Source organism: Rhipicephalus microplus, chromosome 3 (assembly GCF_043290135.1).
Source record: "Rhipicephalus microplus isolate Deutch F79 chromosome 3, USDA_Rmic, whole genome shotgun sequence".
Taxonomy (NCBI): domain Eukaryota; kingdom Metazoa; phylum Arthropoda; class Arachnida; order Ixodida; family Ixodidae; genus Rhipicephalus; species Rhipicephalus microplus.
The window spans coordinates 103,304,003-103,364,122 of NC_134702.1; the positions used below are offsets into that span (position 1 = coordinate 103,304,003).

Genomic DNA, 60,120 nt, shown 5'->3' on the forward strand with positions numbered 1-60,120 from the left:
AGTTTTGTTGCCATGCAGTATTGCTGCTTGTTTTGAATGGCACTCTTTTATAACTTCACTTGGTTGTGGTGTAGTGATGCTGAGGTGTCAAGCTAATGGGAACATAGTAGTAACTATTGGGCTAATTGGTGTATGTCTAGAATCAGTAGTTCACTTCATGCCAACAGCACAACCATAGTGGAAGACGAAGCAATGCATAAACAGGACAAGAGCTCACAACTGTTCACTTTTCGAGGAAGGCAAATAAATCCACTGTTCGCCAATGCATGAGCCTTTGTCACATGCACATAATTACGTGCCCATAATTACGTGCACATAATTACGTGCCCCCAAGGCTTGAACGAGTTGTTCGTGCAGAAAACAGTTGTAAGCAAGCGGTCGTCCTGTCTGTGTGTTTCTTCGTTTTTCAGTGTGGTCTTGGCACAAAGTACTGTTAATCGGAAAATGTTAAAAGGACAGCAGCATAAGTTGTATAACATCAAAATGAGATCCAAAAGACTGACATATCAATAATGTTTGCATATTTATCAGATTTACTTGTTCTAACACATCAGTATTCCTGCATATTTATTTCCTTTAGTTATTGTTTGAGGTTAATGTTCAGTGCTTGTGCTTTTGATACCAAATGTAATGTCTTTCCTTTGCACGTAAACTTATTGGTTCCTCATTCACCATGAAGGAAAATTGGTATCAAGCGTAATAAGACACAATTACTGTACAAAGATGGTGAGGACAAGGAAACAGCTAGCATGGTCTTGTGCTTCTTCTTCAAATCCCTGTCCTCTTTGTGCTATTAAGGATAAGCATGTCTTGAGCAATGTACTGCCGCGGTCGAAATGAGATTTCACATACGCTGTGCCTGCTGTTGAGGTGGGGCCAGTGCATAGAAAAATTGAAGCTATTATTGTTTTTATTACTCAAATATTGTTAACCACTTTAGTATTTTTTATTTGTTATTGCATTGTTGCACTTATTTTGCTTCTCTAAAATTTTGACGAGGACCGCTTAGCAATCATTACTAGTCAGTTGCCACCTCTATAAACATGAATTCAATTCATTCTTGATGTGTAAATTACAATGTCACTAACATTTCCTTCTTAGAAAATACACTAAGTTATATCTCTACACTTACGAACATGTTTGTTGAATATATCATGGTGTGGTTGACATATCTTTATTTACAAGTTGTGGGTGTCATATCAAGTATTTTATCATTTCTGCATTTGTCTACGCGTCTGCCCCTTTATTACTGTTACAATGTAAAAACAGTTGCATCGTAAGGTAGTCTTGGTGTCCGACAACAATAATAATTTGGCATGCCTGCATCTTCTTTTGTCAGAAATGTTGTGCTCACTAGTTTTCTTTCAAGAATACTACGTTGCTCTTGTAGTATGCACGCTGTTCATGGTCTCGACCTACTGGACACACAGCTTTACAGCAAGTTGAAGGCGTGCACGATGGATAAATATTATTGTTCTTTGATGTGATGAAAACGTGTTTAAAAAAAATGCAACTCTTTATAAAGTGCACCTCTTTCTCTATAATTACGTCTCCTATACAGTAGTTATATCAGAGTTTCTTTGAAGTCAGTTATTCTCTAAACTCTGGAATATCCTGTTGCAGTTACTTTCTAGAGGTAACACTGCCATGTCGTTTAACGTAAGCTTGAGTGTTTCAGTAGGTGCTCCCAGTTTCAAGTCATAAATTATTTTGGGCTAATCTGTTCATTTTCAGGCTTCTTATGAAGTAAAAGCACAAAGAGTGGATGCCACAGGCATTGACTAACACCTTATTAGGCAGCGCGTGTTCCTTCGTGCATGTGTCTTTTCACTGCCGCTTTCTAACAGGTCCCAGCTTGGTTTTTACTGTAGGAGTATATTGTCATGTGATACAAATCGATTGATTGATTGATTTAAGAAATTGATGGATCTTCTCTGCATTAGGCCTAACAATTTTCAAGCTGGAGCCGTCCGACAAGGTTCCCGGGTCCTGGGTTCCTGCTGCGAGCTCGTACGAGGGAGCTGACGGGATCGAGACCCTGCGAGACCTGGTGGCTCAAGCACAAGCGGCAGCCGATGCCCCCATGTTCTCAAACCAGGCCGCCGTCTGTCCAGTAGGGCAAGTGAGACCTGGGTTGCCAACGGTAAGTCCTACTACACTCCACTCTTCAACGTTGTTGCATGCGATTCAGCAAGAATTGGACCATCTCCCGCTAAAGGGAACCATGTGTAGATGCGAAGCAGCATGCACTAAGGCTTACACTGGGAGAGACGTTGACGCTGGCACTCATCAAGCGAAAGATAAGAGGCCCTTGACTGAATTCCGAACGCGCGATCTGGTGCCTACATATATGGGAGGGCCAGTGGATGGTTGTGCAGAGCGAGCAGTCGATACTTAACTAGCAGGCGGCTTTGTGAGGCGAGAGAGGGGGAGAGGAGGGACAGTTTTGCAAGTGTAACACATGGCGACAGGCTAGGGAGTGAGTGACGTCAATGAGTTCACTGCGAGGGAAGGCGTCACTTACTTGGCACCGCCCTAACACCTGGGGCCAAGGGAGCGCGGTGTGGACGGTGGGACAGTGTTACACAGGCTAGTCCAAGAGCTGCTTCGCATCTAAAAAACAAAAAGCGAGAATGGGTTGAAGCTACAGTTTTCCATCCTTCTAGTAGACTCCTGATGATGGTTCACACCTACTTGATTTTATGATAGGGCGCTTGCGTATTGCGCCCATAGCAGTTGCTTAGCAGCTGTGGTGTTGAACTGTGCAAGGCACCCTCAAATGATTCTTGAAATTGTGTCAATGTTCAGGCTCCAGCATCATCAAATCATTCACACTGTAAGTTGGCTAATGCACCTTGTATTAAGGAAGCTACAGGCAATATGTGTGACCATTCTCAGCACTGCCTCTCCTCCTGAACTTGCCGGAAATGCAGCCGTCACTAGCGACAGCAGCGCATTTACGCTCGATGAAGACTAAGTGCATCACAAAATAGTTGAGATCAGCTTCATCGAATACAGAAACACAACCGGCCGTTTCCAATTTACTTTCCTGCATGGCAGCAATTTGCCAAGCCATGTGCAGGAACAAAAGTATTTGATGATGATGACGATAAGTAGGCGTGTGCAAATATTCGAACTTTCAAATAATTTTCTGATAGTGTTTGCAATTCTATTGTATTTGCACCAGAAATAATTGACTTCAGGAAAATGAACTAAACAACTTTATTTATAAAAAATCGAGATCGCACCAATTCTAAATGATGTACATGAACCCGATTCTCCTCGCGAACTTCAGCCAGAAGACAAAAAAAAAAAAAGAAAGCACAATGCACCCTCACAGAAAGGGAAATTTATACTGCTGGAAGTTCCTTTCCTCTGGTGGTTCAGTTTTGAATATGCCTCAATCGCGTGCTGTTACAAAGGCTGTTGCTCTTACAAGCTCGGTCGACGCAGACCTGCTTAAGAATGCCCACGAGCTTGTCATTAAAGTCCAAATATTTTCTCCTATTTTCGTCCTGTACTGACTTTTCTGGTAGATGTGTGCAGTTGATTATTTTCCTTTGTTTGAACCACTTTGCACCACCAAAGCTTTCTGTAGAGGTTACCAGAAAACCTTGCTATGCAATGATGTATAGACCACATTTTTGCTCAGATTGTTATGCTGCGATAATGAAGTTGCAGTATGGGACAATATTTTTGCCAACTTTGTCACGATTCTGACACGATGCTCCTGCTTTATTTGTTCCCAAAGCATTTTGATCATGTATATGTTCTTGAAAGAACATAATTTTCAAATATTACTATAGTCGGTGACCGATTTTTCCGACATGCTTGCTAATTGGACATTTACCGGGCACCAGGACATACCCTATAAGTTTAATGTATTTCACAGCTCGAAATTTCGGACACTTGAAGACGGGCTGTTCGATATTTCGGACTTTCCAAGCGTCAGTTGAGCCGACTGCCAGCATGTTTTCGCGCCGCCGCCATCTTGTTTGTTTACTTTTTTTTTTTTCCAGTAGCCTCGAACCGGAGCTGGCCGTGCACGCGCCGCTAGCTCCGCTAGGGTGGCTACCTCGAACTGCTGGATCGAGGCTATTTCCGCATCAGCGTCGCTGCCGAAAAAATTTTTTTTTCTTCTCTGCTGTGACCGTTGGATTGATAGGAACGCATCGACTGTTCGCCTGTGCGTGTGCCATGTGTTCCGCGTGTGTTGCCTAGCTAACTGCGCTCATTCAAAATGAATAAGGGATCGTCGATGTTGGCGTCGGCCTCGAGAGCTCCGATGACGCGCGGCAAGTATGTCACCATGTCGATGGCGAAAAAAAGCTGTCATCGTCAAGCTTGTTGAAAGTGCCCGATCGCGGGCAGATGTTGCGAAAGAGTTCTATATTTCCAAACAGACTCTTTCGGATTACATCAAGAACAAGCGGAAGATTTCGAAGGCGGCGAAAAAGTCCACTGGATGTCGTCAGAAAAATGTCAGCCAAGGTACCTACCCTAAGCTCGAGGAGGCCCTACTCGTATGGCTGAAGTCCACAGTGGCCAGCATGGTTCCCGTCTCTGGGGGCCTCCTCAAACAGAAAACTGAGACTATGGCGCTTCAAATGAACATTGAAAAATTTAAGGTTGGCTTGAAGAAGCACTCTGACCTTAATTTCAAAAAAGTGTGTGGTGAAACTGCAACTGTTGACAACAGGTCGTTGGGAACTACCGCTCTGAAAAGCTCCAGTCTCTTTTATAGCTGTACTTGCCACACGATACTTTCAACTGTGACGAGACCAGACTGTTTTTCAAGCTGATGCCAAAAAAAGACTCTTGCCTTTGCTGGCGACCCTTGTCATGGTGGCAAACACAGTAAGGAGCGAGTTACTGTACTGATCGGTAGCAATATGTCGGGCACAGAAAAACTGCCGATGCTCATCATCGGCAAGTCGAAAGCTCCGAGGTGCTTTAAAGGTGTAAAGTCCCTGTCTGTTTCGTACGAGGCCAACAAAAAGCCTGGGTAACACAGAAGATTTTTGAAAGCTATGTGAGAAGACTAGATCGCAAATTTGATCTAGAAGGTGGCAAGATTGTGTTGTTTGTCGACAACTGCGCTGCGCACGGACACATAGGCAACTTGAAGGCTGTGCGCGTCGAGTTCTTGCCACCAAACACGACAAGTGTCCTACAACCGATAGACCAGGGTGTCATACGTGCACTAAAAGTGAACTATTCGTCACGGTTGCTTTCGCGTGCGGTGGTGTGCTTCGAGAGTGAAAAAGTGTACTCGGTCGATTTGCTTGGGGCACTTATCATGCTGGCCGATGCGTGGAAGTCAATGACATGTACAGTGTCATCGACTAGGTGTCGGAGCGCGAGCAGCTTATCGACGACCTTCGCACTGCGGGCGTCGAGATTCCATCAGATGCCTCGTTTTCCGAGTTTGCGTGTGTGGACAGCCAGTTAGAACTTTGCGCTGACCTCACGAATGAGGAAATCATTCGCCAAGTGCTTTCAGAGTCCGAGAACGAAAATGACGACGACAACTTACCTGCAACAATACAGCTGACGCAAGCTGAGCTTATGCAAGCACTCGCAACTCTTTTGTCAGCTTACAGCGACACGACAACTCTAGCCGAAACGCGGGCAAACATGCTCGCACGGAAGCGAGGCATGGTCCAGAAGAAGATAAATAACTTTTTCCACCCTCCGGCTTAATAGTAAGCAATAAAGTGAGCATTTTGGGGGCACATTTGCTTTTTCAGACTGCCCGATTTTTCAGACATTTTCGCGGTCCCTTGAGGGTCCGAAAAATTGGTCGTCGACTGTATGTGGTGAACTCATAATACACCATGTATGAAACAGCAGTTCAAGAAACACTGTCTACGAATAACTCATGCCCTTGTTGCCTAACCAATATAAACCTGAACTGATACATTTGTTTCTTCTTTTTTTCTGGGGATGCTATGAACTTGTAGCACAGTTCATCAGGGAATGCTGTGCAGAGAATTGCCGTATTTACTCGATTCTGCCGCGCCCTCGATTGTAACACGCACTCGGTTTTCACGTCGAAAAAAAAAGAAGAAAGTAAGACATCGATTGCAACGCGCACCCATTTTTCTCGTTGGCCCGCACGATCACACTACTCGGGAAAACGACTCCTTTCGGGAGCGTCTTCCGTTTTATTATGAGGTACGAGGGAAGCTTGTGCCTATCTGACGTGCAACGGAGCATTGCCGTCACTCTTGTTTTACCGTGGCCCGATGTCAGCATGCGAACTTGCTTCGCCTCCTCCTTCTCGATGGTTGTGGTGCCAGGCATGTCCAAGTAAAGAGGCATCTGATCGGCATTCCCGATTTGCCCAAGCAGGTAGCCGTTGTTGTGCCACAAGTTTAGGACGAACCTCTGAAAACTGTGAAGTTTTTCTTCGTACTCCTCCGGCAAGTTTTGGCACATGCCCGTTCGCTTTCAGAGGGAAAAGCCTTTCCTCTTCATAAAGTTAGTTAGCCAGCCCCTGCTCGCTTTGAACTGGCTCCGCGTTAGTTTTTTTTTCTTAAGCTAACTGCATAGCCCGCACTTAGAGCAGTTCTGTCATCACGGGCCGCTGTGCTGCTCGCTGCTCAAGCACATACTCGGCGAGCAGCTCTTCAATTTGCGGAAACCGACCCTGCTGTGGTCTACTGAAGCCTTTGCATGAATCTTTGACAATCTTCTGCTTTTGCTTCCGCCAGCCCCACACGCACGTTTTGGGAACTCCGAACGACCACGATGCGGCCCGATTTCCGTCTGTTTCGGCACATGTGATGACTTTTCTTTTAAAAGCGGCATCGTGGTGCCCTCGTCGAGTTTCTGGAGTCGGCTCTTCCATGCCGTCGATGCTAATGAACTACAAGATGACGAACTCCTCAGCACACGTACGAAATGCCGCACATGGGAAACACATAGGCAGAAATGGCCGACGCGCCATGCCGAAGCACGTAGGGGGCGGCCGTTTTGGAAATGCCGATGGCAATAGAATGACAGTATTCATTTTTTTTTGCACTCGATTTTAATGCGCATGCGATTTATAAACTCGCTTTACCGAAAAAAAGGTGCGCGTTAGATTCGAGTAATTACGGTGATTCATCTTATTTGAACTATTACATATTTTTGATAAGCTGTGTCACTTATTAATTGTCCATTCTTAAATGCATGTGTATGTGAAACTGTATTCACTTTGCCCTTCCTGTAACAGTGCTCGCCAGTATAAATACATCAATTAATGAGTAAATTAAATATATTCCTCAAGAAATAATGTGCTTTTTTTGTTTAGAATAAATGACGAACGTGTGGTTTCACAGTAATTGCATGAGGCATGACTATTGTTGTAATTAATCAGCACGACAGTGTTTCACTTCTCTACACAACTTTCAAAGCTCCCTGATGGCATTACAAACTTGTCAATAAAAAAAAAAAGGCTTCACAAATGTGGATATATTAGCATAAATTTTTTACGGCTGGTTTGGCGGTGGCTGAACAATCACTGGGTAGACTGAGCCATTTTTTTATTAACAATACATTCTCTCTTACAAGTACCTTGTGACATTCCAAGATTTTATTACTGTAGTCAGCATTGACACAGCAGCGTTTTTGTGCCATCTTAGCTGATCGTTTGATAGTGAATCCATTTTCTGCAGTTGCTTGTCCATTTCCTTTGAATATGTTTCATGTCGTCTTGGTAAATTGCCAATACTAGTACTTTGCTTGTGCAAACTTTCACTATTTGTTGGATATGGGTTATTTAGTGAACAGATCGATTGGTCACGTGGTAAATTAGTTCAGAGAATACACTCACACAAACGAGAAAACTGCAGACCTGAAGCAAGCTTACCAAGCAAAAGGAATGTTTATTTTGATAGGCTGCTTTGCTAGGACGATTTTTGGTGGCCAAACCTTGTTTGTTCCTGGTTTTTGTCTATGTGTGTGTTCTGCTTAGCTTCATCTCTGCATGCAATACTGCTTGACTGTTTCAGACAAGTGCGGTTTTAATAGTACATGGTTCACCTTATGCCAACTGTACACATCGCAGCAAGTGCCATCAAGGCTGCTTCCATGTGCCAAATAGAATGTCATGCATCATTGCCCGTACAAGCCGCTCCATGTAACTAGTAAGCCCTTTTGGCAAGCTGCAAGTAGGCTGTTAGCCTACTTGCAGCCGTGGTCATTATTATTTTCGGGCAGCGGCATTTTATGGTTTCATGTCTTCCTGTGGTGGTTAGGCTAGGTCTAACTGTCCCCGCGGGGGGTGGCCTGCGGTGTTGCTCGAAGAGGGGGCACTTCTCCAGATCATTAAATAAAGCACTTCGTACCGTATGCATCTTTGCTTTCGCAACAGGGGCGGAAATTTCTTTTTACATTGAAGTCGCAAATAGACAGACTTTATTTATGTTCTATGGACATCAAGTAGTGAAAAAGGAAGCAATTTATATGTATCGAGAATTTCATTGTATAGAAAATCATTCTATGTTAAGTTCATGGCTCAACCTCCAAATTTTCTTGGTCTATGCCAATCTACACACCTTGAACAAAGAAGTAAAATGATCTAATCTCCCAGAACAGCCTGTAGGTTATTGAATAAAACCGCCTAGTTCTGTTGAAGAAGCTGGAAATGTGAGAACGATGGGGCTTCAGATAATTGTGCGTATCGTATTGACATTTCTTCTGGCTGCTGCATAATTGTTTTATTTCCATGTATAATAAAAAAACGTTATATACAGTTGCTACAAAAGCTTCAAGTGTGACATATTCTAGTCGTTGTCAATATGGGTATTTGAATAGTACAGAACCTATTTTAATATTCCAATTAAATAATATTTTGTTCCTTCACAAAATTAGGTCTGCTATGGAAAGTCTCAAACTTTTTTACTATGGGGCACCCCAATAGCTTTTCCAGAGCACCGGGGAACCATTAACATTTTCTTGAGCATGAAGACAAACGAAAGTGTGGGAAAAGGAAAGGGGGTACGAGATATGCAGGTGACAACGAGGCTCGGTGTGCACAACCACAGTATTAACACAGTCTGTGTTGGCCTGTTCCTTTTGCTTTAATATTGAAAACCATCGTCCTTATGTAGAACTTCTGATAGTACATAGACTTTTGATTCCTCCTTGCGCCGCTCCACTGGTCGCATAAAGCGCTCGTCGACCTCAAACTGCATGCTTAGAGCACTGCGCAGGATAAGCAATGTGTTAGTGCAAACGAAGGGTCGGACGTACAGTAGCTTGGTTCAGTTTTCACAAAACCAAAAACATGAGGCATGCCAGCGCACATTGAAACGACCATCGACCGATACATCAGTCGGAAAACTAAATTGAAATGCTCGTGGTTTCCTCGGCCAGCATGAAGCGATGTGTCTTATGAATGTCCAAGTTTTCATTGCGCATTGAAAATACAAAAGTGGCATACAGCTTTCACAAATCACAGAGTATGAAAACATGTGATCCCCAACTCTCCATGAGCCACGAATGGAGTGTTGAAGTGTCCGATGATGTCGTTTGAATTTGTTTGAACGTCACAAGCGTGAATTACCAGCGCTGTGCGCATTGTCACCATAGGTTCAAATATGATGGAAGGTATCGCGTTGTGCACTAGGCGAGTATTGAGTGCTGCTACCACATGGGTCTCTCGCTACCTGCAGACACCCGTTGTGCGGATTCGGCGTGCGATGGCTTCTCAAGTTAAAAATGCAAGGCAAATTTGCTTGTCTGAATTAGTAAAATAGTTTTAATGGGGGTAAAAAGGAAGTTGGTTGCGCTTGTTCTGGCTGCTCGCAGAACCCTGCTATGTCCTTCATAGAGCCCTTGGTTGCACAAAACTCAGTTTGAGAACCTATGCACTACGGCATGTATGACTACATCTAACCGTAAACGCAGTGAGGTTCGTTTCAAGACACCACAGGGTGTGCTCTGCATGATCCTAAAGTAAAAAAGTCTTTTCCATGAGAAAGGTTGGATATTTTCACGGATATTTGCTGTGATAACAGTTGGAGTGAACACACTTTTTTAGCACAAATAAAAGTGCTTCCGGTGAGTTCACATTTCCTCCAAAAACTTCTTTTTTTTTTCATTTGGTTATTTTTCTAAGCTGCTTGCAATTATCTGTGGCATATGACATGAACTCATGGTTGAATTTTCAGAGATAAAATGAATATATGTGGTACTTATCTTTAAACCAATGCATTATGGTGACGAAAGGTTCCACTATTTTAGGAAACGTTACTCAATTTTTTAGGCATGCATAATGTCACAAAATGGCAGCTCTAATGGCTGTGAGCATAGCTATAGCTTCACAGCCACAGAATACTGTTAACATGTAGTAAGTCTTGGCAAATGCTTACTTTAGTAAGCAATGCTTGTGTTTGCATATACCTTGAAGGGCCTGTGTAAGAATAACAGCTGTGAAAAGTCTATCCCCCCTGTAGTCCCTGCTCCCACCACCACTGGTGAAGATGGTGGTGGTAGGAGGAAATGACATTAGGTGATGAGGTTAGATAATGTTGAGGCGTGCGTGGTGCAGCGAACAATTGTAAAGCTCATTTACAACCCTATAGGTTTGTACACTATGTGTGACACATTAACTGGGGCCCTTTAGGCCCAACTGAGCATCAATGGCAAGAGGTGGGTTGACACCTAATACAGTTGCTCTGTCATTATTTCTCAAAAGGTCGAACAGCCCAAACTACCCTCTTAGTGATGCCTGTTCAGGAAGCAAGGTCGACAGCTTGGCTAGTTATCATTTCATATTTTTCAAAGCAGTGTGAACGACATGACAATAAGTGGACAGTATGAATGCTTAGTAGTGTCCACTTTTTGTCCTGGCTTTTGGGTTACTTTAAATAATGGAAAGGCACATGTTTTAACAAACATTGTTTAGAGATCCGCATGAAGAAATGCAGCTGGTGAGTTCAGAATAGAGGTGCACTTCTTTTATGTAAAAAATGCAATATGGTTAGACCATTTTTAATATCTCATGTGGGCTATAATGCACTGACTAGAAGGTATTATATGATGGGCTATCTAAATGTCCTCAGAAACTGCACTGCTATGTGTAGACAAAGTAGCTACGTGCTGCTCTTCTGCTACAAGGTGTTTTTAATGCGAAAAATGAGCTGCTCTCAATTTTTTCTGTTGGCAAGCATAACAGCACTCATTTATATTTCAAGCTTTGCCTCGCATTGGCATGATATGTTGCTAATGTCTGCGTTTGCATGGGCATGTGTATGTTTACATGCAATATACAGGTCAGTCCGCTATTAGAGGGAACAGACGAATGCGTGGCCTGCGCTCTTCGGTGGCTGCTTACAGCACCATCAGCCGACACAGCTAAGGAAAACACGTTTGCTTTCGGCGTCATCTGTTGCCAGACAAGATAACGATTCATGGCTGGCTGACAAGTGCTGTTAGATTGCACTCCCTCACTTCTCGCGCAACTAGCCATGTTGGGCGATGCCTGCAGCTTGCGCCGTGCCCGCTTACCACGTTCGATTTGTTGGCAGGAGACGACGCACTGCAGGCATCACCCTTTGCACGAGCGGAGAGGTAAGGTAATCTAGCAACGCTTGCCTACCGGCCATGACTCGTTATCGTGTTTGGCAATAGATGACCTGGAAACAAAACGTGTTTTGCTTTCTTCAACTGTCCGTTGATGCGGCAGTATGCAGCCGCCGCAGAACGCAGGCCACGTGCTCGCGTGTTCCCTCTAATAGTGGACTGACCTGTAAATTGTCCATCAAATGTTCCCAGGCCACTATCTCTTGTGTTCCTATGGTAGCGTGGCCTGGAAACTTTTGATGGACCCAGTGCGTCAGAAAGTGTGTTTTTTTGTTTGAGCATGTTCTTTCATTTTGTTCAATGAAAAGCAAAACACATCCTGAAGTCATTCCTAAAAGTTTATTCAACATCATGATGTCTTGGACCCATGAGCTTGCATATCTGCTAAGGATAAGTTAGGCGTTGATGCAGAAAAATCTTGAAGCTAAGTTCTACTCTGGTATTCCGGTCTAAGTTATCCTGATTATCCTCATCGGTGGTGCCTTAAAAATTCATTTTCTACCTCAATGCAGCTAGCAATTAATCAAACCAGTCTGGCCATACCCAGACAAATATCTGTTGTGAGGTTTGATGGTTCTCTGCTCAATTATTTTCCAGTCGGGATACAAGAACTGACCTATTATATTTCTTGGCAAAACCACTCACTTCGTCTTGTGTGATAGTCTCATTACGCTACTTTACACAGTGAATAATTTGAATCCTCAGTTGGTTGGAACCTGTTCGAAGATCCTGATAAGTGCAAATACAGGCCAAGATTTTAGTAGCATGAAACTGGTTATCATGCTTCCTGCACATATTTCTTGGATTTACCATCTGTTGTCTTTATCTAGTCATAAAGATCACGTGTACGTTGGAATGATACGAATACATGTTTTACAATATGTGCAACAAGGTTGTTTGTTAGCACAGTATCACTGAAGAGCGTTGCTGCAATGTTTGCTTCTCTGTAGTTCCGCAGCATTGTGTTGCTGCATTGATGGTGCGTTTATGCACAAGCACACTGTAGGAGTATGGTTGCGAATAAAAAAATTGAGAACCTTTTATTTGTTTTCTCATTCACTCCATCGTGAAGGTTTCGAAACTGGCTGGCCTGACATTTTCAAGGAGGATATGAGCATTTATTAACCAGATGCCTGCTTCTGGCAGTCTACTAATACTAGCATCATTCAAAACAATGTTCAATATTTCATACCGTGGTCACAATCAACATTGACTGAAATTCCATAAATATGGGCAGGCGGGAAAAAAATCTCACACATGCACACGAAGGTTCTAGGTCGGCTGATGCAAGCACGCTTGTTTAAAATCCATCAGGTGCTCGCAAAAGAAAAATAAGGTTAATACTTCTCTAACAGACCTTGTAGACTAAGGGAGATAGCATGACAGCAGGACTTCTGAACTATTCTTATAAAAAACAGGTTATGCAACCTCAAGTATTAAAAATTGTCCACAAAGAGTAAAAAGCAGAGAGGGGGCAGGGGTTAGCTTATTAGTACAGTGAAACTATAATAGTTAACCAGGATGCAGCTGTACTTTGAAATTGATTAGAGGTCGTTGCCATCAAGGTACATGTACAGACACCATAAGATGAGGTTTAAGAATTACATGTTCTTAAGCTTTAACTTTAGCTTTAGTTTTGCTTTAGATGTCGAAAATACAAGGTAGTGCCATGCAGTAATCCTTGAGTTAAAGTAAAAACTGTGAAACAGTCTAGGGTTATTAAAATGTTTGCTCTATGATTAAGAGCTCAGCCTTCAGTAAATGTGAAATCGTCCACATGCCTAGAAATTACTGGCCTATGGAGGCGTATGGTTCATTGTCATCAAACACATGTCTAGCGAAACTTGACAAATCTTTTCATCTTTTCAACAGGTTTGATACTTCAAGATCTAATGAAGTACATTATGTTTGCTTGCAGTGTCTCCAACAACTGCCGAGATGGCTTTGTTGAGATGAGCAGTCGCTTTGCGCGCATTCGGGAGAACGCAGATGTTATTTCATTTTGTTGGTTCCGACTCCCGCGGTTTTCACCATGAACAATGGAGGCTCGTCGTTTGTGTCGACGCAGGCGCGAAATCTGTGGACGGAAACAGAAACCAGCGCACTCATCGATCAATGGCGGGATCGGCTAAACGATTTAAGCCAGAAACGCAACGCCAGGGTGTACCACGAAATCGGTCATGCGCTCCGCCTGCAAGGCTATCAGAGGACTGCTGCAGAGGTTAAGAACAAGATAAGGAACCTCACTGCACTTTACCGGTAAGTTCACAGCTGCATCCAATTACCCTGGCCTCCTCAGACCCAGCAATATCCTGCTTGTTCAAAGGCTCCTAAAATTAGCTCTTATTGCCAGTCAGTGTATAACTTGAAAATCATTGCTTGCCTGGAATCAATTCCGTCACCTGCATGTGTATGAACGAGTCTGTTTCTCCTGCTTGTTCGAAAGGACGCTGCATTAAATTAGTAGCCAATCTGTTATGCTGCTAAGTGCAACAATGCATGTTCCATTCCTGGCAGTAGCAGCCATATTTTATGGGTAGCAATATAAAAAATAAGAGTCTTGTTCTATCAGTTAAATGGATGCTAATAAAGGTTTGAATGTGTATGCTCGACCTATTAACTTTTTTTTTCTATCCCATTCTGCAATGCTCCCTCCTAACTTCTTTCTTTCTCAATGCCGGAAATAGGGCCTTAACTCACATGCTTAGCAGCACAACACTTCTGTTTGTATAGGCAACAATGGCAATCATCCATGAGAGAATCAATTGCAACAATGAACAGTGGCAACGTGAAATGACAAGTGAGCATACAAAGTCAGAATTCCATATCAGAAATAGCTGATCGTCGACAAGCTCCCATGTGAAAAAGCATCAGTAACTGGAAAATGATGTGTACAAATATGCATACTACCAATGGACTTTTGGAGGCGCATTAGTGCAAACCCATGTTTCCTGTACACTTGCCAGCTCTAGGCTTCTCGCGAGGTACGCTGCCGCCGCCCCACAATCTGTAACTCTTGAAAGCGGTGCTTGAAAAAAACACACCTGTGCGCTTTTATTCAGGCAAAAAAACTCGTATTAGATTTTCTGGAACCCTCCCTGAGCATTGCCACATACTAATCATTTCATGATTTTGGAGCATCTCCCCAATCCCTGTGAAAACCCCTAAACAAATAGGTAAAGACTTAAATTCACATTTTTCTCTCTTTTTGATTATTAGACAGCATTTTAAAATTTAGGACATGTTTATATTTCGTTGGTGGTTATGATGCATCCGTAATTAGGCAATATATATATATATATATATTGAAACTGGCAATCATGAGGTAATCAAACTATTTATAACTTTCACTTAGTCATATTTTACTCCACGTGTCTTTAAGGTTGTCCTTTCTGGCCAAATTTTTTTTTAAATATCTACAGTGTTTGAGGAGGCTGGGTCTCATCTGCGGTGACGAAATGTGCTAAGGGTTGACAAAAGTTGGTTGGCATTCTAGTTTGCTAGCTGTCCACTGAAGGAGTTGGTAGACTTCTCCGTGGCAGTTTGGGGTCAATGTTAATGAACTTGCCAGCATTTGTGGTTGCCAGCTTTTGTCAACAATGGAATGGAGGGAGTGTCGTTACCTTTGTGCAGTGGTGATAGCGATCTCAGGTGCTAGAACTTTTCTCTGTTCTGACGCAGTCCCTAAATGACCAGATTTGGGGTCATAGTGCGTAATATGCAGAACAGATGTGTGAAGAGACTCGAGAACCGCCTGTAAAAAGTGGGGGCTCGGTGCTGGAAAGTTCATCTTGTAAAGAAGACCATGTCTAATGCAAAATGGGCCTTCAGTTACCGAGCCTTGTGTTGTAGGGAAAGGGTACCATAATTACTCGTATCTAACGCGCACCTTTCTTCCGGTTTAGCGAGTTCATAAATCGCATGCGCGTTAGAATCGAGTACGAACAAAAAAATTACGGTCAATCTATTGCCATCGGCAAATCCAAAATGGCCGCCCCCTACGTGCGTCGGCATGGCGCGTCGGCCATTTCTGCTTATGTGTTTCCCATGTGCGGCACTTCGTACGTGTGCTGAGGAGTTCGTCATCTAGTAGTGCATTAGCATGGACGGCGTGGAAGGGCCGACTCCAAAAACTCGAGTGCACCACGATGCCGCTTTAAAAAAAAAAAGTCATCGCGTGTGCAGAAACGGACGGAAATCGGGCCGCATCGCGGTCTTTCGGAGTTCCCGAAACGTGCGTGCGGGACCCGCGGAAACAAAAGCAGAAGATTGTCGACAGCAAAGCTTCACGCAAAGGCTTCAGTGGACCACAGCAGGGTCGGTTTTCGCAAATTAAAGAGCTGCTCGGCGAGTATGTGCTTGAGCAGCGAGCGGCACAGCGGCTTATGACGACAGAACTGCTCCAAGTGCGGGCTATGCAATTAGTCTTAGAAAAAGGTCTAATGCGGAGCCAGTTTAAAGCGAGCAGGTGCTGGCTAACTAACTTTATGAAGAGGAAAGGCATTTCCCTCCGAAGGGGAACATGCATATGCGAAAAGTTTTTCGGAGGAGTACGATGAAAAGCTTCACAGTTTTCAGAGGTTCGTCCTAAACTTGCGGCGCAACAACGGCTACCTGCTTGGGCAAATCGGGAATGCCAATCAGACGCCTCTTTACTTCGACATACCTGGCACCACAACCGTCGAGAAGAAGGGGGCGAAGCAAGTTGGCAAGCTGACATCGGTCCACGGTAAAACTGCAGTGACGGCAATGCTCTGTTACACGTCAGAGGGGCACAAGTTTCGGCCGTACCTCATACTTCAATGGAAGACGCTCCCGAAAGGAGTCGTTTTTTCTAGTGGTGTGATCGTGCGGGCCAACGAGAAAAAAGGGTGCGCGTTGCATCGATGTCTTACTTTTTTTTTTTTTTTCACGGTGGAAATCCGAAGCGCGTTACAATCGACGGCGCGGTAGAATCGAGTAAATTCGGTATTTCAAGAGGGGGTCTTTCACTGCGAGAAGTGAGTCAGTGCATCGGGAAAATCAACTGACAATATCTTTCCTTTATTTAATGGCATGATAGCTGCTTACTTGCTGCACCCTCCTAGCTGCTCTGATTTAAAAAATTCATTTTGCTGACAAAAGCCCACAAAATCTGCATCTATCAGAATAATTGGAAACCACATCAGACACATAAGCAAGCAGAGCCATCCGTGAAGCCCGAAGGCTGTTCAAGTGAGGTCAGTGTGTTAGCTTCAGTAGATGGAGTTATAGGGTATTTTAGCTTGTACGTATTCTTTTTGAATTTACCATGTTACCAGAATACGGGATTGTATTTACCATATTACCCAAATGCATGTTTAGCGCATCATATAGAAGCACTTATGTATATATTAAACAATTATTTTTGTGTTTGCTCAAAGCACAAAATAGTGCTAACTGCATTATATTTAAACTACATTTAGTTAGATAAGATTGAATCTCTGCTGGGGCAAAATCATGAGAGATTTTTAGCGTGTACGGTAGTTTGGTATATGGAAAGAGCTGTAAGAATACCTCATCACCAGATAATAGTACTGGCATCTTGTAATGGTTCGTGCAACCACAGTCATAGACACTGTGGTATCGTGTATTGTTTCTCAGGGAAAAATGGAATAAACAGGAAAGTCATCCGCGATTATGCTGCTGGATGGCATTTGCATCAGAAGTAGAATGCACAGTGTTTCTGCAATAACAATTTTGTACATACTTGCCTAGTTCAGCTTGGCCTCATTAGATGCCATGTATTCAGCCTGCCAAAAACTTTAGGCCTCTCACGCTTGTGGCTTTGGTATCCTAGGTCACGCTTGCTTCGGCAGTACAGCTGAAACAAGGTGACCGCAACTTGTGCTCACACTACATATTATTTTGTCTCGGTTACACGAGTCCCCTCAGACCGAATATCGCTAGTAGCCTTGAACAAAAGTATATTTGCGAGGTAGGGTCGTAAATGTAAGGCCGATCTGGCAAGTAATTTACATTTCATAAATTCGTATGCATGTGCAGTTTCCTTACGGTATCCGGTAACGTAAAGAAGTATACATACAAGCTAAAAACTCCTATTGTTGCAAAGTGGGAATATAAAAGACTTTCAATCATAGTGGCATGTTAACTGACATATACTAGTCTATTACCACTTAAGACTTGCTGAGAATGTATTTGTGATGGGTTATACCTGCAAGAAGACTTTGACTTGGGAAGACAATTCTCGGGACAGATGTCCGTTGAAAATACAGGGGCATGAAGGGAAAGTAATTGGTAATTGCATTGAATAGCGGCAAACCAGGAAATTTGAAAAGAGATTGACCCGTGTGATGATGTACACTGACATTATTAGAGCCATGCTTTCGGACTTCACAGATGGCTCTGCTTGCCGATGTGTCTGATGTGGTTTCCAATTATTGGGATAGATGCAGATTTTGTGGGCTTTTGTCAGCGAAATGAATTTTTGAAATCAGAGCAGCTAGAAGGGTGCAGCAAGTAAGCAGCTATCATGCCATTAAATAAAAGGAAGATATTGTCAGTTGACTTTCCCGATGCACTGACTTTCACTTCTGAGCAGTGAAAAGAAAGACCCCCATTGAAATACCCTTTCCCTACAACGCAAGGCTTAGTAACTGAAGACCCATTTTGCATTAGACATGGTCTTCTTTACAAGATGAACTTTCCAGCAATGAGCCCCCACTTTTCACAGGCGGTGAATTGCCGAAGAGTGTGATGTGTGTTTGTTGTCTGTCTTTAGCTACGTCTTGATTTTGATACCGACCTATCAGTGTACATGTTAGTAGTCATCATTTGCCTCGGTTGGTCAGTGGTTACGTTGCTTGGCTGCTGACCTGGAAGTTGAGGGTTCAGTCCTTGCTGTACTGGTCGCATTTAGATTTAGGCGAAATGGTAGCGGCCCGTGTACTGTGCGATGTTAATGCACGTTGAAGAACACCAGAGGATCAAAATTTCTGGAGCCCTCCAACTACGACATCCCTCGTGATCATATCGCTGTTTTAGGATGTAAAAAACCACATATTATTTATAAGTCTCCATAAAACGTTAAAAGACATCGCTTTCAGTAGCATGAAACTGGGTGCTTGTTGTCCACCACTTTCTTTCGGCTGCATTTGTGGTACATGTGTGGTATTTTTCTCCTTGCAGTAACTACTTGAGGACGAGCCTAACAACGCCTTGCAGCATTCTTGATTGGCCGTATTTCAAGCGGATTCAATCACTTCTGGGTTCTACCCTGTGATTGAGCAAGCTGCTGCCTAAGAAACAACTGCGGCCTTTCAACTGCGACCGAGTAAGAATGAACATTTCTATTACGTAATTGACATACCAGCTAAGCTCTTTTCTTAGGCTGTAGCATCATTTATAGCATGCATAGCGTTTTCCGTAAGTATGTGAACTACGTTGCCTACATTTCGTGCGCCTACCACTGGTAGCTGAAAAGTTCCTGCGCCGTGTAGAAACTTAGTATGCCTCACTGATTGAGAATACCTTTTGCACTCATTGCACATGCTTTTGCAATGGTGTGCAGCGTGTCAGTGTGCATTAGCATAATGCAGAACTACACCATAAATCATCGTTACACTGGGTAGAGTGTGCAGAATTTATGCACCATGCCTGCTCTCTATTTTTGTCGCTTTGAAAACGAGGAGGGCATTAAAGGGGACACTATAGAGGAAAACGCCTTTTCTTATAATAATAAATTACTCCAAGAGTAGCGTTATTCAGCAGTACTTGATTACAATTTCGCCGCAAACATGAAGGGGGGGGGGGAATGACGGGCCACGTTGCTGCCACTGCAAAAAAAATGTTATAAAATGCGTGTTTGCAGAAAACAAAATATCTTCACTGCAATACAGTGGTGATACATGGGAAGCATATCACCTGCTCTTCACTGTTCCAGCACATCATGATGCGACCGTTCGCCCATTCTTTTCTTTTTTTTTTTTTTCAGATAAACAATTTACTAATGGCTCATGTGATGAAATATGCGATGTTTTCTGGCCAAAAGAAAAAAAAGAATCATTGAAGCTTTTGATCTTAGTTTGTGAAGCACGCATTGCAGGCAAGAACATCAAAGGAAATGTGCAAATTACTGGAGAAAGTGGCAATCGGAGGTTTGCATGCAATGCGAATTCTGCCAAACTGTTCTTTAATAATTTCTTGATATTCCCAGAAAGAATGAGTGAATCATGGCTTGGTGACGTTGCCAGAAATGTATAATGAGCTGTACGTGCGTCACTGATGCGTTGCAGTGAAGCATATCTTGTTTTCCGCAGGCACACGTTACAGTTCACGGGGTCGTTATTTTTTTTTTTTTTGCACAGGCAATAGTGAGGCTGAGGTGCTTCAGCTGCCACTCATGCCTTGTGACTCTTAAGGGCCATTATTTCTGTGTATTTTTGGCAAAAGCGTGATTGGAAATTAGTACGTGGCACCTAAAATTTTAGAATTTACCAGGCTGGTGATGACCGCTGCGTCAAAATATTCTCTCAGACTTAGATTGCAAAATACGCGACTGCAGAAACATTTTGAATGAAGTGGGATTTGGAAATAACCGAGTTCGAATTGATGAGGTTTTACTGTACGCTGACACAGCGGTCCAGCTGACGGACGACTCGTCAGTATTAACGCGTGCATTGATTACGGTGATCCATTTGCGAAAACTGGTGTAGCTACATGTGAAATGTGCGATCTGCTTTTTCGTCAAGCTGAGGGCTCGTTCACACTGAAGGCAGATCAACAGAGTGAGCTTTTTGAAACGGCGATGCTGCAAGTGCAAGCAGCTGTTCAGACCGCACATCTCTTCTATGCCCTCTATGACGTACGCATGCATCTGCTCTTGTGCAGTGGCATTTCTTCTTGCTTTCTCAGCACCAGACTGTACAAAGGTTTGATGAGTATTTTGTTGGGCAGATGTGGTGGTGGCAAGTTGCTTTCTTTTCCGCATCTGACATGCACTTTATGTAAGTGGCCGCCCCGTGAACTAGGGTGCTGCAGTGAATGGTGTGTTTGGTACACTTACAATAGGCTTACATGTACAGTGACATTGCTAAACCGCTAAGCCACATGCACTGTTAAGCAGGCAGTTTGTCATTTAGATTTTTCAAGGTATTTCTCTTTTCGTTTGTGGGCTTGTCACGAAGGGGTGCCGGTGCATTAGTCGGTAAAACCAATCGTGCTCCTGTTTCTGTGCGGGCATCGTAGCACTCGTTCTGAAGTCTTACAAGTCAATGCATGGTCAACTAATGACGTATGTATCACTAACACGCAAGATCGGAAGTTCTCGAATATTCGAGTTACTACGAAGATTCGAAACTTTTCGATTTTGTGATTGTCAAATTGAGTACGAATATTACAAATGCAATATTCAGTTGATATTCGAAACTTTCGAATATTGTCACACTCCTATTCGAAATTCGTGACATTGCCATAAAAATTTTGGCATGAAGTTAAAAAAATAAATTTCAACCTCCATTTTCTTCCCTGTTTGGAAGCCCATGATAGTGAAATTTGCAGTATCTATTAGATTTCTTATAATATATTCACTTGACCTAAATTCATTTGTTGTCTTTAATGCCTCCTTTTTAAGTGCGCCTTGACCTTCTGCCAGAAAAGTTGCTACTCTTCTTCATGGCCGTTCTGTGTTGTATGGCATGCAATTTAAAAAACGCGTTTGCACAAATCACATACAACTCGAGCATTTGACCACTGGCATTAGTAGAGCATTTACTTTGTGAATGCAAAGCACATCTATGCCTCATGAAATAGGAAAAGTGACGGTGATCGGCAACAGCACAAATGGTACCAGAAAATGAATGATGTCACACAAGATTTCTAGATGGGTCACATGAAGTGTAAAGCCTTTCAAATTCGCTTGGTCATTTTACGTGTGCCCGACTCTACTGGTGACCACATAAATGTTCCCAGCAGCAGCAGCAGCGTTTGACTACATGCACTTGTAGAGAGCAAGCACACGCCAACTTCTGTCGTAATGATTTCTTTTTTATCGCTCTGAGAAGCCTTTAACATTTAAATGCTATAGCAGATGAATCACTGCAGCGCGTATCAAGTGAAACACATTCCTTTTTGTTTGAGAAACTTGGTCGGAAAATTTCTCTAGTAATGTAATCAAACGAGAAACTGACACTGCATTTGCAACAGCCTAGTCAGAGCCAAGCAAGAGAGCTGGTTGCCATTGGCAGCACCACAGTTCATCACATTCGCTTTGAATATGAGTAAATGTTCAAGTAAGTTCGCATACTTGTTCAACTTGTGCCAACAACTCGCATCATGGGTTTCTCTACATTCTGCACGAATTGCATAATTGACTAGCTAGGTGTTTAGTCTTACGTTAGCCACCATTCCACTTGTAACTGTTGTTATCCTACCAGTGGAAGAAATCAAAGATGCTGGTAACCATAAGGGCAACAACCATATTTTGTTTTTCACAGTGATAGAGTGCTTCGTAAGAGTGCTTCGTAAGGGTTATAATGATGAACTATATTTAAGCTCTCATTCTACAAAGGCATTGGTCCCACACTTTCATTTTTTCATATTGGTGTAATTGGAGATCTGTTCAGCTTTCCTGCAGAAAAATCATGTGCACATTCTTTATTCTCATTTTCTACTTGGCCACCATGAACTGCAGGCATTGTTCAAGTTGGAATTGTGTTTTTGTCGAGATAGATACTGCCAAATAAGATAATGGTGTGCTTATTTATTCTGCCTCTTGCACAGTTTGCTATCACGAATAATTGAACCACTTTTGTTGGTCACTTTATAGTCAAATTAGTGGCAGTCCACTGATGTCATCACAAAGTAGGCTGATCTCTTTTGCCTGTCATTTTTCGGAGTGTATCATGTCAGGCACTCTTGAAGTGATTGAAGAAGGCCTTGTCTATTATACTAGATATGGAATAGTCCATGTTGTCATATTTAACATTCCTGTACACACTTTCCATGTAAACTCCACACTGTGTTTTTGATAGACCTCTCTGTAGAATTGGCAGGTGGTTAATTGCTACTGCAGCTGCGCATGTCTTATTGTTCTAAATTTGAGATAAATGTGGGCAAAAAACAAAGTTTTCAATAGACGGAATAGATCTGCATTCAGATAAGTTAGCAGTCTACGAGAGACAATTGTAGTCATGTGCCTGAGATCAACACCATCCCCCGAATGAATGAGAGAATAATTTTAAAGGCTAGTTTTTTTTTGTTAGATACATTGTTACTGAGAACTATTGGACAATGAAGCCAAGGAAGGTGTAGGGGATGTTATTTATAGGAATTCACATAAAGTGCAAACTTTTTTGGCCTCTTGGAGCCTCGGGCCATATTATAGTTTTCGGCACCTATGTTTACTTACTAAATTATGGTTGTAGTATTCATGTAAACAGTTCCCCGAAATATATGTTTGGCCACATCCAGCAGTCTTGTATTGGCCTAAAGTTTCAGTTGTAGTGCACGACATATTTATTCGGAAACTTGTTTCTTAAATATTGTTTTTCACTCACTAGGCTCATTATGTTTCTTTTTCTTTTTATGCAGGTCATGCATGGAAATTGCGGCACAGTTAGGAAGTACACTATGTTGGTGTGATCTGGTCAAATGGACACTTCTGAAAAGAATCAAATACCTTTTCACCTTAACGACAGTTCACATAGCGTTAGAGAGTGATAAGAATCACCATGTCATTGTTTTTGAATATTTGTTGAAAAAAGATTGTATAGAAACTTATGATATCAATAAATGCTTGACACTGAGCAAAATCGTCATTAATATTGCACAGACGTAAAAGTTACACATTTGGTATCATATGTACTCATGATCACAACTGTGTCTCCATTTCCGAAGAGACAATTTCAGTGAAATGTGTTCGGTTTACTTGTATATAAACCGGGCACACACTTTAAGCCTGTAAGTATGTACAGTCGCTTTCTTTCAACTCAACGCATTCCGATATTGTCTCACCATGGACTGGCCCTGGCAACTTTTGTTTTAGATGCATCTAGAAGCATTGAACACTCCGCTAGAAGCCTCATGTTCACAGTGAGCTTATAATCAGTGCCAAATCTAGTTACCTGATTGTCTTCAGCGAAATGATGCGTTTAGATTCTTTTGATTGAACACACGTCAAAATTTATCTTGCTGTCTAGTCATTAAAAGTTTCATCTATACTCAAGCATTGAAATAATGAAATATTGGCTATAACGAAGTCAATGATGAATAGTCTTGCAATAAACACATTGTGTGGCAAAGCCTTCGAACAGTGGGTCGTCCTCTCCAGTGCCTTCTAGTGGGTCGCCCTTTTCATAAGAAGAAGAGCAGCTCGTGCAGAGAGTCGGTCCCCGCATTGACTGTCGCTGTCGTGGATCATCGAAGTGTCCCCCAATAAACGTCTTAACAATTTGGTGGAGAGTGCTGAGAGTGCTGTGCTTTTCAAACATCTTTGATTCGCATTCGATGCCCTTGGAGCTTCGATCCCATACCGTGCCTTCTACCATGCATCAGGACGCCGCTCAGCAAACGCTCCCTCCTACGCCGTCGCCCTGTCACGCTCTCCCTTGCCTGACGACAATGCCCACAACTCAGCGTCTTACCTTGCCATTTCTTCCATTAGCATTCATACTATTGCTACTGAACAGCGCAAGGATCAATGATAGACTTGCTGGTTGATCCATTCACTCCATCCACTCGCGCGTTGCGTCGTCAAGCCCACCATTTCGCCGTTCGCGACGACCTCCTCCACAGGCGCAAATACAACGGTGACGGCCGCCAGTGGCTACTAGTCATACCTCGCAGTATGCGCTCTGACATATGCGAGTTCTTTCATTCTGATCCGCAATGTGCGCACTCCGGGGTATCGAAGACTTACCACCGCATTCGCCAACGGTACTTTTGGTGCGGAATGTACCGCTACGTGCAGAAATTCGTTCGCTCCTGCATAGATTGTCAGCGCCGAAAAGCTTCAACGCACCTGTCACCGGTAGGTCTGCAACCTCTACCTTGCCCTGCCAGGCCCTTTGGGCGCGTTGGCATCGATTTGTATGGACCACTTCCATTGACCTTGGCTGGTAACTGCTGGGCCATTGTCGCTGTGGACCACCTCACGCGATACGCCGAAACGGCCGCTATCCCCGCGGCTACAGCGAGCGATGTGGCCTCCTTTCTGCTCCAGAGATTCATTCTGCGACACGGTCCACCCCAGGAACTGCTCAGTGACCGAGGCCGCGTCTTCCTGTCTGAAGTCGTGGAAGCCATTCTTAAAGTGTGCAACGTTGTTCACCGCAAAACTGCTGCTTACCACCCGCAGACGAATGGCCTCACCGAACACTTCAACCGTATGCTCGGCGACATGCTCTCCAAGTACGTCGCCGCCGATCACACAAATTGGGATTCCATTCTACCATTCGTCACCTACGCATGTAATACCGCCCCTCAGAGCACCACTGGCTTTTCACCTTTCTTTTTATTATACGGAAGGCACCCGTCGCACACCATCGACACGATACTTCCGTTCAAGCCAGATCCGTCTGAGTGGGCGCCTATTTCTGCTACAGCCAAGCTTGCTGAAGAGTGTCGAGAGCTTGCAAAGACCTTTACTGCGCACGATCGAAAGCGGCAAAAAAGCATTCGCACTGACGCCAGCACTACTGCGCCCACGTTCCTTCCTGGAGCGCTCGTCTGGCTCTCGATCCCTACCACTGCAACTGGCCTATCTTCAAAACTATTGCCCAAATACGAAGGCCCCTACCGTGTCGTCAAATGCACTTCTCCTGTCAACTACTTGATTGAACCAATCGAACCATCTTCGGACATGCTCCGTCGAGGACGCGACATTGTTAGCGTGGAGCGCCTGAAGGCCTACCATGACCCGCTCATTGTAACCACCTGTTAGGTCGCCAGGCGGCTCGCTTTTCGTACCCGGGGTAGTTGTGGCAAAGCCTTCGAACAGTGGGTCGTCCTCTCCAGGGCCTTCTAGTGGGTCGTCCTTTTCGTAAGAAGAACAGCAGCTCGTGCAGAGAGTCGGTCCCCGCATTGACTGTCGCTGTCGTGGATCATCGACGAGTGTCTGCCAATAAACGTCTTAACAATTGTTAGGAATGTACCTTTATAACAAGTTTTTGAATATAACGAAATTTTTCTGGTGTAAGATGCAACTTTGTTATAATGAGGTTTGAGTGTAGGCCATTTGCTAAAGTGCAAGAGGCATAGTGTGTTGATGACAACTTGATGACCCTGAACTTTTCGATAGTATGATGCTTGCCCGTAGTCGGCCCACAATGTTCCATGATTGTCATTTCAATTCAGCCAGGCTGAAAAAAGTACTGAAACGATTTTTAGATATGGAAAAAAGGACATATTTCTTTTTCCTAGTATGCAGTGGTGACGCTCTCCACACACCGGAGTTTGCTAGCACGAATGAAATATTTTCGTTGATTTTAGTTTTCGTCACTGAGCATCATGAAGCCAGCCACACCACAGTGGACATCGTTCCGACAAGTAAACTCAGTTTCACTGAATTTGAGATCTGTTTTCTGCACGCAGCCTGTATCACAGAAATCACAGCCGTGGTCCCGAGGGACAGTGCACTTATTATTGTTTTCGTGTACAATGAGCGAATGGCCAATCTACTGCTAATACGTCGGAAATCGCTGTCTTCGCGTGACGTCACACTGACATGGCACGTCACCGAAAAGCCACCCCTCAATATCGAAACTGAAAGTAACGTTCTAAAGTTGTTAAATATGTGTGGGATGGATTCCTAGGCATCTCAGTACTCTTCTGAGGGTTCTCCAAACCTATGTTCTTCGAGCAAAAACCCCAAAATATTTAAAATTCGTGTCAGTGCTCCTTTAACATTACTTCCAATCAGTGCTGGCCTACATAATTGGCAATCGCCATGCCATGTTAAGCAATCTTGCAAAGCTTTCACTCAGTAGAACTTTTACGATTCCAACTGCAAAGAATACTAGTGAGGTTGTTTTTCATCCTAATTTTACAGTACGATTGCTTTCCAAGAGACTACCTGCCACGGTGGTAGTGGTTCTTGCGCTTAACTTCTGACCCAACGGTTGTGAGAACAGATTCCAGTCATGGCAGCTGAATCATTAGAGAGGAAGTGCTAGAGGCCTATGTACAGTACTCACAAATTTACATAAGGCAGTTTAGGGCTAAGTATTCATGTTTTCACTTGCGAAGCACTACTTGGCGAACTTCGGCGAGTTTGATCGTACCTGCCTATCCATATATCTATCTAGCAGCCTACTACTTTTAGCTCTCCCAACTGTTTCGATAATGGTATTTATACCAAATTCAGTATGGCATAACATTACTGTATAACAAGTATAACTGACTAGTCATAACATGAAAATTATCACATGTATGTCATGAAAGTCGTAATTTACATCTCATGGTCTTGCGGCTCTTGCAGTGGCTTCGTTCACATGACATATCGCAAAACTGGTATGATATAGCATGACTACACGGCAAACATAAATGAGAGGCCTTCACGTGGAAATTATGACACGCGTGTCATGTAAAAACATGACTACATGCCACACTCATGATGCACTTGCGGTCGTTTTGCTATATTCACATACACCAAATTCGGTATTACGTGACATAAATGGCTGATAAAGGTATATGACTAATGCAAATGTGGTAATCATGACATGTGTGTTATATAAGAAAATGACTACATGCCACGCTGATGATGTGCTCGCGTTCATTTCGCCGGCTTCATATACACCAATATTGGTATGAAGGGACATGAATGAATGGCGAAGGTATAAGACTGGTGCAACATCATAATCATGGCATGTGCGTCATTAAAGAACATGACTACATACAATGCTCATGATGCGCTCGGGGCTGTTTCGCTACCTTCACATATACCAAATTTGGTATTACTTGACATTAAGGGATGATGAACAAAAATCCCAGGCGCAAACATGATAATCATGACTTGGAAGTCATGTACGGCACAATTTATGTGCACCTTGTATCGTTGTGCCGATTTTAAAGTGACATATCAACTTTCCTCATTTGTGCTTCGCCTATTATCAATTCCCATGATACGTGGGAACTGCGAATTTTTGTTTCTGCAGTCCTGAGTTCGGGTCATATCAGCGTAATTTTTACTCGAACACATAGATGAGTGCCACATTATCTTAAAGACTGGATTCTTCGTAACATGGCGTAGTTAGCTCGACCAATTGCACATACAAGTGGTTATACTAAACAATTTTGATGTCGTGTTTGAATCTATGAGTACTGTAACCCTAGGTGGATGAAATTTTTAGAGCACTCCTTTTCGTGTCCTTCATAATCATGTAGTGGCTTCGAGACTTAAACTGTAAGCCTTATAATAAAAGAGAGCGAAAAATACTAAGACTATACATAATGCACATCATCATAGCTTGGCAATTATAACTGTTTGGCTGTGTTGGAGAAATGGCTTCAGGAGTTTGTTCTATTTGTTTTGAAAACCTGGTATCTACATCTCATTATAAGCGGCACCCATTGTACATTAATTTTCACCAAGGTTGGTGGCGTATCTTTCGCAAGGGCATGTTAAGTGATGTGGCCTAGTTCATTGGCGCCAAGACTGTAATCCTTGAAACACCGAAATCTGGCGCAATGCATGCTGAATGGCGCTCACACAGTCATGGGACCAATGTTTTAAAAATCATCAAACCCTTGTATGCAGTGCACCAAATACGCAGACAAAGGTAGTGGACAATCCAGAACTTACGTCCGCTGTTAAGCACTGTCTTTTACACTTCGTTTGTCTGCATTTTCAGTATGCCTCAATGTAATTTTTAAATGTGAACGTCCGCCAATAGCCCTAGTAGCCTCCTTTTCTGCACATACACATACCAGATGACCTTGTTGCCTGCACTTGAAGATATTCTGCCCAGCACACTTGGCGCTAGCTTCTAGATGTGGTCCGCTGCAGCAGAAACATTCCGCCAACTGCATTGTCACCTGGTATTGGCCCAAAGTGTAACAGCTTTTATCACTGACAAAATCATCACTTTTTTGTTCACTGTTAAAAGTGGTTCCTCGAACAGGCATCATTCAGCGCAAAGTTACATTATGGATTCCATGCACAAAGCAAAGCAGTTGTGCTGGTTGTCATATAGCTTCACTATGTAGGTGCCTTTGTTGGCAATTGGAAGGATGGCAATACTTTTTCGTTCTTACAGCTCTTGTGGAACCTTCTGTTGAAGTGCACAGTAGTGTACTGTGAGCTATTTGAAACTTTCACTTGCTGATACCTTTAACACTCTCATGCCAAAGGCCTGTGCAGCGGTGAGCGCATCGATTGTCCATGGGTGCTCAGAACTACTGCCCTTCATTCATGGTGTGTTTGTTAGTGGGATTTACATTAATGATTAATCCAAACACTCCTCATAATCGCCAAGTGTCTCGCTGCCTTCTAGGTTACGGGTCCCAGTTTTCAGCTGTGGATGTCTGCTGTTTTTCCTGTGAGCACACATAGGGGCTATACTGTTCACAAGACTCACTGCTTGCTGACGAGACTCTGTAGTCTGTTAAAATACTATATTACTATACTATATATACTACAACCAGTTCCACAAATCTGCACAGGCTCCCTATGAATACTGGCCATTTAGCATTCTTGAATGTGACTTCAGACTGAAATTGTGCCACTAAAAATGGTGGCACTTTTTGAGGCGATAGCAAGCATGCAGCATGTAATGCACGTTGAAGCAACTACTGGCTAGTGGTTATGTGCTCATGTTTACTGTTCTTTCATAGAATTCTGTTAAGTGCTACCCAAGCTCCTGCATTCCGGATGACCAGGAATGAAATATTACTCAAGGCACCTAATTTTCCTTGAAAGCCAAATTTATTCATTGATTCATTTATTTAGCTTGATCTCCTAAAACGAGAACATTTATAAGGAGGTGCTATTATCAAGGGTACAGGAATAATGTTGGCCATCCTGTTTTTTCATGTGTATGCAGCAGATTTCATGCAGACATTTTTTGTATTCATCGAACCATTGCGGTGGATGAGTTGGGCAAGTTTTTTATTTTTTGCAGTCTGCTAACTGCCTCATTTCTTCAGATAGGAGCACAGCTTCTGACGTTTGAATGCACATGTTCAAGGGCTTATCTAAAAACCGAGGCAGTAATTTTCCTTGGACAAGGCTTTCTCATAAACATGTATCAATTTTATCGGTGGTTGTGTGTTACAGCTTGTTGGATGGCGCATTATCTATTTCGCAATAATGGCCCCCTTTTCACTTTTTGAAGTGCAGCGACTCTTGCAGGGCTATCATACGTTGACGTCGGGTTTCTTTTTTTGTTTTTTCTATTCTCATGCCAGGACGACAAGTGGTTAGAGGGGCACAAGTTGCCGCAGTTCTCTGATGATATACAGCCTCTGCTACAAGGTGCTGAGATGACCAGGGAGGAACACTACAGGCTGTCGAAGCAGTTCCGTCGCGAGATTATCGACTTTCTGAAGTAAGTGCTCTTGCCATAGTCATGTTACTTTGAGTGCGGTAGCATTAGAAAGCTTATTTTTTAGAAGTTCCAGTGTTGGCGTTTCGGCGTATTTGGTTGTGAATGAGAAAACAGCGTTGGCCGTGAGTGAGAATTCGAGGTAGATGCAAGTCAAGACAATAGCTAAAGGACATTATGCACTTTGGTTTTCCTTGCGGTGCAGTTTAGGTCTCCACAAAGAAGTGAAGGCAAGCTAGTGATTGACAAGGTGATAGGGTTGTGTGTGTGCGCACAAAGGTATTGCTATCACATCAACACTTAGAGGTGAATGTTAAGGGTCCCCTAATTTTTAAATTAATTTTTCTTCGATAGTTCTAAGCTGTACTGTTTCTTGTTGGGAAGCAAAGGAAATTTAAGGGCTCGTTTCTTTTTTTTTTTGTTAGACAATATAATGAGAGCTAACAGACAATGATGCCAAGAAAAGTATAGAAAATGTTATTTGTAACATAATTATGCATGAATGTGAAGAAAGAAAAGTGGACCAAAAGATAACTCACCGCTAGTAGTGAGTGAATCTTCGATTCGATTCTTTAATAATGCACGCAATTCTCTACTAATCTAGCTACAATGGTGGACATCCCCCAATCCAGTATATGTGGTATATGTATACAATAGACTCTCAGTAAATAAAAATCTGTTAGACAGAACCGCAGCTTAAAGGGGCCCTGCAACATTTTTTGAGTATGGTCAGATAACGCTGCCGGTCTGCAGTAGAGGCTCCCGACAACACACGAGCCAAATATTATAGCACAGCACGCAGCCTGGAATTCGCAATAAATTATCAGTCAGCTAAAAATTGATTTGTCTTCTCTTGCAAAGAAGTTTATTGGCATGGGTCGTGACGGTGGCCCTACGATGAAAACGCGATCGGGACAGAGCAACGGTTAAGCAGATGCCAGCGACGATCAGCACGAGGCGAGCGAGAGAAGCCCAGGACCCAGTACCCAAGCTGTGGCGATGTTGCTTGCCAACGATGCGTTTTCTTCTTCACAATTTTCCCCCACCGAAAAAGAGCCATCCTGGCGACCTAAGAGTGTGGAGGCAGAGGGCTATGGTATGGCTAAAGGCGGGCGACATGGACGATGTCACGTCCACGCCGGCACATGTCAGATGGTGAAAGTGGCTCAATGAGAAAATTCACCGACGAGGTTTGCTCCAAAACACCGTAAGGACCCTCGTACTTCGGGACGAGTTTTGAGGAAAGGCCAGGGATTTGGTAAGGAACAGCCAGCCATACATGTGATCCCAGGGAATATCTGTGGCTTCTTGAAGAGTCGGCGTTGTTTTCTTTCTGGCGCTGCTGTTCTTGTGACGTAAAGGTGCGTGCGAGTTCACAGCACTCCTCCACTTTCCGGGCAGCTTCGGACACAGATGGGCATTCGGATGCGTCAGGACAATATGTAAGGAGAGTGTCAATAGTGTGGGATGGTTCCCGTCCATAAAGAAGAAAGAAAGGCGAAAATACAGTGGTAGACTGAGCCGGGGTGTTAATGCGAACGTGATGAATGGAAGAATGTGATCCCATTTAGTATGATCAAATGTCACATACATCGCGAGCATATCGCCGAGGGTGCGGTTAAATCTCTCCGTGAGCCCGTTAGTCTGCGGATGGTATGCCGTGGTCTTGCGATGAACAACATGGCATTCAGAAAGCAGAGCCGTGACGACTTCTGATAGGAAGGCTCGGCCTCGGTCACTTAGTAGTTCTCGAGGTGCACCATGTCGTAGTATGAATCGATGAAGGACGAAGGACGCTACGTACCGCGCAGTGGCACTTGGAAGGGCGGCGGTCTCAGCGTAGTGTGTTAAATGGTCCACAGCGACTATGATCCACCGATTTTCATCTGATGATGTTGGTAGAGGGCCATAGAGATCAACTCCGATCCGCTCGAAAGGTTTGGCAGGACACGGAAGCGGTTGAAGCGCACCGGACGAGTGGAAAGGCGGCGATTTGCGGCATTGACAGTCAGGGCAGCCCACAACGAATTTTCAAACAAAATTATACATTCTGCACCAGTAGAAGAGATGGCGAATGCGTTCGTCAGTTTTGAAAACTCCGGCGTGGCCACATTGGGGATCGTCGTGAAAGGAGGCGCATATTTGTGATCGCAAGCTGCGGGGGACAACCAAGAGCCACTTAAGACCTTAAGGGGCGTAGTTACGTCGATGTAGCAGCCGACCACAAATGGCGAAATGAGCAGCTTGACGTCGGAGAGATCGTGATACCGCAGTGGTTGACAATCCAGAGAGACAGTCAAAAAAGGAAGCGATCCACGGGTCCTTGTGTTGTTCACTTGCAAAGGAGTCGAGGTCGAGAGATGTGATGGAGTTGATACCAGTGGTTCCGCAGGCCGAGTCGGGAGGTAAAGGCGAACGGGACAGGGCGTCGGCGTCAGAATGCTTGCGTCCGCTGCGATAGATGACGCGAATGTTGTACTCCTAGATTTGCAGGGCCCACCGAGCTAGGCGGCCAGAAGGATCTTTCAATGTGGCGAGCCAACAAAGTGCATGGTGGTCCGTTACCAGGTCAAATGGGCGACCGTACAAATAAGGGCGGAACTTGCGAAGCGCCCACACTAGGGCTAAGCATTGCTTTTCAGTGACACTGTAATTGGCTTCAGCTTTAGTGAGTGTTCGACTCGCATAAGCGATGACGTATTCGGAGTAGCCCGGCTTGCGTTGGGCGAGGACAGCGCCAAGGCCAACCCCGCTAGCGTCTGTAGGAACTTCTGTTGCAGCTGTTGGGTCAAAGTGCCGAAGAATGGGAGGAGATGTTAGCAGACTACGGAGCGTGGCAAACGTGAAGTCGCAGTCAGGAGACCAAAATGAAAGGTCTGCGTCACCAAGTAAAAGGTTGGTCAGTGGTGACATGATCGATGCAAAATTTCGAACTAAGCGCTGGAAGTACGAGCATAGTCCGACGAAACTGCGTAATTGTTTTAGTGTAGTAGGTTTCGGGAACTCGGCGACTGCTCCCAGTTTTGCAGGGTCGGTTAGAACACCATGCTTGGACACGATGTGCCCTAAGATGGACAGCTCTCGCGCGGCGAAGCAGCACTTTTAAGGTTCAGTTGGAGCCCAGCGTTGGTTAAACGCGTCAGAACCAGTTGGAGCTGAAGCAGATGTGTAAGAAAATTGGGAGAGAAAACGACAATGTCGTCGAGGTAGCATAGACACACAGACCACTTCAGTCCACGCAGCGTGTTGTCCATGAGTCGTTCAAACGTGGCAGGAGCATTACAAAGCCCAAATGGCATTATGTTAAATTCATACGGGCTATCTGGTGTAATGAACGCAGTTTTCTGGCGATCAGCTTCTCCCATAGGAACCTGCCAGTATCCAGATCGTAAGTCTAAGGAGGAGAAGAATTCGGCTCCTTGGAGGCTGTCAAGGGCATCGTCGATGCGCAGTAATAGGTCACCATGTTTAATCGCCTATAGTTGACGCAAAATCGAAACGATCCATCCTTTTTTTGAATTAGAACGACAGGAGGTGCCCAAGGACTGTGCAATGGTTGAATAACGCCACGGCGTAGCATCTCTTCGACCTGGTCATTGGTGACGTGACGTTCTGCTGCAGAGACACGGTACGGTCTTTGACGCAATGGCTGATGCGAACCGGTGTCGGTGTAGTGGTGCACTATGGAAGTACGACCCAATTGCGGCTGAGAAACGTTGAATGAATTCGCGAAGTGCCGGAGGAGATTAAGAAGCTCGGCGCGTTTTTGAGCACTTAAGGTGTCGGCGGTGGAACTCGAGATGTCACTCGACGAGCATTCCAGTGGGGAAAGGGCATGAAGTTCAGTCGAGGCGCTACTGTACGATTCGTCTGGCATGTTAAGGAATAAAGAGAAATTGAGGTACTCCACTCGATCGAGACATTCGCCGGCAAGTAGCGTAAGCGGTGCAGAAAGGCGGTTGTGGACGAAAATATTGCTTCGGCCAGCAGTGACGTCAAGTGTAGCGAAAGGCAAGAAAACGGCTCTGCGGCTCATGAAAATGTCGGAAGGTGTAAACATTACTGTAGCGTCGGTAAGGTCATCGCAGCAAACAGGAACAATGGTAAGAGAGGCTGGCGGAATTTCAGTGTCTTCACGCACGACGAGTTTTGGGGACCGCTCAAGAGTATCGTGCAAAAGTTCGTCAGACAGGTGCGAAAATTGAGCTTCAGCGCGTGCGCAGTCGATGACGGCATGATGATGTGACAGGAAGTCCCACCCGAGGATAACGTCATGCGAGCACACAGAAAGGACGATGAACTCGACAACGTACATAGAGCCTTGGATGAATATGCGGGCCGTACAGGTGCCGAGAGGTCGAACTAGTTGTGCGCTAGCCGTACGAAGCGATAGTCCAGAGAGCGGCATGGTCACTTTGCGTAGGGAATGTCAGAGCTGGGCGGCTATAACAGAAACGGCATCACCTGTGTCGACAAGGGCAAAGGTAGAAACACCATCGACAGATATGGCGACGACGTTAGCAGGTGAATTGCGAGGACTTGAGCATTTCGACGTAGGCGCAGTTCTTGCCTGTGGAACTGTGGCGTTCAGTTTTTCCGGCTGGAGGAAGCAGGTCGGGGACGCATTGGGGACAGTGATCGCCTGCGAGGAGATGGGGAGCGGGGAGAGTGAGTCTGAGATGGGGGCTGGGATGACCGAGACTCGGGAAGGTTACTGTATTCATCCTGCGGTGAGGGATAGGGAGCAAGTAGGTGCATGGGCTGTGAGTCATACGGTAATGGCCGAGTAGCGTCGTGGAGTGGTTGGAAGCGACAGCGACAATATCGCGCCAAATGTCCTGGAGTACCGCAGGCGTAGCAGATTGGTCGATTGTCAGGAGTGCGCCAGGAATTGCTGACTCGCGGTGCGGCTCAAGGTGTCGAAAAAGGGGCGGAGTGGGGAGCAACTGAAGACAGACATGGGTGGCAAATGCTGCTGGCGGGGTCTGCTGCGTACCACCTGGGCATATGTAAGAGGCGCGGACACGGGCTGCATAACCGGCGCATGGGCAACAGGCATGGCCACAGGCTGCTGGTGGGCAGCGACGGGAACAGCCTGAGTTACCTCTTCGGCAATAACGTTGGGGAGTGGTGAGGCCAGACGAGAGGACGGGGGCTGCTGCGTGAAGGGAATCAACGACAGTTGGCGAGCTACTTCTTCACGCTCAAAGTTTTTAATCTCTTGCAGGGTTGGTGAGTGATCGGAAACGGAAGGGAGACTGGCGAGCGAGTCGGCTTGTGAGGAAAATGGCCGAGTCAGGGTGCGCTGCTTCCTTAACTCGTCGAAACTTTGACACAAAGTGACAAGTTCCGCAATGGTGGCAGGATTACGGGCCAGGAGCATCGGAAACGCACTGTCTTTTATCTCTTTGAGGATGTGCTGATTCTTCTTCGACTCGGGCATGATGGTGTTCACACGGTTGCAAAGACCAATAATGTCTTCGATGTAGCTGGGGAACAATTCCGTTGGCTTCTGTGCGCGAGTCCGCAAGCGTTGTTCGGCTCTGGACTTGCGGACCGCGGGTTGGCCAAAAACGTCAGCAAACGACGTTTTGAAGATGGACCATGTCGTAATGTCGTTTTTGTGGTTGTTATACCACATTTCGGCCACGTCAGCGAGATAAAAGATTACGTTAGTCAACTTGTCCGCGTCATCCCACTTGTTGTTTGCGCTCACCAGTTCATAGTTAGTGAACCAGTCTTCCACGTCGGTCTCATCAGCTCTGCTAAAGACCATCGACTCTCGCAAGCGAAGAACACCGGGGTTGCTGGAGGATGGAGTGGAAGAGCCAGGTTGCACATTGTTGTTGGCCATGATGGGAGATAGAGTTCGGTTGTGCAGCTCCAGGTTTAGGCGACGGCGAACGGCAGCACCCAGGTTCAAGCGATGGGGAATGTCAGCACCCTCCACCAATTGCAAAGGGGTTTATTGGCGTGGGTTGCGATGGTGGCCCTACGATGAAAACACGATCAGAACAGAGCATCGGTCAAGCAGATGCCGGCGACGATCAGCACGAGGCGAGCAAGAAAAGCCCAGGACCCAGTACCCAACCTGTGGTGATGTTGCTTGCCAACGATGCGTTTTCTTCTTCACACTCTCGACAAATGGCGGAATATGCCCAAAAGTCACACGTGAATTACCCATCTATCGGCCATTGGCTGATTTGAACATGGCGCGCTCACTTGTTACAGAGATGGCCACAAAAAGCCGCAACTTGTCCGCGCGTGCACGCGCGATCACACCAAAAAAGCGGCGCATTCGAAGAAGAAAAAAAAAAGAAGAAAAAATGCTCAAAACCATGAGGTGCATGTGACGTTTTTCTGTGGCCCTGCCATTCCTCCCTGCTTAGCTTCCAGCGCTTTCGTAGGGACAAGAGAAGGGAGAATGCAATCGCAGCATGCGATGAACCTTTGTAACTCCACTCGCAAAGGACGGATTCTGAAAATTTTTTCGGCGTTGAATTCATTAGGCAATAAGCTTTTCCAGTGAATCCATTCTGTGGTTACTTGAAAAAATGTTTCAAGGCGCTCTTAAGTGGAACGACTGCCTTTCATATGATTAAATACTGCATTCCTGTTCATCTCTCAGTAAGTGGAACTTTTGTTAAATGGAACCTATTTTCCCGGAACACTCACATTCTCTATAACGAGTCTACTGTATGTTCACTTAAACACTGGAGTGTAGATGTTTTAAACGATTGTTGCTGTGGCCATCTTCTCAGTCTGGGGTTATGTTTTAACCGCTAATTCTTGTAGAAAACATCAAGTGTATTGCTCCAATGTGTTGCAAGTTGCACTGAATAAAATGAAGATGGTAGCATGGTCCCTGTTATGTGCAGTATCAAGCGAGTCTTTGTTATGACATCACTGAATGAATCCAACAGACAATTAGGCCAAAGAAAGCATAAAAAAGACTGATTCGATGGCTATGGGTTTGGGTCTCACTGTCAGAAAGGAGAGTTTTCGTTCGCTTCAATTTACGTCACAACTGCTATACTACAGTTAAAGACAGCTATTTGTCCACTATGCCTTTCCTGGCCTAATTTACTCATGGGCACATTTGGTTGTGCTTAACAGAGAAACGAGCTTCTCAAAAAGAAGTTCTCTCGCTCATTACGACATGCTGGTACTTTAATCGAATCTTGGCCGTGATTGGTGGGTTTTCGGTAGACGCGAAAGTGATCGAGGCCTGTGTGCTTAAATTTAGGTGCACATTGAAAAACACCTGGTGGTCGAAATTTTCGGAGCTTTTTACCACAGCATCTCTTATAATTACATCTTGGGTGTTGAGCGTAAAACCTCGGATAATATTATCAGTTTCTTAAACTTGACAGTGCTTTTTCTTTAAAATATATTAATCGTTTTCCCACCTTTTCTGCAGTAGATGCAACTTGATATCGGACCCGAGCAGTGGCGGCCGCCGCTGGAAGTACCACTACCTGGGACTAACACTCGCATCTGAATTCCCAAAGCTCCAGTGGGACTTCAGAGGACACAAAGCATCTTACGGTGACCACACAAAAGCCAAGGTATGAGAATGCAGAGAGGTTCTCATATGGGCACTATATTTATTTGCATGTTAGCACTCCTCGCATGCCAAATCCTAAAAGTGCAGGCATAACTCTTAAACTAGAAAAAAATTTCTTGATTTTTGGTCTCAACACCTCGTTTGCTTATATTTTACCTAACAAATAAGTTCTGAACTCTCACTTTTAAAGGTATTCACCTCTTTGGTGTCTCCACTACTTCATTGTAGTTGCTAGTCGTTAAACATGAGCTTGTCTGGGAACGCATAACTTTGACAGTCATTTGCAGCCCACAGATGTGCTTGAGCAAACGTGAGTTTTTTTCCTCATCATCTCATTGGCATGGAGTGACTTCTTGGGAGCATTTAGGTTCATCAAACTTACTTTAACGAGCTATTGTTGGGCCAGTTCTGTGCTGACGTTAAGGTTCGCTGCATCTGTTACCTGACCTGCTGTCATGAAGGGATTCGCACCTGCAATAGCAACCAAGTCAGCGTCTTATTCTGCAGTTCTCTTATGGACAAATTTATTGCTTTGTCACCAATTTGCCCCTCTTTTCTGAATGCTTGCAAGATCTTGATGAGAGTGGCTTGTCGTAAATGTAACGTCTCTGCAACTTGCCGCCTGCTCATCTCAAACAGTGACATGGGAGGCAATTAATTATCTTTGGCACTCGACGTGGCATATTTAACATCCAGCACAAATTTAACCTCTGGTTCATGCAATAGAGGCAGAATTTAGAACCTGATGCTGTGATCACAACGCTTCCTTGGAATTTTAGCTGCAGTTCATTTACTCGCATAATTTGCGCACTCCTGGTGTGATTTTAATCTACATCTAACAAATCTCACCTGCATCTCAAAAGGGACGTGACACTATTTTGTCAGTTTTACGAAAAAAATGTTCACTCGCATATTTTGCCCTCCTCAACCCTTGCGAGCTAGCTCACCGGCGTGCCACGGAGAGACTCTGACCTATAAATACATTGAACATGCGTGCCTCGGCGATCGAGCGAGCATAGTCAAGCGGGCTGCGAATGCGAAGTCACTTCTTCCAGAGACATCTCCTGCGTCTCTCATAATCATATGGTGGTTTTGGGACACTAAACCCCACATATCAATCAATCAGAGACATCTCCTGGACCATGGTTCCTAGAAGACTGTGCACGAACACAAACTTATTGATAGGTCACCGGAACTGCTCGAGCGTTTGTCCTCCCTTATTTCTCCATCTCTGATTAAATATATACTCTGACTTAAAACGACAAAATATAACCAAAGACTACACAGACGTTTTGCCACCTCCCGTAATTACTCGAATCTAACAAGCACCTTTTTTCCACTTAAGCGAGTTCATAAATCGCATGCTTGTTAGAATCAAGAACGAAAAAAAAAATGAATACAGGCTTTCTATCTCAAAAATGGCCACCTCCTACGTTCGTCGGCATGGCGCGTCGACCATTTCTGCCAATGTGTTTCCCATGTGCGGCACTTCGTACGTGTGCTGAGGAGTTCGTCATCTTGTAGTGCATTAACATCGATGGCATGAAAGGGCCGACTCTAAAGACTCGACGAGTGCACCACAATGCCGCTTTTAAAATAAAAGTCATTGTGTGTGTAGAAACAGACGGAAATTGGGCCGCATCGCGGTCGCTGGGAGTTCATGAAACGTGCGTGCAGGACTGTCGGAAACAAAAGCAGAAGATTGTCGACATCAAAGCTTCATGTAAAGCCTTCAGTGGACCACAGCAGGGTCGGTTTCCACAAATTGAAGAGCTGCTCGCCGAGTATGTGCTTGAGCAGCAAGCCGCACAGCGGCCCGTGACGACACAACTGCTCTAAGTGTGGGCTATGCAGTTAGCCTTAGAAAAAGGACTAACGCGGAGCCAGTTCAAAGAGAGCAGGTGCTGGCTAACTAACTTTATGAAGAGGAAAGGCTTTTCCTTCCGAAGGTGAATGGGCATAAGCCAAAAGTTGCCGGAGGAGTACGCAGGAAAGCTTCACAGTTTTCAGGGGTTCATTTCATTCTAAACTTGTGGCACAACAACGGATACCCGCTTGGGCAAATCGGGAATGCCGATCCGGCGCCTCTTTACTTCGACATGCCTGGCACCACAACCGTCGAGAAGAAGGGGGCGAAGCAAGTTCGCATGCTGACATCGGGCTGCGAAAAAGCTAGAGTGACGGCAATGTTCTGTTGCACGTCAGATAGGCACTAGCTTCCCCCGTACCTGATATTTAAATGGAAGACGCTCCTGATAGGAGTCGTTTCCACAAGTGGTGTGATCGTGCTGACCAACGAGAAAAATGGGTGCGTGTTACAATCGAAGTCCTTTTTTTTTTTCTCGTCGTGGAAAATGGGGCGCATTACGATCGAGGGCGTGGTAAAATCGAGTTTATACGGTATGCGGGTGGCATCGTTAGTACGCACTGGCACCTAAAGAGAGAAGGAAACCCAGTCTACGTCTAGTCTCATACGTCCGTACACATCTGGTAGGGGGCCACAGTTGTTGTTGGGCATTTCCGATGGAGGCGGAAATGTTATAGGCCCGTGTACTCAGATTTGAGTGCACGTTAAAGAACCCCAGGTGGTCAAAATTTCCGGAGCCCTCCACTATGGCGTCTCTCATAATCAAATGGTGGTTTTGGGACGTTAAACCCCACATATCAATCAGTCAGTTGTTGTTGGACACCAACTTGTTGCGGCAGATGAACCACAACTTGAGACGCTTTCTCTTACCCAACTTTTGTTTCCGAGCCAGCGTCATCGCATTGCTGAAGTCGAAGGCATGTCCCGTTGACTAGCGGTGTTCGAAAAGTTCGAACGCGCGATCGAAGCAGTGTTCAAACGCACTGGACAGAAACGAGGGCGATGCACTTTGGGAGGACGGTGGCAGCGGCCGCGACGATGATTCTCAATCAGACCTCTCGATCAGCGATTCCAACTAGACATTGCGTGACCGGGTCTGACTGATAAAACTACGTGCTATGAATAAACAAGTACACTTCATTCGTGATCAAACTTAATTTATTTCATTTAATGTATATATTCTGCGCATTAGGACTATTGTACATTATTTCTTATGCATTTGCGAAATCCTTCCATAGTTTGCGCACCCCCTTTCTCGGAGCCCCAGAATTGTGAAAGAAATTGCGCAAATTATGCGAGAACAAATGCGATAGTATGCTCTAAGCGAGCAACGTCATTAGGTGTGTCTTGGTGCCTTCGGCCCTCATACTTTCCAGATGAATGTCTGTCACCTTTCTAAAAAAAAATTAGGGAAACAACGATGATAACGCAGAAGAAAGCACTAGTATCGAATGTGCTTAGCAGAACAGCACACTCACACTTGGCTGCACATAGAGCGCATGTGCATACTCTTCAGCATTTCTTTGGTTCAGTCTGTTATATCGCGCTGGTTATTCATGTAAAGATTACATAAAGATATGTTGAACTAAGCTCTGTAGATATGTAGAGGTTTACAGCATAGCGGATAGTGCTAGCAGTGCAGCGTGCTTTGTGTGCTTATGCATGGTTGGCAGATCTTTATCTTTCGTGACGATTAGATGCTACCATATCCCGTGCTCGGCACTCGTGTGATACTGTTTAAAAATTGCAAGGATGTATCTTTAGTTTTGTGCACATTAACACTTTCGTGACCATGAGAAATTTGGCCATTTTTAGGTAGTCCAGAAAACCTTACTTTTTCATGGCACCCAAAAGTGTGATGTTAATGTTTATGGTGTCAAATTATACAGCTAGGAGTTATCTTTCAAACACGGTCAGTTTGAAACAACAAATTTGTTAACAATAGTAGGAAAAAAATCATCAAACGAAAAACTTTGTAAACATGAACAAAGAAATTTCATAGAACAATCAACACTGCTCTGAACAGGCTAAGCATAAAAAGAAATGAAAATATATATTTTAATCACAAAGAACACACACAATTGTCCTGTAAGTATAAGCCCTGTAAATACGAAAGTTTTTTGTACATAAAATAACATTACACGTAGTGTGATTCATGCCACCGTGCGAAGCAGTTTCGCGATGCTTTAAAACTAGGCTTGTGCAAATAGTGAATTTTTCGTTCGAAGCAAATAGCGATTTTGATCTAATCATATCTAAGTGAATTGAATGGTATGTATGACTTATAAAAAAAGGAAATATTTATCATGACCCAACTAACGTGCACTATATTTCTTTTGAATTGAAATAGGGGCTATTTGCAAATGCCATTTATTTTTTCCTTCAAAGGAAATCGAATCAACCTTGAGTAGTAGCTTCGGTAGGATGCAACAGATAACCTGTAAAATACCTAATGTTTTAAAATTCATTATACAGTGAAATCTCGGTAGAACGAACCCCACAATAACAAACTTTTCAGATTAACGAACTTTCAAAAAATTCTGCACTGACTGCTAATAAGTTTTAATGTAAAATTATTTCACTATTATATACTTTAGAATATCAAACCTTTCAGAATAACAAGCGTTAATTTAGTTCCACGTTATATTAACAACGCCTCAGTGCTACGAACTTATCTTCTGAAATCCGTTGCGACCACCGGAGTGGTACGCAAGGAGACGACAAAGCGAACAGACGCCTTGCTTTCTGGGAAGACGTGCGACGATGTGGAGGAAGAAAAAAAACCGAAAGGGCGACTTCCTTTCTTTTTTTTTTTTTTTGGTTGAAACGCGGACGCTACAGGTTTACAAGCGAGCGCAGAGGTGAGGGCAACACGAGAGGCAAGGTCAGCGAGGCAGAGTGGGAGTTGCAGAGCAGGAAGCACGGGCGAGGAAAACCTGAGACAGCGAGAGAGCAGAAAACGAAATGCCAGGAATCTTCTTTTTGAGCACTTTTATTTTTTTCTTCGAAAAAGGCAACGACAGCCGTGACGCTTCGGGTTTTTCTTTAGAGGCCTTGTTTTTTCAGTTGTGTTCATCTCTTTTCGGTGATTACTTATTGGGTTTGCAGAACAAGTTGGCGTTTGCGCTGCGATGACACTACAAATGAGCTCATTTCTGCTTGCGACGAAGAAGCGGAAGCAGTTTTCGCTAAGTGAAACAATGGATATTCTTCGGCAACTGGAAGGCAGAAAGCAGGCTGTTGTGACCAAAGAACCGAATTGCACCCCAGGAATGTTGATGAGCTGGAGGCCTTCGTGCTGCAAAGTTTGTGCTGCTCGCGACAAAAAAAAAAAAAAAAAAAAAAAAGAATGAGACTTCTTTAAGGTAAACGTGTATTTTTTGGTCTTTACTTGTGCATTTTTTTTTTTTTTTCGTGAAAAAATCTGTTCAAAGATCCACGTAGTAAAGGTAAGTCATTTTTGTCAGTGAAAAATAAGTATTTAGGGTTAAGTTTCGAGCTTTCATTACAACTGCCTTTCAAAATAACGAACAAATTTTCACGGTCCCCTGAAGTTCGTTTTACCAAGATTTTACTGTACTTGGATAACATAAGTCGTTATAACAAGCTTAATAAAATGAAGACTTGAATTGAGGGTAACATGTTCCTTTGAAGGGGTGCTGCAACACTTTTTCAAGTAGCCATAGAGCCAGTAAACATGCTTGTAGCCTCACAAATTCACTGCTGTAATGTTTCTAGAATCAGTCCAGTGCGAGCGGAGTTCCAAAAATTTGTCTTTGCTGCAATTGGATTCTCTCTTCTCGTCTTGACGAAATAGCTGGAAGCTAAGCAGGGAGGAATGGCATGGTGAAAGAAAATACTGCTCGTGCACCTCGTGACCTTGAGCACCCTTTTTTTTTTTCTTCGAATACGCGGCTCTCAGTGCGATCGTGCACATAATCGTGGACAAGTAGCAGCCCAGGTAACGACGAGCGCATTATGCTCAAATCAGCTGATACCTGTGACCAGAGTCATATATTTATTCTTGGCTGTGACAGGTAATTTTTGAGCTTGTAGTGTCATTTGCCGAGGGAAGAAAGCAATTTTTAGTTTTGAAAATTGATTGTGAATTACAGGCCTACAATATTTGCCTCCATGTTGCTGCGCTACAATATTTGCCTCGCGTGTTTTTGGTAGCCTCGACTACCGATCGGCAGCGTTTTTCGACCATGTTCAGTAAATGTTGCAGGACCCCTTTAAATTTGAAGGGGGCGCTTCACGGCAAAGCAAATTTTTGGGGGGTAGGTGCTTTTACTGTTTAGCATTTCTACATTGCAATGAAACCATATTTACAGGTGGTGACGTGCGGACTAATATCCACTTATTCGTTCATTGCGAATACTTCGAAAATATTTGATAATTACGATTTGAATCGAAGCGAATTTCAATACTCAGCTATTCGTTCGAATATTCGCACAAGCCTAGGCAAAACACAGGTTTGCGTAGGAGCATCAAGGTGGACTTTGGGACCTCTAAGAACTGTCTCTCTCGTTGCACGTGGGCTTCTCAAAAATATGCATCCAAGCATATTTATTTGTGCTTTTGTATAGCTCTCCAATGACTTGAACAGTAAAAACCAAAAGTCGACAGCGCTTACGAAACGCGGCTTGGGACTACGTAACGTGGCTCTAAGGTTCACTCCCGGTTGCCTCCGCACACGAAACTGCACTTCTTGCGCTGCCGCCAACGAGTAGTCCCGCCCGAAGGAAGTGGACGCCCTGCAGATAAGAGCTCTAACCTTCGGGACACATTGGCTCAACTTATATCGACGGGCGCTGGCAATAACGCGGCCCAAGCGCAAAGCTAAACTCACCAGCGGACGACCGCTGATGTTCTGGGGTGATTTCACAAACTCTCGTCATCTGCGCTAAAATTAAAGGTATCAATGTCGTCTTCCAAGCCTGTGCTGTTCTCGTCATTTGAATATTCTAGCCCAGATGCACGAGAATAAACCGAAATTCGACGTTTTCTTGAAGCAGTCACACGCGACATCGACGCCATGATTGAAACTGTGCATGCTCACTCGCGCACATGAAAAGGCGCTTCAAAATCACCACACGCTAAAAAAAGTGAAACACAAAAGCGATAGTGATAAAATACTTTTTCTTTTACGTGTTAGATAGGGCAAGTGGTCCAAAAGTGTTCCAAACAGGGCAAATATCAAGTTGTCAACATCGAAAAACATACTATCGATGGGGATAGGTGGGGTCACAAATGTGGCCAACCTAGGTCATTAATGTTGGCGTGTAATCTCCTACTACTCTGTGTCTTGTAATGATATCATATTGTTGTTTCCAGTAATACTTTTTAATCAAACTTTTAAAGATAATATTACAGTACTATGGTTTTTCCTTTCCAGTCAAAGTTTCTCTCGAAGTTGGCCGAGGCTCGTCGTCACCAGCTTGCAAGGGCCAAGATAAGGGATGTGCCGGGGAGCCTTGAGTCCTCCTTCTGAAACCACTGGCTCAGCCTGCCTTTCAACAGCATGGAAGGGGCTCTTGGAAAGGAAGCTTTCTGTCCATATTGTGCGGTTTAGTGCAAAGAACTTGCCTTAAACTTGGAAAAGAAGAAAACGGTTCAACAAGCACACACACCACGTAAAGAGGAAGCAATATTGCTCACCTTAGCATTGTTGAATAAGTGATATGATGAACAAGAATTGCACAATATTACCATCAACCTAAAATTTTTTGATGTGACTTTTGAAACTATAAACGAGATGTTATTTCATATTTTTCATGATTTTTCTCCTTCTCACAACTGAGAGACTTCAAAAGTCAGAGCTTGAAGAGGCACTAAAAAGACATGAGTTTAGAATTACACACTGCACTCTATCATATGTTTCACTATTATAAGTTTCATACCATATGTTTCACTATCATAAGTTCGTTATCAGCGAAGAAAATTAAGGTTAAAGTTTTACTTTTAAGTTTCATGCGTGACGTCGTAAAATTTCATATTTCGTATTTTCAATTTCGTATTTTTTGGCATTGGCTGAATGAAATTTTCTGAGACTTCGTGTGCTTGTTTTGTGGCACCCACAGATGATGATGTGTTTCATTTTTATTAATGAGAAGCTACGTATGACCCAGTAGACGCCTCCAAAATCAATGATGTTACGGTGTTTAGTGCGAGAATCTCATGGTGGCGTCCACCTGCTTTTTTTTTGCATTTTCTGGCTTATCATTGACCGTGTTGTGGTAAAAGTGATGTTTTCAGGATTGTAAGACTGATATGCGAAAAATGGTTTTGCTCTTTAGTGTTCCTCTAAGTTATGGCTTCATCAGAAAAGGGTTTTCAGCAATTTGACCAAAGGTGGACAGGTATATAAATAGACAGAACTAGACCGAGCGCTTGATGTATTGCTGGCGCTTTTTGGCTATTGAATGGCCCTTGTGCTGCAAAACACCAGACATCATTATCAACCATTGATGTATCGCTGATTCTGCAGTTAATGATGTAGTTCTTGTGTAGGTATGGTCTAGTTTCTAAATCCCATGATGTCTGTCTTAGGCAAACTTTAGTGTACTTTAAGTCTCCTACCTAATACAGCTTTAATACTGTGAAAACTGAGATTGAATTCGGCAGCGCAGGTAACCTAGCTGTTTCGTTGACAATCGCCTGCTTGCTGTGGCAGAGACGCTTTCTCTTGCGTGGCGTGGGTCTAAGCTGGATATTTCAAATGGGCTTTTGCTATTTTGGCTCAATTGTCACGATAATTTCTTGTTACTTTTCTAGGCCTGTATTGACCACTGCTTGACTATGTGACATGAGACAGTAGACAGATGCCCAACTGGACTCCTGAAGTGCTACGCACCTAGAAGAGTGTTTGCTAGCTTGCTTTACTCATTGTTTCACCATGGCTTGCCGTTTTTATTGCCCAGATTCTGCTGCAACTCTCCTTTTTTCAAAGTTTATCACTGGAAGTTTCGGTCTTGAGTAAGTTTAGGAGTAACTTATGGTGAATTTTATTGGTGGATTTCGAGTGGCCGAGGAATTCAGTGCCAGAGAATTTCACTCTGGTGGAGTGCAAAAGTAGGTTATATGCCAATGGAATACATGCATTGCTGCTAGAGCAATTGGCAAGCGATTGAGGGACACTGTATGAATTCGAAAGATTTTTCCTTGGAAGCCTGCGCCCAATGAGACAGGGTCAGTCAGAATGAAACACAATGCATGTGTCTCCCATCTTTCATGAGTGGGCACGCTGAACAAAGTGGCGTTACGCTAGCAAAATGCGAGCGCTGTGGAGTGCGATGCAAGGTGCGACTGCGTCCATTGGCACGTTCACAATTAGCACCGTTACAGGGCATGGAGTGCGTGCAACTTACGGTCGAATCTTCCCCTTTACACTAAGTAAAAAGTTTGTTATCTCGTGATGGAACTGCTCCAAATCTGCCTATGGAACATATAAAGAGCACTCTCAGCCATTGCGATAGACCTGTTCTGCATGGAGCACGAAAAGTGCCACCAGAAGTGCTTCAAATCCGCTCTCAAGTTGATAAAGTATTTTAGTTAATTATTTCATAATTGAACATTACAAGAACCATGATATCAGTGCCTCAACACTGAGTTCTTGTGCGAAGATGTCAGGTTCCTGGGTATCATACCATTATATTTTATGTAAAAGCCTGTGATATGCGGTGTAGATCGAAGGACTACAACAATACACCTGTCGACGCACATGTCTTTAGCCCCAACCTACCTAAACACAATGGTGGGAGCCTTATAAGTTTTGGGATCTCAATATCAGAATTCTGGTCTCAGAACACCTGGATGCATCAGATGCGGTCTGGCAAACCAACAAAACGTGTACATTTACTCACTTGCTTTTACGATGACCATTTCGCCAGCTGAATAAGATATGTTGCCAGTGACACATTAAACAACATTGCACAATACTTCAATACAACACACAAACAGCATAGACAAACACAAAGTACCATGAATGCGGCGTCGCCAATGTTCGACTCGCTGCGAAGAATCCACAGGAAACGACCCGTGGTTGCTTAATACGTACTGGTCGGCTAGTTGATAAAGCATGATTTTCGAAGAAGCAGCGCTCAAAAAGATAACAAAACACGCACTCATAAAACCACACAAACACAAGCGTTGTCTTTGCGTCCTTTTGTGTCTGCGTGTTTGGTATCTTTATGTGCGCTGCTGTTTGGAAAATCGAGCTGCGGTTACCATCGTCCGCGGATTCTCTGCAGGAGGTGTCTATCTACGATCTCCGCCAGGCGTTAAAAGAGAACCTCGCCACTTTCTCCTGTGCGCTGACTTAGCCTCCTCGTCGCAGCCATGTGGTGGTGCCACCAGTAATTTGGCTACTGTATATGCTACCTCTAGGTAGCACAGTAGCACATTTGTTTTCCAACGCCGCTAGCAACGATGCACTGTGGAGAAGCTGGCCTACTGGCCGCACCACTGAAAACGGTCCCCGTCCACCTGGAATCAATCGAGTGACTATTGTGCGTGCTGTAGCACGTTAGTTATGAACTGGCGCTTTTATTTGCTTTAGATTCATGTCCTTAAGCTGTGGTAGCAAAGTATATGCGGGGATTCGGCACCATTAAAAAAAAACTACTGACATAATCAATGCTGTAGGTTTAGTGGGGCTCTCCTTGAATCTCTGAGGGCTTCTATTTTGTGTCACAGCCGGGCTAGACAGCACCTGCACGTGCTTCTTTTCTTACGGTTTTTTCTTTCGTCGAGAATACAATGGGGGAGTTTCTGAGTATGTTTCGCCACTCGTCGGCAGTAAGAGCACAGCGACCTTGCATGTTCTGTGCCATGCACACTGCACAAGGGAGTTTGTCCATATATGAAACCGGGGAATGAGGGTTCTCGACGAAGAGAAGGGGGATTATTAAAGAAATTGAGGATAGAGGGAAGATCATACACTAAAAGAAAACTAATTTACGAGACGGCGTACCGCTTAAAGTAGGTATGTATGTGCTCGTGGATAATACAAGCTGAAACTCAATAAAAATGCCGGTAAATGGGCTAATGAGAGGCATAGTTCAGGAGGTATAAGGCACAGGCAACGATCAAAGAGAAACATAATACTGTACCTGTGCTGCAAGCAGAGAGCATCAAATGCCTTTGGCCCTTGGTCAAGTTGGACAACGACGTTGAAGTTCAGAGAAGTGGCACACAGAATGACGAACGTGCCTTGCCTTTGTTAACTATTCTGACTATTTTTCTTTATTTTTCCAAATACGTTTGGAGTGGTTTTCGGGGCTAAATGCTGCGGTCTGCAGCCTGACAACTCTGAAACACGCACGTGTGTTGTATATCTAATGGCTAAAAAAAAACTCCATACAAAAAGAAATAAAGTAAAAAAAGAGAGAGGGCCCTTGCTGCTGAATAACCCCTTCGAACGGCACGCACAGAGAGGGGTGGTGTGCATTGTCAAAGGTGTTAACACCACCTGGAAATGTTCATTTCGGAGACGCCAAGCCTTTGTGCATTTCATTGTACTGCAGCCACGTCCATGAAGAACTGAACGAAAAGTATGCAGCTGCTTACGCTTGCAAGCCACTTGCCCCAGAACTAAAACTCTCATGCAAATCAGTTCTTCGCTATCCTTCGAGTTAAGAACATGTTTAGAAATAGAAACTGGCAACATTACAACTTTTCGGCAAGTAAGCAGCTTTTTTTCTAAAATATTTGTATTAAATCTCTTGTGGCTTAGTGCTAGGAGCAGGTGGTTGTCAATTCCCTTTTATATCGAGTGTGGCTGGCTTTATTATGAGATTTAGCTATGCACCATAGCTGCAATTTATTCGGGGCTTTGTCAGTGTTCAGTCTACAGTGATTTCTTGAGTCGAGAAGGCAGTCACAACCTTCAGCACGGGCAATACGCACACACATGGATATGTATTAACTGTGTGAAGGTGTATTGCTGTGTTCCGTATTGCGAGTCCCGTTCAGGGAAAACACCCGGTGCTGCTTCTCGCAAGTTCCCAAACAATACTGAGCTGTGCACCAAGTGACAACAGAATATTGCAAGAGACAATCTCGTCATCAACGACAAGTCTGCATCGACATTCGTATGCAGAAGACGCTTGCATGATGAAGACTATGTGCCTGCGTTCCGCATCAGAAAACTTATTCCCGACTCAGCGCCTGCTCGTTTCGAGGAATATCCTTCCTACTTTATTTCAAGTGCATAGAAGCCTCGCAAAGATCCTGCTTTACAAGCTTCGCCCCTACGTCAAACATCAAGGAAGCAAAAAGCGGAGACCAATGACACAGATCTGAATGTTGCAAAGTCACAAGACGCTTTCACTGAACAAGAAGCAGTGAATGTTTGCACGCAAACAATAAACAGCGACGCTTATCGCGCAGGTCGATACCAGGCTGTAGTGATAGTACGATTGCACTTCCAAGGGCTGTACCATCGTTCAAAATGTGAGAAGGTGCAGCCATTGCTGAAAGAAGAGAAAAAAGCGTCCCAATATTATCCCGCAAGCATTCATCACGCATGTGTTAGGAAAATTGCAGCAGATGCACAGAAAGCAGAGAAAAAAAACGTGTTTCTTTTACATCAAATAGTATACGACAATAGTATGCGACAGAAGAAGTTCAACCCCTGACGAACTTGTAAGGGGTGTGTGATATGATGGTTTCTGTCCCAAAGAGGCACGGCCGGACTCGACTCCTCCGTCGTGCGGAAGGATCGTCGAGTCCGGCCGTGAAAGAGGTTACGATCATGCGCGCACTTTGGAGCTTGTGGCAATGCCAGCAAAGTTCACTCTTCAGAGGCATATTGGTTCAAGCCCAGCATTATCAGGTATTTATAACCATTTGTGCATCTTCAACGATTAAGCAAGTTGTTTCTCAACGTGCGGTGAGTGGAGAAGCGCGCCCGAACTCATGTGCTGGCATTGCACGCGCGCTGCACGGAGCGGCGGAGGATGGATGAATGGATGGATGTATCCGACTGTGCCCTTTAGATCAGGTGGTAGCTCACGCCACCTAGCCATAAGGTCAAGTACTATCATTGTGTGTTTAAGAATTGAATTTCACTAGCGCCTTGTAGCCTCCAATCAGTTAGCCTCCTCCTGGTTATTTCTACCTGTTTAAAATATATTTTGCCTTCACTATCCCTAAACCCCAATGCTTTGAAAAATTCGGTGCCATTATCTTCGACAATAGGGTGGAGCCCCTTACAAAACAATAACAAATGTTCAGCCGTTTCCTCCTCCTCTCCAGATGCACTACATTTTGTGTCTGTGCTTTCGTATTTTGCTCGGTACGTCTTGGTCCGCAATACTCCTGTTCGAGCCTCAAAGAGCAGAGAACTACCCCCAGGATTATCGTAGATCTTTTCTCTTGCAATTTCCTGTTCAAAAGTTCGGTAGGTCTCCAGTGATGATTTCGTAAGCATTCCCATATTCCACATGTCCCTCTCTGTTTGCTTCATCTTCTTCTCAACCGATGTTTCCTTTTGGCTCAGTATTCTGCTGTTGTTTAAACACTTGCTTGACAATCTTTGAGTTAGTTTCCTCCATTTAGTATCGAAAGTGTTCGTTCACAAGTAACTGAAAACTTTCCTAGCCCAACGCTTCTCTCTCAATTTTCTCAATCGCTCCTCAAATTCTATCTTGCTGCTAGCTTCCCTGCAACCGAACGATGTCCATCCCATGTCTCCCTGTACCCCCTGATTTTGGGTATTCCCGTGTGCTCCCAAAGCAAGTCTACCTACGTTGTTTAATTTCCAATCTTGCTTGAACTTTTGATTTCGTGCACAAGACCGCATCGCCGAACGTCGAACCCGGGACCTTGACACCTTTCCGAATCCCTCTCGCAACGTCATACCCAACATAGTTCCTCAGTGCGCTATTTTTCATTGCAGCTGCATTTCTGGTGGCCTTAGTCATTACGTATCTTTCGGGCTCCCTTAGATACTCAGCCCAGTTATTTATCCGTACGCCCAAGTATTTGTATTTATCCACTATTCCTAGCATGACTTCCTGTATCTTATGCTCAGTGCCTTTGTTATCGTTAAAAATAATGATTGCCGATTTTTCCCCGCTGAACTTCAAATGTAACCTATCTCCCTCATTACCACAGATGTCTATGAATCCCTGCAGATCTTCCTTGTTGTCGGCTGTTAGTACTCTATTCATCGGCATACATCAATGATGTTCAATATGGTTTCCTTGCTCGGCAAAAGAGAGGCTGAGTCCTAGTCGACATCCCTCTAAATTGGCTTCCAGTCCCTGGAGATACAGCGTAAATAAAAAAAGTGACAAGGGACATCCCTGTTGAAGCCCGCGCTGTATCTCTATAGGTTCAGATACCTGTTCTTCCCATTTGATAACTACCTTGTTACTTTTAAAGGTATCCTTTAGAAGATTAGTTATGCCATCTTCCACATCTAGTGTATCCAGTATTCACCACAAGTCTTCTTGAATCACACTATCGTAAATTCCCTTGATATCTACAAATGCCAGCCACAGGGGCCTGTGTTTTTTTTTTCGCTATTTCAATATACTGCGTCAATGAAAACAGATTTTCCTCCAACCTCCTTCGTTTATGGAACCTATTTTGTAGTTCTCCCAGCACCCCCTCATTCTCCACCCATGTCTGTGGTCTTTACTATCTGCATCATCAGCCTGTAAACTACTGATGTCACGGTTATAGGATGGTAGTTGTTTATATAGGCTTTGTCCCCCTTTCTTTTATAGATCATGCTCATACTGCTTAGTTTCCACCCATAGGGGGCTTCACTATCCATTATTGCTTTGCTCGCTGCCTCTCTTAATGTTCGCTTAGAGTTTGGTCCTAGTTACTTTATTAGCATGATTGGTATGCCATCAGGGCCTGTTGATGTGCTATTGGGAACTTTTCTCTGCCGTTTTCCGCATTCGTCCCAGTGGAGCCACTGAGCTAATTGGTCCATACCACGTACGTTGCATGCAGCGTTTCTAGGTGTTTAAATTTTTCTGTCATCATTGTTTTATACATTCTATTGCCTCATCCCCTTCTAATCTGACCCCTTCAATTGTAGTTATAAACCACTGTTTCATGCTTGTCTTATTACTCAGAAAATTGAGATGGTTCCAAAACTTTGCAGCTGTCTTTCTATCCTTTTTGTTTACTTCCGCTATTCATTCGGCCCCCTTTCCTGTAATTTTTTAACTAATCAAATCAGACGCTTCCCTTCTGCAGCTCAAAAAGTTATCCCATTGTCTTTTAACATCATCTTCCGGTTCACCCCTCTGTTTAGCGTACCTAGCTGTGTTCTCTGGAGGCCTCCTGACGTCTTAGTATGGCTCCCTTAACTTCCTCATCCCACCAGCTCTTGGGTTCGTGTCTGCTTTTCCCGATTGATTTGACTCGTACCTTAGTCAGCTCTAACTCAAGCAATCGAGTTAGACTTGTGTACGTCCACTCTGTTTTAGTATCCTCGGAGATTTGTTTCTCAATGTCTATTGTTGCTATTTCTATTTGCCTTTCTGAATAAATATTACCGTGTAATTGCTCGTAATGCCACCTTTCCGATTTCATTTCTCTTCCAAAACTCAGCTTGATACGTTTGTGATCTTTGCCTAAGCTTCTGGACCCATATTCATTTATGTTCATCACCCGTAGCTGATCATACATCTCATGCGACATTATTGCGTAATCTATCGTTGGCTGCAGCATTCTCACCTCCCTTGTTATCTGCCCTTCACATTTCTCGGTGCTGTTACAATTGATTAAAACATGCCTTTCCCACATATTCATTAGCATTCTGCCTGTTGGGTCAGTATATCCATTCATATCTTCTATGTGCGCATTCATATCTCCTAGTATAATTACCTCGCACTCTTCTCCTAGTTCGTCCATGTCATTTCCTATGCATTGCACCATTCGTTGATTTTCCTCTCTGGCCTTTGCCCCTGTCCACAAGTATACAAACCAAGAGGCGTCGTTTGCCCCGGCACTTTCCTTTTTAGCCATATATGTTCCTTGCATTCCTTCTTGACCCTTTCCCAGTCTATACTTTTATGAATGAATGCCCCAATACTACCCTCCTTACTGCTGCCTTCTGTTCTATTACAATATTCCCACACCTAGTCCGGATTGTTAGGAGGCTGTTCCATGTCCCTAAGATGTGTTTCTACAAAATCATATACCATCGGCCTCTCCTCCCTTAGCTGTCCTTCTATCTCTTCCCACTTCAGCCTGTTCCTGCCACGCTGCATGTTAATATACCCTACGTCTGAATTGGCTCGGCCCTCGTGGCTACGTTGATTTCTGCCCCGGACTCTACGTGTCTTAGATATATTAGTGTCACTTTGGAATCGTATCCGTCTATACCACCTGTCAAAAAGTACCCCTAGTTGTTTTCCTCGTTGCTATATCATGCACCCCAAAAAGCCCGCGTACCCCCCCCCCCCCCCCAAAAAAAAAAAGAAAAGCTACTGCGCGTCTTGCTAGTCACCAACACACCTCATGAGCTAGCCTCTTATTGAAATGAATTCTGTCTCGTTGAAACCCACCACATTTATGCAGCACCTCTCTGTTTATTTCCACCACCTCAAAGCTTCTCAACTCATCCGCCATATCTCTTGGTTTGTGTTGACAACTGCCCTTTGCAGGTTGCCGTCACGCACTGGTACCTCCGGTATCGTGCATATCACTACATGTACCTGAGGAGAAATGACGCGCATGTCATTGACCTCTTTCGCCTCTGTGCTCGCTAGCCCTGCCGTATCTTCAGTTAAGACATCGTTTAAACCGCCTGCAGTTATCACGAGGTTTCGTCCATCAGCTGTAGTTTTAAGTTTTGCGCTCGCTTGCCTCATGACTGTTTCCAGCTTGCGCCCTGGAAACGTCCCTACTGTAACCCTTTTGTCACCTCTTGACCGATCTTTCATTGCTTCTGTCATCATCATCATCAGCCTGACTACGTTCACTGCAGGACAAAGGCCTCTTTCATGTTCCGCCAGTTAACCTGGTCCTGTGCTTGCTGCTGCCAATTTATACCCGCAAACTTCTTAATCTCATCTGCCCACCTAACCTTCTGTCTCCCCCTAACCCGCTTGCCTTCTCTGGGAATCCAGTTAGTTACCCTTAACGACCAGTGGTTATCCTCTCTACGCGTTGCATGCCCGGCCCATGTCCTTTTCTTCTGCTTGATTTCAGCTATGATATCCTTAACCCCCGTTTGTTCCCTAATCCACTCTGCTCTCTTCTTGTCTCTTAAGGTTACACCTACCATTTTTCTTTCCATTGCTCGCTGCGTCGTCCTCAATTTAAGCTGAATCCTGTTTGTAAGTCTCCAGGTTTCTGCTCAGTAGCTAAGTACCGGCAAGATACAGCTGTTATATACCTTGCTCTTGAGGGATAGTGGCAATCTACCTGTCATAATCGGACAGTGCTTGCCAAAGCGCTCCACCCCATTCTTATTCTTCTAGTTACTTCAATCTCCTGGTTCGGCTCCTCGGTTATTACCTGCCCTAAGTAGACATAGTCTTTTACAACTTGAAGTGCACTGTTACCTATCTCGAAGCGCTGCTCTTTTCCGAGGTTGTTATACATTACTTTCGTTTTCTGCAGATTCATTTTAAGACCCACCTTTCTGCTCTCCTTGTCTAACTCCGTAATCATGAGTTGCAATTCGTCCCCTGAGTTACTAAGCAATGCAATGTCATCGGCGAAGCGCAGGTTCCTAAGGTACTCTCCATTAACTCTTATCCCTAATTGTTCTCATTCTATGCTTCCGAAAACCTCCTGTAAGCACGTGGTAAATAGCATTGGGGAGATTGTGTCCCCCTGCCTTACACACTTCTTGATTTGTATTCTGTTGCTTTCTTTATGAAGCACTATGGTAGCAGTTGATCCGCTGTAGATTTCTTCCAGGATGTTTATATATACTTCATCGACGCCCTGATTCCGCAGTGTCTGCATGACGGCTGATATTTCTGCTGAATCAAACGCCTTCTCGTAATCAATGAAGGCTATGTATAGTGGTTGGTTATATTCTGAGCATTTCTATATTACCTGATTGATAGTATAAATGTGGTCGATTGTTGAGTAGCCTGTTCCAAATCCTGCTTGTTCCGTTGGTTGATTGAATTCTAATGTTTTCCTTACTCTGTTAGCAATCACCTTTGTAAATAGCTTGTATAATAGAGAGAGCATTGCTTCTGTGCATCGATTTAAATTCGAGTCCCCGGCGATTATCACCTGCTGTGACTTTTCAGCTGCAGCGTCCTGCTCCTGGGGGTTACTTGCACCTGTGATGCCGGCTGCTTTGTCCCCTTCCAGCCCCACCACTACTTCTCCGAAGCTGGGTCTTGCGACCAACCGGCTGAACCTGTTTTCTCCGAACTTGCTTGCTCTTTTTTCTCCACCGTTCTGGTTGCTGGTGCCCTACCGTTCTCTCCGTCGGCCACTCCTTTGTTCACCTTCGCTAGTGCCTCCTCGGCGTACTTGAGCCTTTCTCCCTTAGCCCTTGTTTTCTCTTGCTCTGTCGCCAACGCAGTCTCCAGTTCAGTGATTCTCATCAGCAGTTCACTCTGCGCAACCATCATTTTCTTCATTTTTTTTTCGACCTCACATTGCTTAGACTTGGTGTCAGCCTCCTCTCCATTCGCGTCTGAACTTGGGTTCATTTTAAAACCCAACCAACATCCTGAACATCTTACAACCTTTTTAACCATGTCTTTTGACACCAATAGTCTTTATGAATTGTCTCACTCGATAATTACAAAACATGACGTACGACGATCCCTTTCCTATGAAAAAAAGAAAGCCTAAGCTGTACCACAAAAATTTACGTGATCGGTGTAAGTGCACTTCCATCATGAGATGACAAAAGAAAAAACACAAACACACACAAACTAGTAAATACCTGGTTACTGACCACCAAAAAGCCGTACAATGTAATAAGTGCTACAAAAGTTTTAACTGCTGCCTTAATAATTACAAAAGCAAGCTAGAAACATAAAAAACTACTAATCTGCGCAGTCAATCGGGAGCGCTCAAAAAACACGTCCATCCACCGTGCCAGTCCGAACTGAAGGTCAGGGTAGCAGCGCCTCCCTCAAAGCAGTGGCGAGAGGCATGCACTACACCCGATGCAAAGGCCGTAAAAGGCGAGCGCGCAGGCGCGGTCTAGCCCCAGTCTAATCCGGCCGTGTTTGTGTCTGTGAGTTGTTGCTTATCTTTCATAGCTGGCGCCATCTGATTATGCGGTAGCGGCGGTGCATGCTATACGGCATTACGCTATGCCTTTGCGTGTTGCGTTGCCTGGCAAACTGCGAAATTCTTTTGAACTGCCGTAGCAGTTTCCAAAGCAGGCGTTTTTTTTTTCTTCGTCGGTCTTTGACATGCAAGGCACGTCGACTAGCGAGTGGCGATCGGCGACACGCTTCGTAGATGGACGACAGGCTTAATCAAGTCACCCGCAAAAACAGAGCGTGGCTTCGCCGTGTAACTATAGTTGCTAAACCGCCATGATGGTGGACCTATGCGCTACAGTTACTTCATTGTCTAGAAATATACGGCAGTATATTTCTAGACACTGTACAGTTACTATACCCCACGGAGGAAGGAAAGGTAGGAGAGGGCATGCCTAGCCGGTGCGTTACGGGAAAAGTGTGGAGGAAATGACATTATGGCGGCCATATTCACTGGACACATTGGCGGCGTTGTTATGGTTACGTGTTGTGCAGTGGAGCTGGTCTAGCAGTGAGTGGCCGCGGCTGGCGGTGGCATGTGTGCCTCCTCAGGTCTCGTGCTGAGCCGTGGCGGACAATATCCGTGCTCTGCGCCGCGTTATTGGTTACGCAGTGTTCTCCTGGCAGTTAATGTACTCTTAGCAACGTTTACAAATCATTTTGTCCGTAACGGGGTTTCAACAGTGCGTAGAACGAGTGCATATTCATATGTCCTGCGGCGGATGACGCGGTTGAACCAATTATGTCCAGCAAAATTGCGTTGGGCACCATGACGAAGCGGAACGACGACGAACGCCTTGCAAGTCAGTGACGGTTGGGCAGTGCTCCTGCTTGTGACAACGGACGACGCTGTTGAGCCCAGCAAGATGCAACGAGGACCATGTGCACATACGTAGTTTCGTGTTCTATTTGTAACGTAACAACTTGCATGTGGGTATTAAAACACCTTTTCTGTACCGCTTCGTATACTCTCCCCCAGCATTGCATGTAATCTCAACGTAACACCAACTGCGTTCAAGTGTCACTTGCACCGCGCTCAAAGTCACCACGGTCGCAGAATGCTGACGCCGGTGAGTTTCACGCGGAACACGGACATAGTGGCTGGACGCTGCATCTGCCGCGTGGCGGAATGCAACCGAGAAGACGCACGACGGATAGTGTTGTCTGTGCATGCAGTTGCTGAATTGATGACGTGAAAACACTCGCCGTTTTCAGTGCATCTAGCGCGCGTTCTCTTGTACTTGCTTCGTTGTCGGTGAGCTATTACTCGCTGTCAATACTCGTACGAAATGATTTCGCCGAAGGTGTCGCGATGGCCCAGAGTGTTGAGCCCCGTTCCATTAGTTTCTTATCGTCACGACACGCGCGCGGTGCAGCTCACGTGCTTTCCGAGCCGGAGAGACAGTCGTGCCTTCTGCTTTACAGGATGTAAATAAGTGAGGAGAATTCGCCCAGTCAATATGGCCGACTTACGGCTTCATCGCGGCATCACAACGAGTGACGTCAGGACCTCTCCTACCTTTCCTTCCTCCGTGCTATACCGTTATGGATGGATGGATGCATGGATGTGGCTGTACCCTTTAGATCGGGTGGCGGCTAACGCCACCTAGCCATAATATTTAGTGAACTAATCATTAGATTTATCTTTTTTTTCTTGAAATAGTAAAGTTGAGGACTGGTACTTTGCAATGAAGGGTTTAATTTTAACTCGTGCCTTTACTTTGACCACCAATCAGACAACCTTCTTCTAGTTAATTCTACCCGCTTAAAGTCTATTTTTCCCTCTCTGTCCCTAAACCCCAGTGCTTTGAAAAACTCTGTGCCATCATCCTGAACTACAGGGTGAAGCCCTTTACAGAACACTATCAAGTGTTCGGCAGTTTCCTCCTCCTCTCCACACGCACTGCAAACCGTGTCTACCCCTTCGTATTTGGCCCGATATGTCTTGGTTCGCAATACTCCCGTCCTGGCCTCAAACAGTAGAGAACTACCCCGAGTATTATCATAGATCCTTTCCTTGGCAATTTCCTGCTTAAAAGTTCGATAGATCTCTAGTGCGTACTTGTTAATCATGCCAATTCTCCACATGTCAATCTCCGTTTCCTTCACTTTCTTCTTAACCGATAGTTCTTTTTGGTTTGGCCACCTGCTGTTTTCTAAGTATTTAGCAGTCAATTTCCTGGTTCGCTTCCTCCATTTTGTATCGACATTCTTCATGTAAAGTAGCTTAAAACCTTCCTAGCCCAACGCTCCTCCCCCATTTCTCTCAATCGCTTCTCAAGTTTTATCTTGCTGCTAGCTTCCCTGCCCTCAATTGATGTCCATCCCATATCACCTTGTACTCCCTGATTTGGTGTATTCGCGTGAGCTCCTAAAGCAAGCCTACCTATTCCGCGTTGCTTAATTTCTAATCTCAGTGCTTGAATTTCTGATCTCATGCACAAGACCACATTGCCGAACGTCAGCCCAGGAACCATGACCCCTTTCCATATTCCTGTCACAACATCATACCTATTGTAATTCCACAGTGCCCTATTTTTCATCACTGCTGCATTCCTGTTACCTTTAGTCGTCACGTATATTTCGTGTTCCCTTAGGTACTCGGTCCCATTGCTTATCCATACGCCCAGATATTTGTATTTATGTATTATCTCTAGCGTCACCTCCTGTATTCTAAGCTCACTACCTTCGTTATTATTAAAAAGCATGACTGCTCATTTTTCCTTACCGAATCTAAAATCTAACCTATCTCCCTGATTACCGCAGAGTCCATCAATCTCTGCAAATCTTCCTTGTTGTCAGCCATTAGTATTATATCATCTGCGTACATTAATGCTGGTAGTGCCTGATCATGAGTTTTCCTTGTTGGACTAAAGAGAGGTTGAAGGCAAGTCCATTTCCCTCTAATTTGGCCTCTAATCCTTGTAGGTACATCAGGAATAATAAGGGTGACAGTGGACACCCCTGCCTAAGTCCCCGTTTCACCTCTGTGGGCTTGGATACCTGTTTTTTCCACTTTATAACTACCTTGTTACTTTTATAGATTTCCTTCAAAAGATTAGTGACTCCATCTTCCTGCTAAGTTTCCATCCTGCTAAGTTTCCATCCATTGGGGACTTCACCATCGACTATTGTTCTGCTCACTGCAACGCTCGTGAACACGCCACCTACCGCCCGGTAGTTGTAACCCAAAATGCGGCTTTTGGGCGAGACACGTGCGTCACGCAGTGCAAGCAACTTTACAAGTTGGTGTCAGCACCTCCACAAAGTATACTTCGACTTTAATAAGGTATGGCCTCCACTTATCTTTGCCTTCTTCGAACTTCATAAACAGGTCGTGAGCCATGATCGCATCGGTTGCTCGGTTTTTCA

The 60,120-nt window shown here is 44.4% G+C and overlaps 1 protein-coding gene across 1 annotated transcript; it reads left to right on the top strand.

Moving 5' to 3' along the window:
• The first annotated feature begins 1,942 nt into the window (after window positions 1–1,942).
• On the top strand, window positions 1,943–45,251 carry LOC119172015 (uncharacterized). Its single transcript, XM_037422980.2, has 4 exons — window positions 1,943–2,143; window positions 29,956–30,095; window positions 37,513–37,660; window positions 44,925–45,251. The coding sequence occupies exons 1-4, from the start codon at window positions 2,084–2,086 to the stop codon at window positions 45,018–45,020; spliced, it is 444 nt and encodes a 147-aa protein (XP_037278877.2). The 5' UTR covers window positions 1,943–2,083; the 3' UTR covers window positions 45,021–45,251.
• Window positions 45,252–60,120: the final 14,869 nt, after the last annotated feature.

Coding starts and splice junctions, on each gene's coding strand:
- LOC119172015 (XM_037422980.2), top strand. CDS start 2,084: ATGTTCTCAAACCAGGCCGCCGTCTGTCCAGTAGGGCAAGTGAGACCT. Junction 2,144..29,955: donor TGAGACCTGGGTTGCCAACG/GTAAGTCCTACT, acceptor TTCTCATGCCAG/GACGACAAGTGGTTAGAGGG. Junction 30,096..37,512: donor GAGATTATCGACTTTCTGAA/GTAAGTGCTCTT, acceptor CCTTTTCTGCAG/TAGATGCAACTTGATATCGG.